Source organism: Triticum urartu, chromosome 5 (genome assembly GCF_003073215.2).
Source record: "Triticum urartu cultivar G1812 chromosome 5, Tu2.1, whole genome shotgun sequence".
NCBI lineage: Eukaryota > Viridiplantae > Streptophyta > Magnoliopsida > Poales > Poaceae > Triticum > Triticum urartu.
The window spans coordinates 403,213,665-403,285,571 of NC_053026.1; the positions used below are offsets into that span (position 1 = coordinate 403,213,665).

Below are 71,907 nucleotides of genomic sequence, written 5' to 3' on the forward strand. Positions count from 1 at the left end.
TTCAACCAAAGTAATTAACTCAGGATTGACAAAGAAATCATAGTCCTTATCAGTAATAAAGATAGGTGAAGTAGCAAAAGCAGGGTCATATTTCATTCTAGCATTCAAAGACTTTTATTTAAGCTTAGCTAATAATTTCTTAAGATCAGATCTATCATTGCAAGCTAAGAAGTCTCTAGCAGTTTCTTCATCCATAACATAAGCCTTAGGCACAACAGGCAATTCATATCTAGGGGGAGAATCTTCATCATCACTTTCATCAATATTATCAGTTTCAATAATTTCATTCTCTCTAACCCTAGCAAGTTGTTCAACAAGAAATTCACCTAGTGGCACAGTATTATCAAGCATAGAAGTAGTTTCATCATAAGTATCATGCAAAGAAGAAGTGGCATCATCAATAACATGCTACATATCAGAATGAATAGCATGTGTAGGTGTCGCAAGTTTACTCAAAACAGAAGGTGAATCAAGTGCAGAGCTAGATGGCAGTTCCTTACCTCCCCTCGTAGTTGAGGGAAAATCTTGGTTCTTTTATCCTTCAAGTTCTTCATAGTGATCAGCAGATATAAATCCCAAATGACTCAAAGAATAGAGCTATGATCCCCGGGAACGGCGCCAGAAAATAGTCTTGATAACCCACAAGTATAGAGGATCGCAACAGTTTTCGAGGGTAGAGTATTCAACCCAAATTTATTGATTCGACACAAGGGGAGCCAAAGAATATTCTTAAGTATTAGCAGCTGAGTTGTCAATTCAACCACACCTGGAAACTTAATATCTGCAGCAAAGTATTTAGTAGCAAAGTAATATGATAGTAGTGGTAACGGTGGCAAAAGTAATAGTTTTGGTTTTATAGTGATTGTAACAGTAGCAACGGAAAAGTAAATATGCGAAGAACAATATATGAAAAGCTCGTAGGCAATGGATCAGTGATGGATAATTATGTCGGATGCGATTCCTCATGCAATATTATAGAGTAGGGTGACATAGAACTAGCTCAAGTTCATTAATGTAATGTAGGCATGTATTCCAAATATAGTCATACATGTCTATGGAAAAGAACTTGCATGACATCTTTTGTCCTAACCTCCCGTCACAGCGGGGTCCTATTGGAAACTAAGGGATATTAAGGCCTCCTTTTAATAGAGTACCGGACCAAAGCGCTAACACATAGTGAATACATGAACTCCTCAAACTACGGTCATCACCGGTAAGTATCCCGATTATTGTCACTTCGGGGTTAACGGATCATAACACATAATAAGTGACTATAGACTTGCAAGATAGGATCAAGAACTCTCATATATTCATGAAAACATAATAGGTTCAGATCTGAAATCATGGCACTCGGGCCCTAGTGACAAGCATTAAGCATAGCAAAGTCATAGCAACATCAATCTCAGAACATAATGGATACTAGGGATCAAACAAAACTAACTCGATTACATGATAAATCTCATCCAACCCATCACCGTCCAGTAAGCCTACGATGGAATTACTCACGCACGGCGGTGAGCATCATGAAATTGGTGATGGAGAAAGGTTGATGATGACGATGGCGACGGATTCTCCTCTCTGGAGCCCCGAACGGACTCCAGATCAGCCCTCCCGAGAGAGATTAGGGCTTGGCTGCGGCTCCGTATCGTAAAACGTGATGAATCCTTCTCTCTGATTTTTTTTCTCCCCAAACATGAATATATGGAGTTGGAGTTGAGGTCGGTGGAGCGTCAGGGGGCCCATGAGGCAGGGGGCGCGTCCAGGGGGTAGGCGCGCCCCCCACCCTCGTGGATAGGGTGTGGCCCCCCTGACGTTGATTCTTTCACCAGTATTTTTTATGTATTTCAAAAATATTCTTCGTTGATTTTCAGGTTATTCTGAGAACTTTTATTTCTGCAAAAAATAACACCATGGCAATTCTGCTGAAAACAGCGTCAGTCCGGGTTAGTTCCATTCGAATCATGCAAGTTAGAGTCCAAAACAAGGGCAAAAGTGTTTGGAAAAGTAGATACGTTGGAGACGTATCACCCTCCTGTGGCAGCGGGGTCCTAATGAAAACTAAGGGATATTAAGGCCTCCTTTTAATAGAGAACCGGAACAAAGCATTAGCATTTGGTGAATACATGAATTCCTCAAACTACGGTAATCACCATAAAGAATCTCAATTATTGTCACCTTAGGGTATGCGGATCATAACTCGTAATAGGTGTCTACAATTTGCAGGATAGGATCAAGAACACAATTATATTCATGAAAACATAATAGGTTCAGATCTAAAATCATGGCACTCGGGCCCTAGTGACAAGCATTAAGCATAGCAAAGTCATAGCAACATCAATCTCAAAACATAGTGGATATTAGGGATCAAACCCTAACAAAACTAACTCGATTACATGATAAATATCATCCAACCCATCACCGTCCAGCAAGCCTACGATGGAATTACTCATGCACAGCGGCAAGCATCATGAAATTGGTGATGGAGGAATGTTGGTGATGATGATGACGACGAATCCCCCTCTCCGGAGGCGGCGGCTCCATATCGTAAAATGCGATGAATCCTTTTCTCTGATTTTTTTTCTCCATGGATGTGAATATATAGCGTTGGAGTTAGGGTGGGAGGAGGTCGAGGGGGCCCACAAGCCACTAGGGCGCGCCCCAGGCTTGTGGCGAATGGGTGGACCCCCTCTGGTTGATTATTTCACCAATATTTTTTATTTGTTCCAAAAATATTCTCTGTAAATTTTCAGGTCATTCCGAGAACTTTTATTTCTGCACAAAATAACACCAAGGCAATTCTGCTGAAAACAGCACTAGTCCGGGTTAGTTCCATTCAAATCATGCAAATTAGAGGCCAAAACAAGGGCAAAAGAGTTTGGAAAAGTAGATACGATGGAGACGTATCAACTCCCCCAAGCTTAACCCATTGCTTGTCCTCAAGCAATTCAGTTGACAAACTGAAAGTGCCAAAGAAAAACTTATATAAACTCTGTTTGATCTTGTTGTTGCAAATATGTATAGCCAGCATTTAGGTTTTCAGCAAAGATTATGAACTAACCATATTCACAATAACATTTAGGTCTCACATTTACCCATATCAATGGCATAATCAACTAGCGAGCAATAATAATGAATCTCAGATGACAACACTTTTTCAAATTTTAATCATGATATAATGGTATCTCGCTAGCCCTTTCTGAGACCGCAAAACATAAATGCAGAGCACCCTTGAAGATCAAGGACTGACTAGACATTATAATTCATGGTAAAAGAGATCCAGTCACAGTCATACTCAATATCAATTAATAAGAAAGCATAGAAATGACATTGGTGCTCTCTAACTGGTGCTTTTTATAAGAGGATGATGACTCAGCAATAAAAGTAAGGGTTAATTGGATTCATACCACTACAACTTTCACGTGTTGGAAAAATGCCATTACAAAAACTCAAGTTGGAAATATGCCACTACAACTTTCTCGTACATCTATCTATGCCATTTTCTCCAATACTCAGCCATATACTTCCCATATACGTGCGCATATACATCCATAGGGTCCCACATACATACGTATCCAATTGACACACACCCTTAGCTAGCACATACACATTTATCCATTCTCCACCCCGACTCACACACAGCAACCCTAGCGAGCGGCGGCTGGAGGCGCGGGAGACGGTGGCTGAAGGCGCGGGCGACGCGGCGGGGCTCAAGGCGGCGGGCGCCGCGGCTCACGGATGTTCGCTCTCTCGCGCCGTTGGGTGCGACGCGGCGGGGCCCAAGGCGGCGGGAGGCGGGCGCCGCGGCCCGCGGTGACTGGAGCTGCGTGCCACGGTAGTGGCCTGTGGTGGAGGAAAGCAAGCTCCCAGTTGTTGGCTCGCGCTGTTGCGACTGCTGAAACACCCATGGAGTCGCCAACCCCCAACTCGCCGTACGAGTGAGTTCCCGAGCCCCAACATCATGCCTGAACCTCATGCCCCAACCCCTTTTCTTATTGATTGTTGACTGAATTTTTTTTCCATAGATATTAATTGAAATAGGCTTTTACCTGTGCTATTTTTACATGAAACTTGTAGGATGGAGCCAACGAATATTTTTAGCTTAGACCTAGTTCTTCAAGGGTTTCTATTGAAGGAACTGAGCGGTAGGAAATCATATGTGAAGGGGAAAACAATTAGATGGAACGTAGACTCGGAGGATTTCACAATTGATGTGCTAATGGATGGCTTAGGTGCTGAGCTGAGAGTTGGCAGGAATCAGAGTGTTACTGTGTGGTATTTTGACATGATAATGGCACAAGATGTTAGACTAACTCATAAGGATCAACTTCATGTGATGTTTGACATGTACAGAGCAGAGAAGAAGCTTACATTGGTTGTTGTTGTGCTTGATAACTCTGATTCTGAAACTCTTGTACCCGTCGTTGACAATGTTGTTCATGTGCCTGAAGCAACTATTTCTCACAATGATGTGCTGCTGATGGATACGCAAGATTGTCCTTTAACTCCTAGTAAGAATGTACCATCTCATGCAAACACACCATTAAAGCAATCTGCACAAGTAGAGCCATCTGCCCAGAATCTAAAAAATGATCCATTTGACATGGTTGAGGAGTACATAGGGGTAGATGATGAGTACATGTATATTGTTGAGCCATTTTCCCCTGTCCTAGCAGCATCTGTTGAGCAGGGCAACAACATTCAGGAGAAAGAAGATGATGGCGTTGATGTATTTGTGCACCACAAGGAGGAAGAAGTGGTTATTATTGATCCTGCAGGCTATACTGTGGTGCATGACATTGATAACCCAGACATGAGGGTTGGGGCTCTCTTTCCTGACATTGTGACTTTCAGAAAAGCTATAAGGCAACGTGCTATTTTAGTTGGGTTTAAGTTGGCTAAAATCAAAAAGGACAAAACTAGATTCATTGCTGAGTGTGCACATGGGCCATGTCCATGGCGCATACATGCATCCACATTGCAAGACGGTAGAACAGTCATGGTATGGTTGTCTACAATGCTATTATTTATCTTATGTAGTTATTTTTTGTTGCATCTCATTTATGTAGTCCTTGTGCTTTTTGCAGATAAAAACGCTTCCATTTGAGCACAATTGTCCAACTACAAAATTATCAATTTGCAAAATGGCTTCACAAGGATGGATTGCAGATAAGATTGGGGATTGGGTGAACAAAAATCCTGATGTTGGTGCAAAGGATGCCAAAGGAAAGTTGGAAGATGAGTTCAACATCAAGCTGAAATACAACAAGGCTTGGTACGGTATGAAGGTAGCACTTGATCAAATCCATGGTAGTTATGAAGATTGTTTTCCATTGCTTTTAACTAGAAAGGTGAGATAGAACATAAATGCCCGGGGAGTATTGTAGAGATAGAGCTCCTAAAAATGGATATAAATACCAATTTAACAGAATGTTTGTTGCATTCAAGCCTTGCATCGATGGTTTCTTAGCTGGTTGTAGGCCTTATGTTGGTGTGGACTTAACATCACTTTATGGCAAGTTTAAGGGCCAGTTAGCATCAGCAACTACTGTAGATGGGCATAACTGGCTATATTATGTAGCATTTGCTGTGTTTGATTCTGAAACTAGTGAAAACTGGAAATGGTTCATGAAACAATTACATAGAGCTATAGGTTCCCCACCTGGTCTTGTTAATTCTAGTGATGCATGCAAAGGATTAGAGACTGCCATTGACCTTGTCTTTCCTAATTGTGAAAACCGAGAGTGCATGAGGCACTTGTATGCAAATTTTATGAAGAAATTCCATGGTAAAGTGTACACAGATGATCTTTATCCAGCTGCACGGTCTTTCTCACATCGAAAGTTTATGCATCATATGAAGAAAATCCAGGATGCAAATCCAGCATCTATTGAATATCTAGATATTCATCACAATAGGTTGTGGTATAGATGTGGTTTTGGAGAGGCCAGTAAGGTTGATTATTTGACAAACAACATATCCGAGAGTTTCAACAAGCAAATAAAAGACTTCAAAGGGCTCAATGTCCTGAACCTTTTTGACAAAATTAGGGAGATCATCACAGAGAAGTTCTATATTAGAGGACAAGTAAGTAAGCAGCTAAAGGGTAGGATTCTTCCTCATGTCATTAAGCAGCTAAATGCTCTCAGCAAAACCATTGGTCGAAACAAGATTCTTTGGACCAGTGAACATGAGGCAGAAGTCACATTGTTGGATCTCAAATTTGTCAAAAGACACATTGTCAACTTGAAAGATAGAACATGTACTTGTAGAGTTTGGCAAGTTTCAGGAAAGCCATGCATGCATGCAGTGGCCTTCATTTGTAGCATTAATGGTGCTGAGATTCAAACATATGTGGATGATTACTATTCTGTGGATAAGTTCAAGGCAACGTATGTTGGGAATATCCTTTCCATAACAGATAAGTCACAGTGGATCCAAGTGGATTTGGGTTTCAAGGTGCATCCTCATTTGCAGCAAACAGTGGCTGGTAGGCCACGAGTTCAGAGAATTAAAGGATGGCTAGAGCCTAGAAGGAAAATAGTCAAGTGTAAGAGGTGTGGTGAACCTGGGCACATGCAGAAGACATGCAAGGTTCCTAATCCTGAATATATGGCGGTAGATGATGATATACCTATAGAGGATCCATCTACACCTACAAACAAAAGGTAATGCAACAATTGCTATAGCATAAGTATTTTCTGAATTTGTTTTCATGACTAATCTATCACAAAACTGATTTCTCTTGTTTGTACCGCAGGAAGAAATGTGGTGAAACAACGGCTACAACAGATGGTGATGCAGTAGATGATGAAGTACTTATCAATCTTATAAGGTAAATTACTGCACTTGCCTTAATCTATTATTACTCAATCTAAAACATATGTTGTCAATGCGGGAAAAGGGCGAGAACAACTCCACAGAAGCCGAAGGCACCTGAAAAGGTCAATACACCAGCCAAGAAGAAGACACCTGTGAAGATAGTTGCGGTAGAAGAGAAGACCAAGAAAAAGACTCCTGTGAAGAAAGCTACAACACAACAGAAAATCAAAAAGAAGACCCCTGTGAAGAAAGTTGCATCACAAGAGAAAGCCAAGAAGAACACATCTAAAGGGAAGAAAGTCAAGAAGAATGTTCCATTTGTGCATGTTACACCTCCACCTCCACCTCCAGAAGGGCAGCCTACAAATGGCGCAAAAAGAAGCCTTCTTTATTGGCTTGGTGGCTAGCGGCTACCGAAATTAAATCGTGCTTGTGAACCTGTGTATGTGAACCTATTTACTCTACTAAATCATGCTTGTGAACCTATTTACTCAATTGAATCATGCTTGTGAACCTGTTTATGAATCCATATGAATTGTGCTTGTTAATTTGAGTTAAACTGAGCAGAAATGTTGTTGAAGTTTCTGGCCAGATTATTTGCATGTCAGTTTAAGGGCCCATACGTGCACAGAAATGGCTCATATTTGAACAGTAGGCTCATAATAGTGTTAATGATTTTCTGTAAAAAAAATTCAGATTTTTCTGAGAAGTACAATTTTTGGCCAAAATTTGATGAATTTCTGGATAGAAATTAGAATGTCAGTTTGAGAGTTCATATGTGCCCAGAAATGGTTCATATTTGAACAGTACACTCATAATAGTGTTTAGGATTTTCTGTAAATTTTTATAAATTTTTCTGAGAAGTTTGAATTATGGGCTAAAATTTGAATTATTTGAACTTTTTAACACCGGGAAGTCCCAAACGTGATGAAAGTTGGAAACAGGGGTAGTATGGTAAATACGTCAGTACAAACTGGAATACATGTATTATTTGAACCGTTATTGGTTTAAGTTGAGAAAATGGCATGGATAGAGGTATAGGAAAGTTGTAGTGGCATATTTCCAACTTGAGCATTTGTAATGGCATATTTCTAACTCACGAAAATTGTAGTGGCATAGATCCAATTAACCCGAAAAGTAAATAGATAGGCCATTCACAGAGGGAAGCACGGATTTGCACAGGTCCCAAAGCTCGAGCTTTTAAAACAGAGATGAATATAATTTTGAGCACTATGCTTTCATTGTCAACATAACAACCAAGGAATCTCACTATCTTCCATGCTAGATACATTATTGGCGGTTTCCAAACAGAATGGTAAAGTTTTTACTCCCCCTCCACCAACAATCACACTCCATGGTTGATCCGAAACAATAGGTACCATCCATACCAACAACATTCCTGGGGAGTTTTCTTTGAAATTATATTTTGATTTGATTTCAGCATGGAACTGGGCATCCCGATTACCAGTCACTTTCTCGTGAATGACGAGCGAATAAACACTCATCATGAGAATAACCCACCTAGCATGGAAGATACTAACAGCCCCCAGTCGCTACATGAGCGATTCGGGCATACAAAACAGATTATTATTTGAAGGTTTAGAGTTTGGCACATGCAAATTTACTTGGAACGACAGGTAGATACCATATATAGGTAGCTATAGTGGACTCATCGAACAACTTTGGGTTTAAGGAAGTGGATGCACAAGCAGTATTCCTGCTTAGTACAAATGAAGGCTAGCAAAAGATTGAGGAGCGACCAACTAGAGAGCGACAACAGTCATAAACATGCATTGGGATTAACCAACATTGAGTGCAAGCATGAGTAGTATATAAATCGCCATGAACATAAATATCGTGAAGGCTATGTTGTTTTTGTTTCAACTACATGCATGAACATGTGCCAAGTCAAGCCACTCAAATCATTCAAAGGAGGATACCATCCTATTATACTACATCACAACCATTTTAAAAGCATGTTGGCACGCAAGGTAAACCATTATAAACTCCTAGCTAATTAAGCATGGCATGAGTAACTATAATCTCTAATTGTCATTGCAAACATGTTTCATTCATAATGGGCTGAATCAAGAACGATGAACTAATCATATTTACAAAAACAAAATAGGTCGAGTTCGTACCGGCTTTTCTCCATCTCAATCATTTCATCATATATCGTCATTACTGCCTTTCACTTGCACGACCGAGCGGTGTGAATAATAATAATAATAATAATAATAATAATAATAATAATAATAATAATAATAATAGTGCACGTGCATTGGACTAAGCTGGAATCTGCAAACATTTATACAACGGAGAAGACATGGTAATATAGGCTCTCTGTTAGATCAACAATAATGCATATGAGAGCCACTCAACATTTTCATCGTGGTCTTCTTCTTACGACCCAAAGAAAGGAAAAAAGAATTTCAAAGAAACACACTGAAATATTTTTTGAGTTTTAGTTTTTCTGAAGAAAGTAAAATAAGAACGAGAAAAACTATTTAGACGGGAAAGCTCCCAACAAACAAAAGAAGGACGAGAATCTTTTTGGTTTTCTTTTAATACTACTACTAAATAAACATGGAAAATAAAACTAAAAAGAAGTGACAACTAATTTTTTTGGATTTTCTCAAAGTTTTTCAAACACGCAAGAAGAAAACGAGAAAAAGAAATAAACTAACAGGGATAATACAATGAAAAAGTGTGAACACTCGCAACTGAAATGAGTGTGTGGACATGAATGTAATGTCGGTGAGAAATACGTACTCCCCCAAGCTTAGGCTTTTGGCCTAAGTTGGTCTAGGGCCACGGCTGGAAATAACCCTCTCCTCGATACTCCGGAAGGTCCTCAGGGTTCCACTGGTTGGCGAGCTCCTGTGGTTCCCACTGACAAGCAGGCTCCTGATATGGATCAGGAACTGGTGCTAGCTCAGGTGTAGGGGGTTGTGAAAGACCCCAAAATCGGTAGTGTACCTGCCTGAATAAATATCGAACAAAGAAGAAGCAGGCAAAGCAATAGTCTCATAGGTACCCTGACTAAATACTAAGTTGTAGAGGAGTCTCTTTTCCTTATCCTTCTTAATAAAATCGTGCGCTGCCATATTGTTATAATCTAAGTATCTAGTGGGTAGCAGCATCTCCTCCTCCTCATCGTGCCTAATGGGTATCTCAAAGCGTCTAGCAAGGCGGGAGTCATAGATACCTCCAAAGATAGGACCCCTCGAACGGTTTAAACTCAACCGTCGAGCAACAATAGCGCCCAAACTAAAAGTTCTATCATGAAGTAAAGCATGGCGCAAAATAGCAAGGCCAGGGGCACTAAGGCCGCCACTCTCCCCACGACCAATCAAACACCTCCCCGCAAATAATGAATAATAGCGTAAAACAGGAAAATATAAGCTAGCAACTCTCGCTTCCGACACCCCTCTCTCTTCCCCTACGGTAACTTCGTCAATAAAATCTTCCACATCTCTAGGACATGGTTCACTGACGCTACCCCCATAAGGTAATTTGTAAACCTTGCAAAAATCATAAAGCGTAATCTCCTTATGTTCAACATATAAATAAAACTCTACCATGGGTGGTGACTTCCTAGCGTGAAAGTGAATTTTGCATGAAGGTATTAGTGAGTAGGAGGTATTGGTCACACTTATCATGGAGGAAGTCGGTGATGCCTGCATTCTTCGCCAGATAATAGAAATCCTCATAAATTCCGGACATGGTCAAGAATGTATCACTTGGCCATTCACACGGCCATTGTGCTTGGGCTTCTTCTTCTCCTCATTCTAATTTTCTTTAGAACCCCGGCTCGAAGAGCCCCTCAACCATCTCTTCATCATTTCTTTTCTCTGAGAATTTCTGAAAAAAAATTAGTGACACAAAATAAAACTCAACAAAACTCAACAAAATTGATAGCAACTACTCCCACAAGTGGCTAGAGCCTATATCATGCATCAAAACTACTTTGGACCATATAAATTTGACATGCAAGATCGAAAACAAAGTCGCCACAGAAGAAAAATTTTGCAATAAATAAAGCACTAGAACAAAAACTAATTGGACCATTGGAGGAGTCAAATACCGAAGAACAATCCCCCAAAACAGTTTTGTGAATGAAGCTTTGAGCTAGGAGATCGAAAATGGCAGCAAAGCTAGAACACGGGTTTGAGCAATGGTGGGACTTTTTCTGGAGGAAGACGAAGTGGATGGGTGCTGGAATAAGTGAGGGGGGCCCACGTGGGACCCACAAGCCACCAGGGCGCGCCCCCAGGGCTTATGGCCCACTGGTGCAGCCCCTAGTGTGTTCTCATTGCCAAAAATTCTTAAATATTCTATAAAAAATCATACTAAATTTTCAGGGCTTTTGGATAACTTTTATTTTCGGGATATTTTTTATTGCACGGATAATTCGGAAAACAAAGGAATAATAGTATTTTTGCTTTATTTATTCTAAAGAACAGGAAGTAAAAAGTGGGTACAGAAAGTTGTGCTTTCTAAATTCATCCATCTCAAGCCCGTCAAAAGGAATCCATTAATAAGGTTGATCAAGTCTTATTAACAAACTTCTTTCGAATGACATGAAACCTGAGAATTTTCGAATAGCACTAGGTTATCTCAACGAGGATATGCATGTCCCCAACAATAAGAATATCATATTTCTTTTTGACAGTAGGAAGAGGGAATTCAAAACCTCCAACAGCAATAGTTGAAATTTTTCCAATAGAATTTATACTATTCACTTGAGGTTGTTTCTTCGGAAAGTGTACCGTATGCTCACTACCATTAACATGAAAAGTGACATTGCCCTTGTTGCAATCAATAACAGCCCCTGCAGTATTCAAAAAGGGTCTACCAAGGATGATTGACATACTGTCGTCCTCGGGAATATCAAGAATAACAAAGTTAATTAAGATAATAACGTTTGCAACTACGACAGGTACATCCTCACAAATACCGATGGGTATAACAGTTGATTTATCGCCATTTGCAAAGAGATTTCAGTTGGTGTCAACTTATTCAAATCAAGTCTACGATATAAAGTGAAAGGCATAACACTAACACCGGCTCCCAAATCATATAAAGCAGTTTTAACATAGTTTCTTTTAATGGAGCATGGTATAGTTGGTATTCCTGGATCTCCAAGTTTCTTTGGTATTCCATCCTTAAAAGTATAATTAGCAAGCCTGTTCGAAATTTCAGCATCCGGTATCTTTCTTTTATTTGTCACAATATCTTTCATATACTTAGCATAAGGGGGCATTTTCAGAATATCAGTCAAATGCATACGCAAAAAGACAGGTCTAAGCATTTCAACAAAGCGCTCAAAATCCTCATCATCCTTTTTCTTGGATGGTTTAGGAGGAAAGGGCATGGGTTTCTGAACCCATGGTTCTTTTTCTTTACCATGCTTCCTAGCAACGAAGTCTCTCTTATCATAACGTTTATTCTTAGGTTGTGGGTTATCAAGATCAATAGCAGGTTCAATCTCCACATCATTATCATTACTAGGTTGAGCATAAGCAGGAACATCATCATTAACATTATCGCTAGGTTCATGTTCATTACTAGATTGTGTCTCAGTATCAGAAATAGAAATATCATTTGGATTCTCAGGTGTGTCTATAACAGGTTCACTAGAAGCATGCAGAGTCCTATCAGTTTTCCTTTTCTTTTTATTAGAAGGACTAGGTGCATCAGTATTAATTCTCTAAGAATCTTTCTCAATTCTCTTAGGATGACCTTCAGGATACAAAGGTTTCTGCGTCATCTTACCACCTCTAGTCATAACTCTAACAGCATGATCATTGTTCTTACTATTCATTTCATTGAGCAAATCATCTTGTGCCTTAAGTACTTGTTCTACTTGAGTTTTTACCACAGAAGCATGTTTACTCATAAGCTTAAGATCATTAACAGTTCTACACATATAATCACCCAAGCGTTCAAGCATATAAGCATTATGTTTCAATTGTCTACTAACATAAGCATTGAAGTTTTCTTGTTTAACAATAAAGTTATAAAATTCATCCAAGCATTGACAAGTGGACTTATTACAAGGAATATCACCTTCATCAAATCTATAGAGAGAATTTACCTCTACTACCTGTGTCGGAGTATTAAGACATGTATTTCCTCAATAGGTTATAGGTGGCAAAGTCTTAACATCATCAGCTTTAGTACATTTCTCTTTCATAGATTTCTTTGCCTCTTGCATATCTTCAGGACTGAGAAATAGAATACCTCTTTTCTTAGGAGTTGGCTTAGGAGGTGGTTCGGGAAGAGTCCAATCATTATCATTACTAAATATATTATTCAATAGTTTTTCAGCTTGCTCAACAGTTCGTTTCCTAAAAACACAACCAGCACAACTATCTAGGTGGTCCCTAGAAGCATCAGTTAGTCCATTATAAAAGATATCAAGTATTTGATTTTTCTTGAGAGGATGATCAGGCAAAGCATTAAGTAATTGGAGAAGCCTCCCCCAAGCTTGTGGGAGACTCTCTTCTTCAACTTGCACAAAGTTAAATATTTACTGTAGAGCAGCTTGTTTCTTATGAGCAGGAAAATATTTTTCAGAGAAGTAGTAAATCATATCCTGGGGACTACGCACACAACCAAGAGCACGAGAATTAAACCATATCTTAGCATCACCCTCTAGTGAGAAAGGGAACAACTTGAGAATATAGTAATAGCGAAAAAAATTCCTCATGAGCGAATAAGGTGGCCATATCATTCAATTTCGTAAGATGTGTCACAATAGTTTCAGATTCATAACCATGTAAAGGATCAGATTCAGCCAAAGTAATTAACTCAGGATCGACGGAGAATTCATAATCCTTGTCGGTAAGAAAGATATGTGAAGTAGCAAACTTAGGATCATATTGCATTCTAGCATTCAAAGATTTTTCTTTACACTTGCATAATAATTTCTTAAGATCATATCTATCCTTACAAGCAAGAAAGCCTTAGTTGCCTCTCCATCCATAACATAACCCTCAGGTATAACAGGAAGTTCATATCTAGGAGAGCTAGTCTTATCAGGTGTTTCAAAATTTTCAGTTTCAATAATTTCATCAGTTTCAGAAATATCATCATCTTCAACATTCTCAAAATCATTAACTCTAGCAATTTGTTCATCAAGAAATTCACCAAGTGGCACAGTCTTATCAAACAAAGTAGTAGCATCATAAGCATCATTCATAGCAGAAGTAGCATCATCAATAACATGCAACATATCAGAATCAATAGCAGGTGTAGGTGTCGCAAGCTTACTCGAAACAGAAGGTGAATCAAGTGCAGAGCTAGATGGCAGTTCCTTACCTCCCCTCATAGTAGAGGGAAAAAACTTGGTTTTGTTGTCTTTCAAATTCCTCATAGTGATCAACAGATATAAATCCCAAGTGACCCAGAGAATAGAGCTATGCTCCCCGGCAACAGTGTTAGAAAAAGGTCTTGATAACCCACAAGTATAGGGGGTCGCAATAGTTTTCGAGGGTAGAGTATTCAACCCAAATTTATTGATTCGACACAAGGGGAGCCAAAGAATATTCTCAAGTATTAGTACCTGAGTTGTCAATTCAACCATACCTGAAAGACTTAATATCTATAGCAAAATATTTAGTAGCAAAGTAGTATGGAAGTAGCGGTGGCAAAAGTAATGGTAGCAGTTTTGTAGTGATTGTAACAGTAGCAACGGAAGTAACTTAGCAAAGATCAATATGTGAAAGCTTGTAGGCAATGGATCAGTGATGGATAATTATGTCGGATGACATTCATCATGCAACAGTTATAACCTAGGGTGACACAGAACTAGCTCCAATTCATCAATATAATGTAGGCATGTCTTCCGTATATAGTCATACGTGCTTATGGTAAAAAAAATTGCATGACATCTTTTGTCCTACCCTCCCATGGCAGCGGGGTCCTAATAGAAACTAAGGAATATTAAGGCCTCCTCTTAATAGAGAATCAGAACAAAGCATTAGCACTTAGTGAATACATGAACTCCTCAAACTATGGTAATCACCGGAAAGAATCCCAATTATTGTCACCTTGGGGTATGCGGGTCATAACTCGTAATAGGTGTCTACAACTTGCAGGATAGGATCAAGAACAAAAATATATTCATGAAAACATAATAGGTTCAGATATAAAATCATGGCACTCTGGCCCTAATGACAAGCATTAAGCATAGCAAAGTCATAGCAACATCAATATCAAAACATAGTGGATACTAGGGATCAAACCCTAACAAAACTAAATCGATTACATGATAAATCTCATCCAACCCATCACCGTTCAGTAAGCCTACGATGGAATTACTCATGCACAGCGATGAGCATCATGAAATTGGTGATGGAGGAAGGTCGGTGATGATGATGACGACAAATCCCCCTCTCCGGAGCCCCGAACAGACTCCAGATCAGCCCTCCCGATGAAGAACGGGAGGCGGCGGCGGCTCCATATCGTAAAACGCGATGAATCCTTCTCTCTAATTTTTTTTTCTCCGCGGATGTGAATATATAGCGTTGGAGTTAGGGTCGGAGGAGGTCCACGGGGCCCACAAGCCACCAGGGCGCGCCCCCAGGCTTGTGGCCAATGGGTGGACCCCCTTTGGTTGAATCTTTCGCCAATATTTTTATATATTTCAAAAATATTCTCCGTAAATTTTTAGGTCATTCCAAGAACTTGTATTTCTGCACAAAAATAACACCAAGGCAATTCTGCTGAAAACAGCGTCAGTCCGAGTTAGTTACATTCAAATCATGCAAATTAGAGTCCAAAATAAAGGCAAAAGAGTTTGGAAAAGTAGATACGATGGAGACGTATCATAAATTTAAATAGGAAAATAGCTAGAAAATAGTGGGCACGGGCTTGGCGTTTTCATGTCGTCTTTGCAAGGCCCGACCTAATCAATGCCTAGATTTAGCTGAGTGGATGTACAACCCAGCAACCCGAGTTTATTTCTTCATGGGTGCAAATTTGGGATCTTATTCTTTCAAATATAAAATCTTGTAGGGGGCTCCCCTACTGTATTCCTTTCTGGAAAGAATCTGAACCAGAATCTGTGACATTGGAGACTTGATCCCTAGCTTCTCTTGGATTTAAAGTGACATTGAGAGAATCGGGATAAAATAATGAGGGCATAATAATATGAGTGTCATATCATGACATACCGATTAACATGTAATAATGCAAATTAGTTAGGACCGGTCATAGAATTTTCCCACCAATAGTATTCAGGGGGTACCACATGAGCATGTAATCTAGATGGGAAGCACACGAGGAGAGTTTACCTAGGTCGGATTCTCGGGAATGCGGTAAGAGCCAACTCATGTTTGTCTAGATGTTCTTGTTTTAACATCATATGATAACTAGATTTTGTGTGTACAATGAGGTATTGCCCGGGGTGTCCCTACCTCACCTTATATTGGGGTCAAGGCTGTGGTTATACTCTGAGTTGGTTGCGATCTAATCTAACCGACAGAGATTTTCCTAGATCTTCCGAAGATTCTTTGTCTTGTACTCCGAGTTGATGATGCGCTCTAGCATGCTAGGTGAGCTTCAAGTCGTGGGCATGGGCCACCTCATGGTAGCTGGGCCGACTCTTCCCTCCGTGGCTATACCTCTATGGCATGGCATCGTCAATCGACATAGCAGTTAACGCATTGAGCTAAAACGAAGGGGCTAGACTCCAAATGGTCAAGGGCGCATATAAATCTTCACATGATAATGTAAAATCAGCAACATGATGGGGGCATTCTACCACAATTACACTCATAACCACTACATCAGTTCAAGTTGAGATATAAGGGTCAATGATTAGAGCTCGCACACGTCAACTCAAATGTCAGGTACTTACGTTTTAGGAACACTTCCACGTACTTAAGACTATGATATTTCCTAAGTTGGATATATTTGTGTTACCTATGGATGAAGGACCTAGCACAGACAAGCATGATTTTTGCTAGAGTATGATCAAGCATGGAGAAGGCAGCAGCAGGCGCACAAGGAGCCAAGATGGGGCTTCAAGTGATGATTTTAGGACTTTGAAATCACCGTGATAACATATGAAGGACATGGATAAAATATACAAGATGACACTTTATAATTTTATCCATAGTCTACGTGCACTTTATAGTTTTGGGTTAGACTTATGTATTTTCAGAGTAAAAGACGACATGCATTTTTTTTTAGAAAACCAACTTAAGGTTAGATTCGACCTCCCCCCTCCCTCTTGGCTGGCCGAGTATTGACTTTATCCCTCCTTATATACCCCTTGAAGCGTCGAATTAGGCTCTTCCCTGACAAGGCGAACATAAGAGCTAAAAAAAAGCAGTGTACTAGATAGTAGCTAAAAGAGAAATTACCCGCACAAATATTTGGACAAAATCAATAACATGTGATTTAAATGAGCAATACTTAAAGCACATCTAGATATGCTTTAGCAAAACTGAAATTTAAATAGATGGGTCATTTCCGGGTTGGCAATCCTGCCTACGTATATGCGAACGTAGCTGCTACTAGATACAATAGACATCTGCGAGTGGAAAGTTCCAAGATAACAGAAAAAGGACATAGTCGGCAGGAGCATGGCTTTACAGTTCACACGTGTACATAACGATATACCTATAATATCTAGAGCGCCATTTGGGATACTTGACTACGCGCTTGCTAGAAGGCTTGGCACTTTGCATACAGTAGTCTCTCTGAGTTTCCAAGTTGCAAACGTATACACGTCCTCTGTTTCACACATGAACGCAAGATGAAACTGAAGCCAATATAGTCACCCGAGACCGGAGACCCAATCCAGGTCCAAAGTATTTCTGCCACCTTGCTCGTTGACATCGATGTACATGTGCGTGCATCTGTGCATGCGCATTTGTTCTGACAATTCATGGGAGAAAATACTGTCCTCTTCAGTGGAGCCGGTGCACGCCTGCCCCAAAAGGCCAACGCCAGGGCTAAGAAAAAGGAGCAGTGAACTCGGCTAATCCATGACACCTCTGAATATTTCGCCCGACAAATCGATCTCCGGTACGATCATCACACCTAGATTCGCGGCCGGCACCACCGCACCAGCGAGAGAAAGAAGAAGAAGGCCCACGTGAGTGGGAGAATAAACAGCACCATCTCACCAGATCAGGGATATGGGTGTGCGCTCCCCCATGGCCTTTGCGATCCACGGCCTGAAAGATGGGGGACTGCCCTACCAGACCACTTTCAGAGCAACAGATTGATGGTGAATTTGTTGCGGAGGAAAGGCGAAAGGATTGTTAGAGGCTGGGCCGCCCTTTGCTGCTTTGCATGCAGAACTGCGATCGTGGACTGGCCACCACTGTCCACTGGCTGTGGTTAGTGCAGGTCCTGAGTGTGCTGATGATTGCGATTTAGTTTTGGGCACCATTCCGGCAGATGTATTACGTTGTGGTGACATGACGTTCTGCCGGCGGCGTGGCCGTGTCGATAGGGTACGGGCTGACCATGCGTTCGTTGGAGCTGGACGGGCCTCTGATGGGTTTTGAAATTTGGGGAGGGATGTCAGGCTTACGATGATGTTAGGGCATCCTCAAAGGCTCAAAACTCACGTGTAAATGTCCATATATGTTCGTTTTTATGTTTGGGCGTGATCCACTGACATGATGCAGGAGAAAGTCGTTGAATGCTATTCACAAGAATGTGGCTAGATCTCAGTCGACGGAGACTTAACCAAGTTTCAGTCAAGTGATATAATATGTAAGAAGAAAAAAAAATAGAAAAACAATTGTACGAATCTCCATGCAAAATCAATAGAAGATAGCATCGATTAAGACACAACGAAATCTCAATCGACTGAGACTTAGCAAAACTGATTCACAAAGTAAACCGGTTGGGAGTGTTGAGTATATGTGTTATGTGCATATTGTGTATTGGGCTCGTCTCCTAGTTCTTTATATAGTTAAGGTCTATGGCCCACCTTTATACATCATATATACGTGCCTATGCATGAGAAGCAATACATCGTGCAATTATATATGATATCAGTTTTTAGGTTCTAATCTAGCTGTCCGCTGCCGCTCCGCCGCCGCCGCCCATCTACTCCTCAGCCGCCGCAGCTATTCCGCCTTGTCCAACCCCGCGCGATCCGGCTCGCCACGCTCGCCCGCTCGTTGCATCATCCCACGCGTTCGGCCCGATCGTTGCACACTTCGCCCACCGAGCTGCTTGCCCCGCCCGATCCCGCGCCACGCGGGATCCGCCAGCCGCCAGCCGGGCCGTGCCACGCCCGATCCACCAGCCGCCAGCCGGGCCATGCCACGCCCGATCCGTCAGCCGCCAGCCGACTCGCACCACGCCCGATCCACCAGCCGCCAGCCGCTCCATGCCATGCCCGATCCGCCAGCCGCCCGCCTCGTCTGCTCGCCTTGCCAGCACCCGCGCCTCGCAAGCCGCTGTTGCCACTGACCCGAGCCGCCTCGCTATGTCGTCCGCCACCTCCTCCGCGTCCACCAACTCCAACCCGTTCGCCGACGCCAACCCGCCCGACGTCAACGACATCCGCAACCTCAACATCTTCGAGCGGGTGCCGGTTCGTCTCTCGTAGGCGGACTCCTCTTACTACACGTGGAAGACGTATTTTTCCCTCGTGTTCCGGAAGTATCACCTCATCGACCACGTGGACGGCACCGTCGACTCCAGCCCCGTTCCCGAGTTTCATGACTGGTCCACCATCGACACCACGATCATCCGCTGGTTCTTCCTCACCATCTCACCGGACCTCTTCCAGACGGTCGTGGCGGACGGTGACGATGCCTGCGCCGTGTGGACCAAGCTGAATGGGCTCTTCACCGACAACCAGCTCCAACGTCGCATTTTTTTCAGCAAGAGTTTTTTGGGTGTCACCAGGACAGCACCTCCGTCGATGACTATTGTCGCCGCCTGAAGACTCTCGCTGAGGAGCTCCGCGATATTGGCGCGAAGACCGATGATGACCTCCTCCTCAGCACGCTCATCGCCGGGCTCAACGAGGACTTCGGCAACGCCGCGGCGAACCTCAGCCTCATCCCCAACACGTCCTTCGCCAAGTTCGTTGCGTACCTTCGCTTGGAGGAGCGGCGGATGAAGCAGGTGAAGGCGCGGGCCATCCACACCGCCCTCGCTGCCGACACCACCCGCGGCGGGCCCTCAGCGCCTCCAGCCGCCCCAGCCGTGCCCCCGCCGCCGCGCCACCCGGCGTTCTTCCCGGCGCCCCAGCAGCTGGGGCTGCTTCTGCTGCCCTATGGTCCGCCCGCCCCTCCCGCCGAATGGCACCGCGGCGGCCGGCGCGGTGGGGCCGCCGCAGCAGTCAGCAACAGCAGCCGCAGGGTGCCGGCTAGCCCCGTCAGCAACACCAACAGCCGCAGCAGTTCCAGGTGCCCCCTCCATGGGCCTCCGGCTACAACCCGTGGACCGGTGTTGTTCATGCTTACACCATGCCGGTTCCACGGGCTCCTGCACCAACACTTCTTCCCGTGTCGCGCCCGTCGGCGCATCAGACGTACTACGCTGCTCTGCAGCCATACGGAGGATACCCACTACCGCAGCTGAGCGACGCCTACGGTCTCCCTGCGGCCCCACCGCCGCCCTCGCCGGCCCTGCCACCGGCGCCTTGGGATCCGACGCTCCCCACCGCGCTGCACACCGCGCCTACGCCGAACAACTACACTAGCGGCGGTGATTGGTACATGGACACTGGGGCTACAGCTCACATGTTTGCTCATCCTGATAATCTTGCCTCCTTCACTCCCGTTATCATCGGTCGCCGCACCATTGTCGGTGACGGTTCCACACTCCCTATTACACATGTCGGGCACACTTCCTTTCCTTCTAATTCCATGCATATTACTTTGTCTAACATACTTGTGTCACCTAATCTTATTAAGAACCTTATTTCCGTTCGTCGTTTAACTCGTGAAAATCATGTTACTGTTGAATTTGACGAGCTTGGTTTCTGTGTCAAGGACGCTCGAACCAGGATGGTACTTCACCGATGTGACAGCCTCAATGAGCTATATCCGGTGCATCCGTCGTCCACCTCCACCATTGCATCGGTTGCTCTCTCCATCGGCGTCGATCTCTGGCACGCTCGTCTGAGTCATCCCAATCCCGTCACACTTCATTATATTCTTAGGAGTTTCAGTTTCAGTTGTAATAAGATAGAGGATCACACCTGTCATGCCTGTCGTGTCGGCAAACATGTTCGCCTCCCGTTTAATAACTCCACCACCATAGCTTCTTTTCCTTTTCAGTTGATTCATAGTGATGTGTGGACCTCTTCGGTTCCTAGTAACTCGGGCTATTTATATTATCTGGTTATCCTTGATGATTATTCTCACTATGTGTGGACGTTTCCTTTACGACGAAAGTCGGATGCACTCTCCACTTTGACGACTTTTTACTCCTATGCCAGCATGCAGTTTGGGTATCCCATCCTTGCTCTTCAGACTGAAAATGGAAAAGAGTTCGACAACCTTGCTTTTCGCCTTTTCCGTCACACCACGGCACAGTTTTTCGTCTCGCATGCCTGTATACTTCCCAGCAGAACGGTCGAGCCGAACACATCCTTCGCACTCTGAATGACTGCGTTCGCACGCTCATGTTCCATGCCAATGTGCCGCCTTGTTTCTGGCCGGACGCACTCGCTACTGCTTCACTTCTTCTTAACCTTCGCCCCTGCCGCCCACGGTGGAATTATGCACCTCACCATCTTCTCTTCGATACGCCCCCATCTTATGATGGCTTGCATACTTTCGGGTGCCTTTGCTATCCTAGCACTGCTGACTCCGCTCCTCACAAACTCGAACCTCGTTCTGTCGCTTGCATCTTCATCGGCTACCCCTCCAACTCCAAGGGATATCGGTGCTACAATCCCGTCTCCCACCGTGTGTTCACTTCCAACACGTTTACTTTGATGAGCATGTGTTTCCGTTTCAGCAGGTACCCCCGGCTGTTCCTCCCGCCACCGATGACGTGGGCTCGTCGACGCCTCTCTTAGGGCGCTCGCGCGCCTCTCTTGTCCCGCCCTGGCTTTGAGGCACGCGCCCCTGGCTTTGAGGCGCGGCCCCCTCGGCGCCCCTCCCCCCACCGACGCCCCCTCCCCCCTCCCCCGCGCCCGTACGGGCATTTTTTGCCCGAGCTCGCGCTACGCCACGGATGACTATGTCCATGCGGTGTTCACCTCTGAGCCGTCACCGTTGCCGTCGTCAGTTCGGACCGCTCTTCGTGACCCGCTCTGGATGGTTGCGATGCAAGAGGAGTTTGACGCCCTGTTGCGCAACCGGACGTGGCAGCTTGTTCCCCGTCCCTGGCATGCCAACGTGATTACCGGGAAGTGGGTCTTTAAACATAAGCTCCGTCCTGATGGTACCCTTGATCGCTATAAAGCGTGTTGGGCCGTTCGTGGCTTCCGACAGCGTGCTGGCATCGACTTCACCGACACCTTCGCTCCAGTCGTCAAGCCCAGCACGATACGCACGGTTCTCCACCTTGCGGTCTCTCGTGCTTGGCCAGTGCACCAGATGACGTCTCCAACGCCTTCCTCCATGGTCACCTTGAGGAGCAGGTCTTCTGCCAGCAGCCCACCGGGTTTGCTGACCCGGCGCTTCCCGACCACGTGTGCCTGCTTTCACGGTCCTTGTACGGACTCAAGAAGGCTCCGCGTGCTTGGTACCAGCGCATCGCGGCGTTTCTCCACCAGCTTGGGTTCCGCTCTACCCGCTCGGACGCCTCGCTCTTCGTCTATCATCAGGGCTCTGACACGGCCTACTTGCTGCTCTATGTCGACGACATCATCCTAACGGCATGTACGGCTGGTCCCCTGAGTCAGCCACGGCTCGTCTTCGCACTAAGTTCGCCATCAAGGACTTGGGTCCTTTGCACTACTCCCTCGGTGTCGAGGTGGTGCGCCGTTCAGATGGCTTCTTCCTTCATTAGTGGAAGTACGCTCGCGAGCTCCTGGAGCGCGCTGGCATGCTTAACTGCAAGCCCGCCGCTACGCCTATTGATACGAAGGCCAAGCTTTCTGCGGCGGATGGTTCTCCTACTTCGGATGCTGCTTTCTATCGGTCTATCGTTGGTGCTCTCCAGTACCTCACTCTGACTCAACCGGAGATCCAGTATGTTGTGCAGTAGGTGTGTCTTCATATGCATGCTCCTCGAGACGTTCACTGGGCTGCCGGCAAGCGGATTCTCTGCTATATCTGTGGCACTATGGATCTTGGCGTCACGCTTCATGCCTCCGCTGACACCGCCCTCACCCTCCGATGCAGACTAGGCGGGCTGCCCTGACACTCGTCGCTCCACTTCGGGCTATTGTGTCTACCTTGGACCCTCGCTTATCTCGTGGTCGTCCAAGCGGAAGCCTACGGTCTCTTATTCCAGTGCTGAGGCTGAGTATCGTGCGGTGGCCAACGCCGTCGCCAAGTGTTCGTGGCTGCGCCAGCTGCTTCAGGAGCTCTTTTTCCTTGTTGACCGTGCCACGGTGGTCTACTGCGACAACGTCTCGGCGGTCTACCTCTCCGCTAACCCGGTGCATCATCGACGGACCAAGCATATTGAATTGGATATTCATTTTGTTCGGGAACAGGTGGCCCTTGGCCATATTAGTGTTTTACACGTCCCTACTTCCCAACAATTTGCAGATATCATGACCAAGGGCTTGCCTACGGCATCATTTGAGGAGTTCCGGTCCAGTCTTTGCGTCAGCCGCAGTGCCGCTTCAACTGCCGGGGGGGTGTTGAGTATATGTGTTATGTGCATATTGTGTATTGGGCCTGCCTCCTAGTTTCTTGTATAGTTGAGGTCCGTGGCCCACCTTTGTACATCATATATACGTGCCTATGCACGAGGAGCAATACATCATGCAATCATACAGGGAGAAGAGAACGTGGGTGGGGATCATACATGTGATGGAATATTGTGATGTGGTGTCCGGTTGGAAGGAAAGAGAGAGGAGAGGGGGAGCATGCATATGAAGAGAGATAAAAGAGAGGAGGACCATGCGGAGTCTTTGTGTTGGTCAAGCGCATGTCCGTACTTCAGCAAAAAAAACCACATTTGTCTCTAGGATAAAGGAATTCGTATGTCCGGACTGCTAAGCGGACATATACAGGTCCTTGTTGAATGACAAAAGTGATCCAGACACTATGGTCCGATGAAGGTTTGAGAGACCGCTTTGAAGATGCCCTTATGTTGTTACGAGCCAACATTGCGCATGGCTCAAAGCATCTACGTCCGGGGTCCTCAAAACTCGTGTACATTCGGATGGATGGCCCACTCAGTGACCGATCACAAAATCACGACTCAACCAGGCTTCTTAAACCGGCAACCCCATATACATCCAGGCTAAGGAGGCTCAAACGCGTCTGCCACGACGGGTTGGCGGGTCGAACCCACACGGGCACACATGGAAACCCATTGGTCCGCTGAGGATGTCAGTCCGACCTGCCGCTCAAGGGGTCAAATTCGGCTATTTAAGCCGGACAGAGAGCCCCAACTCTACCCACTCTCATTTCCACTCTCTCCCTCCCGTCAACGCCGCCACTTTGAATCCGCTCCAAGCTCGCCGTCCGCCGATAATCATGGTCCGCCGGAGGATCACCACGTACAAGATGCTCACTCTGCAGCGCCGGTCGAAACTCCTAGCGGAGATACGGGCACGGCGCGCCGCTTGGATTGCAGCTGGCTTGCCTCCGGACTCTCCAGAGCAACAAGCGCCGAAGCAGGGAGCGACGGATACAGAGGCAGAGGACAAGGAGGAGGAGCGAGGCGGATTCGGCGGCTCCTGCTGCCGGATTCGGCTGGATGACACGCTGGCCGAGTTTGAGGTGGCCCAAGGGGAGGAGGCGGCAGAACAGCAAGCCATCTTCGAGTTCATCTAGTCGAAGCTCGAGGGCGAGGCAAACCGCCGCTACCTCTGCGAGGCGCTACCTCTGCGAGGCGGACGCGGAGCTGGAGGAAGTCCTCACAGACCTGGACTCCGACAAGGAGGCGGAGCTGTGGACGGATGCCGGAGGAGCCCCTATCAAGGTGTTTTTCTTAGGTACTGCTTGTGCTATCCCCATTTTCCATTTTTATGAGTTTCAACATGTGTTTGCGCTAGGGTACGTGCATGTTTGTAAATGTGTGTTTTTAGAACATGTACAATGATGTTATTTTAAAAATGTCATATGGAAAAATGTTGAGGTGAAGTAGACAAAAATTCAAAGTAAAGTTGGTCTTCTCTTAATTAAAGATTAAAAGATGATCTCTTAGGAACCATGTCTCACCACATATTTAGCTATATCCAGATATTAAAACTAGAACCCAAATATCCAACGAACATTGGATATTTAGGCATGATAAATCAAACATTTTTTATGAAAGATTATGTTTGACGAGGGTGGCAAGTTTAGTTAGCGAGCATGATAAATCTGTCTTACTTCTTCTCTTTTTTTTGCTAGAAAATTGTCATACTCGTCAACTGAACTGAATTTGTCATTCTCGCGCCAACATAAATTCCCACAAAAAAATGTTTAATTTGCCATCCCTAAAATCTAACGTAGGATTTTTAGCATTTTCATAGAAATAAGACTAACAAATAATTCATTGTACACCATTTTTTATTGACATCTCTAAACTACATGATGGGCTTAAAGGTACGTGTACTTGCACTAAATCAGTTGGCGCTATGGATTTGCGGCCGCACAGGTGCTCATGTTCGGCGCTCTAAGAGGCTGTTTGGATTAAAGCCGTCGTCTGCCCAGCCTATTTTGGCGTTGACCAAGGCAGCGCGAGTCGTTTAGATGGGTTCCAATGTTTTGGCTCACCCGCACGCCCCACCTTTTCCTCTTCTGCTTTTGCGTCAACGAACGGGCGAAACTGGGGCAACGAATGGCCGCCAACTTTTTGGCGCACCTAGGATTTGGTGTGGGGCTCTGGGACAGAAACCAAACAACCCCTAAGTGCCGGTTAACTGTGCTGGCGCTCGCACGCGGTGCCTAGCGGGCCGGCAGCAACATGCTAAAAAGGAAACGCCAAGAAAACATTAAGTGAGAAGGAGGAATCAAACTTAGCACCACATTGTCGATTGACGCCCTGCCGTGGTAACCACTAGATCGTCCATGACTTATTGTCTAATACCATGAGATTGTACCATCTAACCCTTTTAATACTGCACATAACATATATTATATACCTAGTGTAAATTATTTTCAAAAAGAAAACATAAATTTGCAAAAGAATTCATAAAATTATAGAAAAACCATGAATTTAAAAGAAGTTCATCGATTTGAAAAATGTTCATTGATTTTGAAAAATAAGGATTAATAACATTCATAGAATTGGAAAAAAATCACAAAATGTGAAAAAAGTTAATCTATTATTGAAAAAATAGCTAATGGAATTTGAAAAGGAGTTCGTCGAATTTGAAGAAAAAATCCATTGATTTGAAAAAAGTACATCAAATTTTATTAAAATAAGTTCATCAAATTTCAAAAAAGTTCATCAATTTTAAAAAAAAGTTCATTGATTTGAAAAAGGAAACAAGGAGGAAGCACCCGGCTGCAGCCCGAGTAGTAAAAATAGAGCCACAATAGTAACACTAGCAACCAGGCATCAAGGGAATTTCCTATTCGCCGCTCTCTGTGGCAAGAAGTCGCAGGTTCGCACACGCGGTCGATTCGATAGGTCGTATTGGACCGGCCTGTTTAAGCGCTTTCAGCGTTCCCGGTTTTGGGAACACGTTCCCAGACGTTTTTTTACGGTTTTGGGAACCTTCTAGAAGGTTCCTGAACCGGATTTCTTCCTTTTCTGTTTATCTTTTTGTTTTTTTTTCTGTTTCTTTTTTCCATTTCTCTCCTTGTTTCCTTTTTCTGTTTATTTTCTTTACCTATTTCCTTTTTGTTTCTTTTTTCTCTGATTTTCTTTTCATTTCATTTTCATGTTTCTTTCTAAGATTTCTTTTTCTTTTTCAAAAAATGTTCGCATTTTACAAATTTTGTTTATTTTTACGAAAAATGTTCCTGTTTTCAAATGTTGTTCATAGCTTGCAAAATTTGTTCGCTTTGTTTCAAAAAATGTTCATAATTTCATGAAATGTTTCATTTTCAAATATTTCTTCAAAAATTCAAAAAATGTTCTTGCTTTAAAAATTTTGTTCAGAATTTCATAATTTGTTCGCAACTTGAAAAAAGTTTCATGTTTTTCAAAAACATTTTCTGTAGTTCCAAATTTTTTGTTCGCATAGGTAAAAACTGTTCTTGTCTATAAAAATGTTCAGAAATTCAAAATATGTACGCACTTTTTCAACATATAGACCATTTTTTTACATTTTTGAACAAATTTCAGGTTTGAGAACATTGTTTTGGAATGTTTCAAAAATCACTCATGTTTCAAAATTTGTTTTCAATTTTCAAAAATTGATCCTTTTTCAAATTTTATTTGGTAATTTTTTCTTTGAAAAAAAGCACATCTTTAAAAAATTGTTCATCATTCTAAAAAAATGTTCCCGTTTTCAAAAAACATCACAAATCAAAAAATGTGCCTGTTCTCAGAATTTGTTCACAAATTAAAAAATGCTCCTCTTTTTTAAAAGTGTTCACAAAATCAAAAAATGTTCGCATTTTGTCAAAACTTGTTCATGATTGTGAATTTTTGTTCGGCATTTAACAAAATGTTCAAATATTTTCAGGATTTGTTCACAAATTCAAAATATGTTCCTGTTTTTAGTTTTTTTCAACAATTCAAAATATTGTTCACATTTTCAAAAAACATGTCTGTTTTAATCAAAACTGATCGTAATTTTAAAATATGTTCCTGTTTTTCAATATTTGTCCACAACTTCAAATTTGTTCCTTTTTTAAAATTTGATTACATATTCAAAAATTGCTAAAAAATAAAACTCATGTGTTTTCGTAAAAAATGTTCTTACATTTAAAAATATATTCAGAAATTACTATTAAAGATCGAAAATTGGAAAAATAACCGGATCTGGTGATGTGACTAGTTCTATAGTATTCGCATTGCCATATCACCTCAAGCAGCAATCAGGATAGTGGTTAGGTACCTCGCTATACAAGTGCGCGGTCGTGAGATTGATTCCTTCTTAGCCCCGACTGATTTCCGCAGTAAGCGGCACATAGGTGCTCCCGTCATCAAGCCTGGTAAGGTATCTCAAAAAACAGTAACAATAGCACGTCTCACCTCAAGGATGCCCTAAATGGGCGCCCATGATCACGCAGGTACACATGCACCAGTAACTTTTGGCCTCTTTATTTTTTACTTTTGAAAATATTATAAATAAATGTATTACAAAAAATAATTTACTTACTTCTTTAAAAAACGTCACGAATTTTTAACAGTGTAAAAAAAGGTGTAATTTATAAATGATGTTGGTAGCATTCCAAAAAAATCATGACATTAAGAAATGTGCATGTGTTCCAAAATAATGTACGCGACATTTTAGAAAAATGGTATAGAACGTAAAACAAATATTGATGTAATTAAAAATGTTTTGTACTATTAAAATAGTATGTTACACTTTAAAAATATGTTTCTGAAGTTTTTAAAAGTATTTATACAATGCAAAAAATGTTCATGTATTTAAAACTACGTTTGTGAAAATTAGAAGTGTTTGTACAATGTAAAAAATCTCCTCATAGCTTATAAAGTGTTTTGTATCATTCAATAAAAGGTTTCAACGTGTATTTGTGAAAACAATTAACATGTATTAAAAAAGAATTCAAAAACATGTATTTAAAACAATCAGGCATTTAAAAATTGTTAAACGTTTGTAAAAATACTTTAGATGTATAACAAAATTTTACAATCTGTACGATGAAACAGACATCAAAATGTTAGTCATTTATTTAGAAAATGTTAAACGTGTATAAAAACATTTTTCTAATTTATAAAAAAAATGTATAATGTGTATGAAAATTTTAGACATGTGTTAAGGAAATGAAAAAACAAAGAAAACCGAAGAGACTGACAAAAAAATCAAGAAACACGAAGAAAAATAGTAAAAAAAGGGAAATAAAGTAAAACCATTAGAAATAGAAATACAAAGAAAACTGATGCAAACAATGATTGATAAAAAAAAGCCATTGAAAAAAACTCGCGTCTGCAGCTACAGTGCTAGACCGGCCCGGTAGCACCGCGCCAGAGGCGAGCCGGAGCTCTGCCTCGCATTAGGCGATAAACAGCTCTTGGCATGCATAGCGGGCCGCACACAGCCCGCTCCAACACCCAACGGGACGGACGCTGCGACCTGCGAGAGGAGAAATGCCAGACAAGACTGCGGCTAGAGACCGGGCGCCGATCGCCGGCTGGATTCCCGCAGATGAAGGTTGTCTCTCCTGCGACCGCGAGGAAATAAGCTGGGAATGTGTTTCCCGATTGCCGCCGACGACGACGACGATGCCCCTCCGTAGTTGGTACGCTCCTCAAGACTCAGCTTCGAACGAATGCCAGCGGGAAACACTCGGCGGCAGATCAGAGTCACACTGCTCGCGACCAGTTCTCTTCCCGTCGTTAACCCTGTGTAACTACGACCTGGTAAGCTCAGCTCAGTTCTCTTCCGGTCGTTAACCCTGTGTAACTACGACCTGGTAATACTAGATGCTCTGCCGCTCCGTATTCTCCGTTGCCCAAATATTCAGCTTCAGCAGCATGCAGCAGAGGCTCTGAATCAGTCATCGTAATTCTGCGCCAGTCCAAGCTGCAGCAAGCCAGCAAAGGTAACCATTAGTGGAACTTGCAAGCCCCAAGAGAAGCACAGGCCAAGGCAGGCGCGGCGTGGCCGCCACCACTGCCTCAATATCAACGTCGCGGCAACGCGCCAAGGGCGCCACGCCCACCTGCGAAACCAAGGCGCGGCCAGCGGGAACATCGCCTCCAAAGCTTCTGGACGCAGGACAAAACACCTCGCGTTTGGCGGCCTGGGATGCGTCCACCGGCGCATCGCGTACTCAGAAATTTTCTTGTTTGCGGGCATCATATAAGGAATCAAGCGGGGCGAAGGGGAAGCCGCAAGCCCACCGCAGCAAAGATGCAGCAGCCGCAGCAGCAGCACAGGACGGCCATGCGGAGGGACGGCGAGAGGGACCACCGGAGGGCGGCGGCGGACGAGACGGCGCATCGGAGGGCGGCCGAGGCGCCTCCACGCCGCACGGAGAGGGCGGCCGAGGTGCTGCCCGCCGCCCACAGGACCGAGAGGGCGGGCGAGACGGCGGCCACCGCCCGGAGAGCGGCGGAGATGCCCGCCCGCCGGACGGAGAGGAAGAAGAGCCTGGAGAGCCTCCTGGACGCCGCGGACGTGCGGGGGAAGCGCGGCGGCCCCGTGCCGGCCGTCGGCGAGAAGATCACCACCTTCCCCGGCCAGGGGCTCGAGTTCAAGAACCTCTCCTACAGCGTCATCAAGAAGCAGAAGAAGGACGGGGTCAAGATCAAGAAGGAGGTGTACCTGCTCAACGACATTTCCGGGCAAGCGCTCCGCGGCCAGGTCACCGCCATCCTCGGCCCCAGCGGCGCCGGCAAGTCCACTTTCCTCGACGCCATTGCCGGGAGGATCGCCAAGGGGAGCCTCGAAGGGTCTGTCAGCATCGACGGACGACCCGTAAGATTTTTTAACACTCGACTCGATGGTTATGTTGCATTTTCATTACAAGAAGAGACAAAAAGAACAAACGGTGGAGTTTCTTATGCTCTGAACTGAAACTTGATCAGGTCACCACGAGCTACATGAAGCAGATTTCCTCTTACGTGATGCAAGACGATCAGCTGTTTCCCATGCTTACGGTGCTGGAGACGCTCACGTTTGCAGCTGAGGTCAGGCTCCCGCCATCCCTCTCAAGGGCTGAGAAGCTCAAGAGGGTGTGGGAACTCATTGAGCAGCTTGGTCTGCAGGTAACCCCTAATTCTCCCTACTCAAGCATCCCTAAATGAGTCAACCAATAATAATGGTTCAATTTATGCACTGCTTTGCCACATTCTGAACCTTAAATTGATCACATAAGCATCTCTAGCGACAATACTAGTTCAGAACTCTCATGTTTCCTAATTTATTGTTTGACTAGCAAGGAGTGCGTGCGTTGCTACGAACCACAATAAAATTTGTTCAATTATGGCTCAAAGTTTGTTAAGTAATTCCAAAATCATGTTAGATTGTAATCCTGCGCAAATATGCGATGCAACTGTCCAATAGTAGCTACGAATCGCAACCGAACTTCAGAAGCTTAGTGGGCACAGTAATAATCCAATAATATCTGGTCCACCGGAACTACATGAAAAATAGTTCCTGAGAAAATTATTCAGATTTTTGACAAGCATACCCTTGCCGAATGACAGACAACCGCTCACACATACATTGGGGATGAAGGGGTGCGAGGGGTCTCTGGCGGGGAACGCCGCAGAGTGTCGATCGGCACAGACATCATCCATAAGCCATCTCTCTTGTTTCTCGACGAACCAACCTCCGGCCTCGACTCCACTAGTGCACACAGTGTGGTGGAGAAAGTGAAGGATATCGCAAGAGGAGGAAGCATTGTGCTCATGACTATCCATCAACCATCTTTCAGGATCCAGATGCTTCTCGACAGAATTGTCATCCTTGCAAGGTAGTATTCCATTTTTATTCAATCTGGTGCTCTCAGGCCTGTTAATAACTTCCCATTGTGGCTGTTAATGGTTACATTGCATTCCAGTCGTATTGCACTATGCTATATACTCTTCTAACTGGTTCAATTATTTCATCCAGAGGACGACTGATCTATCTAGGCAACCCAACCACACTTCCCACATACCTTGCTGGATTCGGCCGGCCAGTACCTGAGGGAGAGAACAGCATGGAGTATCTACTGGATGTCATCAAGGAGTACGATGAATCGACACTGGGACTTGAGCCTTTGGTTGCATACCAGAGGGATGGCAGCAAACCCACTGAAGCTGCAAAGACTCCGGTGCCGAGAACACCGAGGACACCATACCAGAAGTCAGTCCAGTTCAGGCAAATGCAACTCAAAAGCAACCAGTTTTCACTTGCAAGCGCAACGCCTCATGCTAACCCCTTCTCAAACTTTGAGTCCTACAATATTGATGACGAGGAGGGTGATTTCGACAATTCTCTTGAGAGAAAAATACAGACACCGATGCATCCTGCAAACTCGGGCTACCACCCAAGATTAGCTTCACAGTTCTACAAAGATTTCTCAGTCTGGGTTTACAATGGTGTCGCAGGGACGCCGCAGCGCAGGCCAACTTGGACTCCAGCTCGAACACCGGCAAGGACCCCAATGTCAAGCTACCAGCGAAGCCGTGTGAATACGCCGCACAGGTCAATTCCTCCGTCTCCCCAAGAACCAGTGTTCAAGCCAGAAGAGCCAGACTATGAGGAGCAGGGGCTTGACATTGAGCCACTAGATGCACCAGAGGACGGGCCCAAGTTCGCCAATCCTTGGCTCAGGGAGGTGGCTGTACTTTCATGGCGTACCGCACTGAATGTCGTGCGCACACCGGAGTTGTTCCTCTCTCGTGAGATTGTGCTCACCGTCATGGCGCTCATCCTCTCGACGCTGTTCCATCGCCTCAGCGGTTCCGATTTCCTGACCATCAACCGCATCCTCAACTTCTACATCTTTGCAGTCTGCCTCGTCTTCTTCTCCTCGAATGATGCAGTGCCAACATTCATCCAGGAACGCTTCATCTTCATCCGCGAGAGGTCACACAATGCATACCGTGCTTCGACCTACGTGATCTCCTCCCTCATTGTCTACCTTCCCTTCTTCGCCATCCAGGGCTTCACCTTTGCGGTGATCACAAAGTTCATGCTCCACCTGAATAGCAGCTTGCTCTACTTCTGGATCGTCCTCTTTGCGTCGCTCATCACAACAAATGCCTATGTGATGCTGGTGAGCGCGCTTGTTCCGAGCTACATCACTGGCTACGCCGTCGTGATTGCAACGACGGCGCTCTTCTTCCTCACCTGCGGGTTCTTCCTGAAGCGGAACAAGATCCCGATTTACTGGAGATGGCTTCACTACATCTCCGCAATCAAGTACCCGTTTGAGGCGTTGCTCGTCAACGAGTTCAAAGGCGGCCATTGCTACACCGGCACAAAAAATCAGCTGTCACCAGGACCTCTGGGAGAAATCAAGTTGAGTGGCCTCCATGATCAACTGAACCCAAACATCACAACATGTCCCCTGATAGGCCAGGATGTGCTCACCTCCATGGACATCACAATGGACAGCATCTGGGTTGATGTTGCAATCCTCCTTGCCTGGGGTGTGCTCTATCGGCTCTTCTTCTATGTGGTCCTCAGATTCTACTCCAAGAATGAGAGGAAGTAAATAGCTCTCCAGCAAAGGCATACCAAATATGTATCCCATATCTCTTTGTGTGCATTTGTGATCTTTCTCATTCTCTTTTGGCAGAATGCATTTGTTATCTCCTTTCAGCACATTGCTACCAGCTTTAATCGATGTAATGGAAAGTTTGCCTTCAAAAGCATCAAGCGAAAGCCAACATCATTCTTTCTTATTTTGACTAGTTCAGGTAGATGTGCCCCAGAGGCTGCACCGTGCAGCATTTTGTTGTAGGTCGCCATGCAATCATGCAGGAAGTCATACTGTGATGTGCTCTTACATATAAGAACCATAGAATATGTAACTGGCACACATTTTACAATGAATAACTTACAAAACAAAGGTGTGGAATATTGTTATCAAATGTTGTATTTATTTCTCCGTTAGGTTTACAAAAGCTACTGCATCAATTATCAATGGACACGGACAAGCAAACTATGATGGCATCAACAGCAAATCAGATTCACACAAGTAGTCTACAATATGAGAAATACTTTTCAGAGATCGAATGAGGAATGTTGAAGCTATTAGATTTTGTGAATTAAAAACACATAACAACATAGGTAGAACAAGGTACAGACTCACAGTACTACTAACAAGAAATATAGTTCATTTTAGACAGAAAGCTAAAAGAATCCTGCAAAAGCAACTTTAGTTTTGTAGGTAAACTTTCAACATGTAGATTGCTAGAGTAACTTTCCATGGAACATCAAAATACATACTCTCTCGGGTGTATGTGCATGCACCACGACCACTACTAAAGCACATAAATTAATACTATATGAAAATACAGAGACAGCCAGAATTTCCACACATGTAGGTCAATTTTTATTCATAACCACTCATTTATTGAGTTGAGTCCATATGAGTACAACATAGGAGTAACATGATACAGCTCACTGTTTACGAGAGCCATGCTCCGCAATTTTTCTCTCAAGGCCGGTCTTGTCAGCCCCGACAACCTTATCAATCTCTTTGCCATTTATCACACAGGAGAATGTTGGAACACTTGAGACATTCCAGCGATGGGCAATATTGCCTTGTTGATCAATGTCCAGCTTAAGGAATACGACATTTCGGTGCTGTTCAGATAAGCTTTTGTAAACAGGGCCCATAAAACGACATGGTCCACACCATGTTGCAGTAAAATACAGAATCACAAGCTTCGACAGTTTTGACGCGGCTGTAAATATTTCTTCCAGTTGATTAGATGAGTGGATAGTGATCACATCACCTGATAGAACATCACAAAATAATATGTGCGTCAGACATATTAAATCCAGCATCAGCAACAATATATCACTTCACTTTGAAGAGGAAATGTTATCAGAACACAGAAAGCAAGCAAAAAATATTGTGTGTACTTCCTTCGAATGTTTGTATATACTCCCTCCGTTCTTAAATATAAGTCTTTTTAGAGATTTCAATAAGAACTACGTACGGATGTATATAGACATATTTTAGAGTGTAGATTCACTCATTTTGCTTCGTATGTAGTCCATATTTGAATCTATAAAAAGACTTATATTTAGGAACGGAGGGAGTATAAGTCTGTATGGAGATAATCTAACAAATTATATACGAAACTTACCAGGCTTTAGAATAGCAGAAGCAGCAGACACCTGTGTAACACAATGTATATGAAAACATTAGTATACAGAAGTTGCTTGAGGTATCAAGACAGTCACAACAATACCAAACATGGTTTGAGTATTTGTAAAGACCTTCCTACTAATTACTCCCTCCGTTTCTAAATATAAGCCTATTTAGAGATTTCAATATGGACTATATACGGATGTATATAGACATATTTTAGAGTGTAGATTCACTCATTATGCTCCGTATGTGGTCCATATTGGAATGTCTAAAAAGACTTATATTTAGGAACAGAGGGAGTAAACGAGTTTCAGTCTTAATGATAACACTCGGAAACACAAAGGATTTGTAGAGACCTTCCTACTTCTATCAACCATTCGGAAAGATGATTACCTCCTCAGCATGCCTACGCTGTCTTTCCAAGTCAGCTTTTTTCATGTCCCTCTCTTTACGCAGGCGTTCATACTTTTTCTTGTGCTCCTCAATTTTGTGTACATTGGGTTCAACCTGTACATGGGAATGCATGTCTGAGACACAGCTTTACTTCAAGCGGAAATGATCAGTGTCCTCCCTACTCTCCTTTTTTTCCATGGTAGGCTATGTTAACAGGAGTGCGGCGATTTGGAGCTCAGGGAATGCATTGAAACGTGAGGCTTTTGCGTTTTCTCGAGAGAAAAAAAAGGCTCCATGATCCCAGAAATTAAAAAAAATCAAAAATCATATCAAAAGTTTTGAAAAAATCCTAAAATAATTCCACATGTATGTATATATATATATATATAGAGAGAGAGAGAGAGAGAGAGATGTAATATGCAGTGTAAAATTCCATTAATAACTACTTTTGTGAGCTACATAAAAAAATGTGGATTTGTAAAAGAAACAGAGTATGTGATGTTTGCTATCTTCAACAAATTTTAACACCTCAATATTTATTTTCGAATTTCTCGAAAGTCCAGGATCACTAAGCCCGGGGTCCAAAGGGCATTTTGGATGTTAATGGTTAATATCTTACCTTCTTAAGCTCTGAGCTGATCTCTTCATCAAAATCCAATTTTGCTGCCAAGTGTAGGTCATGAGCAGCATCTTCCCACTTCCCAAGCATAGCTTTTGCCATCCCTCGTGATTTATATCCTTTAGCAGAATCTGGATTTATCTGAGCAAGTACACATTACACAGGAACTTGATTGTGAGCATATCTATGGACAGCAATGGGATTTATTATCCATGAGGCATCCAAACCTGTAATGCTGCCTCCGCATCAAGAATCGCTGCATTTGGTTTCTTCATCTTCACAAAAACACCAGCTGCATAAAGTGCATCAAAGATAAGAGCGCCATACAAAGTCAAGATCAAATTGAAGGATTACATATAGTAACTCTTGATACCCCTGGCTGCATAGAGGATAGCTGAAGTGGGGTTCAGCAAGATGGCCTCCGTCAGGTGCTCGACTGCTTCGTCCAGTTTACCTAATACACAAATCCACATTTATTCAAATATTCAAATAGGAGGAGAACTTTCAGTATCTAGTTTCACCAAACTACAAAAGCTCACATCCATTCTCTTATATTGCATATGCAAAGATTAATTGCCTCACATCCCTGTGACAATAATTAAACCTTACCTTCTGAAAGCGCATCAACACCCTTCTTTTTGTAGAGCTGTGCCTTGTCGCGCATTTCTTCAGAGACTTCAACCGATGGATCTCCCATCTGTAACAGATAAGGGAAAAGCACAACATCAATTTTCCACACCACCAGCACAGAACATATGGTTGATGGTTCTATCAAAAACAAACGACTTTTCACCCAAATCCTGACCTTCTGCAGAGGATCATCGTCTGGCTCAACAACTTCCCCTTCCAATTCAATGTCCGACTCCATGATTTCATCCTCGAAGCTGTTCTCTCCCACCTTCGCCATGCCTTCTGATGCCTTCTGCAAAAAACAAAATTCACTAAAGTTCAACTAATCTGTAAAGTTTTTGTTTGAATAACTTGCACAAAACCAACTACTAGGACTAACTGCATCCAACATAAAGAACCAATAAAGATAATCTTGCACATCAATGACGCCCAAATCATCAACAATATGGTGTCAGCGGTACACAATGAAGATACCAAGAAAGATTACCGGAAACCTAGCTCCAAGGCTGAGAACAGGACCAAGAAGCATGTCAAGCACAACAGAACCAATAAACTTCATCGGAAAAAAAGGGAGAGGGGGACCGGGGGTACTAAAGGCTTTGTCGAAGTCCATAACAAAATGGTTTCTTCGATACTTCCTCTCACTTTGGTGGCAACAGGATAAGCAAAGAATCCGAGCGAGCGAGATCACTTGATGAGGTTTCCACAAAGAAGAAGAGGGAGGGATGGTGGAGGAGACTAGGTTTGGAGAGGCAACGAGCGATGAGAAACTGCAGCTGGGCCACCACCGCATCGTCCAGACCATCGTCCCATGGAGATGTAGATTAGATGTATCTTTTGTGCTCATTATTTTTATCTGCCAGATCGGCCATGGGTATTTATGTAGGGATTGTCTTGTGCATAAGTCTTATTCAGAGAAACTGTATACTTCCATATACTCCCTCCGTTCCTAAATATAAGTCTGTTTAGAGATTCCACTACAAACTACATACGGATGTATATGGACATATTTTAGAGTGTAGATTCACTCATTTTGCTCCGCATGTAGTACATAGTGGAATCTCTAAAAAGACTAATATTTAGAAACGGAGGGAGTAATATTTTGTGAAATACTTCCATCATAAAACCATGTCGAAATCGATTCTCGCAATACATGTGTAGATGATGTGCAAAATTTGCATGATCACCCAAATACCATAGGCTGCGATATTTTCCACGCATAAGAGGGGTGACGTTGACAACGTGGGAGATTGTTACAATTCAATTTGAGCTGAGAGGATTTCCGCGTATAATTAGGTTTGCATATTTGTACATGATTATGCTTTTAACATCGATGACAGAATTACCAACCACGGAGTTTGTAGCTTTGGTGCAAGTGATAGTTTATAGTTGCGTTTATATGAACAGTGGTTGCTTCTCATGCAAGAGGAGCTTGGAACTGAATTGGGCAACAGAACCATGACAGAATTTCAGGAAGGGCAGCGCGCAACTCACTCAACCATGGGAGAATCAATACTCTATAAACTAAAATCGCCGCACCGAATCCACAACCAGGAGAACCTAGTACCCAGATTTTTGCAATCTACCAGATGCTACAGCCACAGGCAGAATGAACTACTTCATCGGCCCGCAATAAACGCTAGAGAATTTTACCAGCGCACGTTCGCAACGAAATTCAGATACGACGCACATGTTATGAAGCTGAATCAGCAACGGGGGTGCCCAAATCTGAGCACGGCCAAATCAAACATCACGAAGGCTCGCAACTAGGTCGGAGCACATGTATATACTGCTCAAAATTGCACACCGTGGATGGGGAAATTCTAGGGTAAGTACCAGCGCAGATCGAGGAGGAGGCAAGGCGCTGACCTTGTCTTGACGAGGAGCCGATGCCGCCGCACGGAGCAGGTCCTCGCGGTCGAGAGGGCCGGTGTTCCTCGTTGGAGCCCTGACGGCCGCCGTGTCCTAGCTTGGACTTGGTAGAACGACCGAGGTAGACTCGCCCTAGCCGCCGGCCGTTCTTAGTCGGAGCTGTCGGGTCTGTCTCGCGGTCACGGCCGTTCGGTGCAACAACCGTGCAAGTTCTTTACTCGCCAACACTAGTTGTGGGCCTTTCCTTTTTTTTAGGTTAATTTGTGGGCCCTTTAGTAGCAAGTGCTAGTTGTGGCCCGTTTAGACAGAACCCATGCATCCACGGTTGGCCCGAAGCCCGTGCCTGAAAAGTTAAATAAGAAGGGTGAGTTTTTCTCAAAAAAGAAGGGTGAGTTTTTCTCAAAAGAAAAAATAAGGGTGAGTAAAAATTGTACGCCCTCCGTTCCTAAATATTTGTCTTTCTAAAAATTTCAACAAGTGACTACATATGAAGAAAAATGAGTGAATCTACACTCTAAAATAAGTCTATATACATCCGTATGTGGTAGTCCAACTATCTAGGAACAAAGGGAGTATTTATCTTTTTAGAGATTTCAACAAATGAATACATACAGAGCAAAATGAGTAAATCTAAACTCTAAAATATGTTTATATACATCCATATGTATTAGTCCATTTGAAATCTCTAAAAAGACAAATATTTAGGAACGGAGAGAGTACATTGCAACATGAAAACATTGACAATGTGCAGAGGAATTTGCCGAGATTTGTCTAAAAAGGCTCCAAACATGAAATTCAACATATACAATCAACGAAACTACAAACTAATCACTCGAATGAAATCAAATTGTCGACCTGCATCTTTTTCGTGTACAGCTTATCTCGAATCGAAGCACCGCTGTGTAGATTAAAAGGGACTAAGCGAAGAAGTAAGAGGTTGATGAGAACATAACCAAGTACAACCAGCTACACCCATGGACCATGTGTCATCTAGTTTGCATGGCAAGAGCCATCCACGTGCGCTTCATTGCATCGCTCGGGCCTGACTCGTTGAAAATGCTCGATTCGAGCATTTCTCCTCAATTAGGCCCGGAGATGCTTTAAACATCGCAGGAGGCGAGATTTTGATGCAAAGCACACAAGCAAATAAACTAAAACTACATTCCATGGGTCTAATTGAACCTCATGCGGGCTACCAAATGCGTCAATGGCGTTCAGAAAAGACTGAAGTCATGGAGCGCTGAGATTCATAAAATCATAACCGATGCCTAACTACCAAGGATATGTCATCTACTCTAGAAAGGATACTCTTTTCTTGCGAGGACACTAAAAGGATAAACTTTTTTTGTGTGAGAGGCTAAAAGGATAATCTATCTTAGTAAGATACATTGAATATCAAAAAATGAGATCTAATCCTCGCTGGACTAGAGGTATGATCACTCCAATCATCATCTAAGGCATGCCTTATTCTTAGGTATCTTAATATTTTGTCACCTAAACTCACCTAAACCCAATTTCTTTTGACGTTGCACTCTGTCCTTAGATGGGAGTATAGTTTTAAAAATGGTGCAAGCGCAGTAAGTACCACACTAAAAGCAGCGCAATACACATGTCTATAATAGAAATAATAGAATCTTTAAGACACATCCAAATTAACAGTCTATGAGAAGATGGACGGTAGATAACCAATTGCCCGGGTCCATTTAACTCATTTCCTTTCTGTACTCGACACATGGGGGCATGGATTTTTGTCTCCTGATGGACAGTAAAATCTGGGGGGGGGAAATAAGAGACAAGAATGAATTTTTTTAGCAACAAACATGTTTGGACGTTCCACTACGTGAATTTTCATGAAGAGAACACATTGACAACACTATGATAGAAAAAAAAAACTGTACTCCAAAAGGCTATCATTAAAAGCAATTTTTACCCAGCTCACCGGCCTGAATTCCATTGTTTCACAAAAATTTACACGTAGATAGAACACCAAGCAATCTTTATTGCCAAAATAGTTTATTGCTTTTTTAACCTTTCTACTTTTTTTACTGTTTATGGCGGGTGCATCTGAGCTGGGGAGTAAATTAGCACCGAGACTGAGAGTACCTATATTCTCACACTTACCCGCGACGAGTGAGAATCTTTAAAAGTGCTCGACCAAAAAAGGAACTGCACGTTAAAAGGGCCATTTTCTCAACCTGTGAGCTCAGCTGGGAAAATATCAAGAAACCCAAAGCAATAACCACTAGTACAAGCAATTTGGGGGCATCTTTCTTGGAATTCCCAACAAAATGTAGTACGTACTGTACGGCCAAAGTAAGCCCATGAAGCTTTCAGTGTTCATCTGGAGAGGTTGAAGAAATAAAACAACCAACGGAGAATAAAATAAAAGGAAAGGAAAGGAAAAGAAAGAACATACGTACAGTACATCCATTCATTGCGTTGCGGGGTACCATCTGGCATCCACAGTTTCAAGCAAAACCGCCTAAATTAAAGTATCCCCGTAGTGGCTGGCCCAGGGTGGTTATCTGAAGCCAGATCTGAACTAGACAGCTCTACAATTAGATACAGATATTCACACAGCGCTGTAGTGCACAAATGTTTCAATGGCTCTTGTATTGTATCCCGCGGCCTGTAGAAGTTGGTAAAAACAGAAGAAGAACAAGAACAGCACACAGCTCTGCGACCCATGGTGGAAATTTGTAAGCCTATAATTTTCATACTGCTAAATCAACATGTTTCTTTCTTCTGCAATACAATGGGCGCGGGGGCAAAGCAAAAAAATAACAATCAAGAGTCTGCAAGCGACAGCTCCCTTGTTAGTTAGGTGGGGTGTTGCACCAGCTAGGCCAGCATTACAGGTTGCGAGCTAACCAAAACAAAACACATCATAAACAAGAATAACAACATCATCAATAACATATATCATGCTGCCTGCCTTTTCCCAATATCCCTTCCCTCCTCCTGCCTGCCTGCCTGCCTGCCTGGCTGGATGCAAAATCTTCTTATTGCGGTTTTGCATCAGCCATCGTGGTTGAATCTATGGACAACCGGAAGATCATATCGGATCAGATGTGTAATTTTGTACTCGGGGACTCCCCGCTAAAGCTGATGTTCCTGGGCCGGCCTAGGCGCAGCGACTCTTCATGGTTGCTTGAGAAGGCGATCTCTGTGCACGATGAGGACTTGCTGTTGTTGTCGTTGGCGCTTCCGACCGTGTCGCTGCTCTCCATCGGGCTCTTGGCTGATGGATATGGCGCCGTAGTCGTCACCCTGCAAAACAAGCACGAAGACATGATGAATATCAGCCTATGATCACAAATACAGGCTATGGTATGTAGCTTAGTTCACTGGTAAATGTTCTGCAACACTCGGATAGTGAAGACTGAATTCTAAGGTTGTAGTACCTTTCTTTCCTTTTCTCCAAGAATCGGGCAAGGGATGCCTTCCGAGCTTGAGGAACAGCTGAAACAAAAAATAGCAACGTCAATACAGCATCCAGCGTATCAATTCAACAGACATACTAAACATCATCAAACAGCACAAGATGCACGCGTAAGCATCCATACCTCTTGGCATAATACTTGCTGCAGTGGTGGACGCTAGTGTCGACGACGAGGGCTGACTTGTGGGAGGCACAACCAACTGGCCTGAAGATTTTGGCACTGCGGAATCGGTGTTGGAGCTAGATGTGCTCTTGGGGAGACATGCAGCTTGAGACATGATGGACATCGGTTTGGAAATGGCTGGCAAAGGAGGTGAAACACGCTGTGGTATCTGAGCTAGCATCTGCTTTGCAGGTGAAGCCTCAGGGGCGGCGAGTTTAGCCGGAGTGAAAAAGGTTGCATCTGGGCTGCGAGTAACAGTAGTGGGTGCAGTTGGAAGAGATCCTCTGCTAGCCAAGAACATAAGCTCCTGAGCCTGTAATGAACGGGAACAATTATTCAGCTTAGCCAACAAACCTAAACGACATGAAAATGCATTACCAATAAGAAGAAATTGTGCTGTACCTTTTCTGCTGAGACGTTGTTGAATACATTGACAGAACCAGCATAGAAGATGGTTAATTGCGCTGTCTTTGGCTTCGGCGTGTCCCTTTATTACAAATAAGTTAAGTTATATTTCAGTCTAAAGTTGGGATTTACAGAGAATCAAACAGGGCAAATTATCTACCTTGATTTATAGACACCAACAGTCGAAGCAGCCACCGCATTGTTCATCACGAAAGGCGGTTGTTTGAATGGGCTACCAGCAGCAACACCGTTCGGGAGGTTAGGCGAACTCTGAACCCTGAACATGGGATTGTTGGGATTGAACGGCGACGACATTGGAATCACTCTAGCACCATTAGGAGCATGCTGGTGCTGCTGCGGAGGCTGCCCGCCGTAAGCCGCACGCGCGGCGGCGGCGTACTGCACGCTGCCGTGGCTCTCAGCACCAAACGATCTCTGCACAACCATAACGAGCACACAACAATTAGCAAAACTGGCAGGCAGACATGAACCGTGCGTGCATAAATCGAGAGCAGCAGCAGCTCCAGCTACCTGTGGCGTCAGGACGCGGGAGGCCTGCTGCTTGGGGTAGGCGAGCTCGCCCTGCTGCTCCTCCCTCGGCGCCGACCTGAAGGACATGACCGCCGGCGCGGCCCCGGCCCTGCCAGCGAAGGACCAATCCATGGGCGGCACTCCTCCTCCCCCAAAGTAAGCTGCGGATTGCACACACAGACAGAGAGACAATTCTGAGTTAGGCTCGGACGACGGCGTACATATAGGAGGGCGGACGCGCACGGATCCGTTAAACATCCCCATCCCAGCAGCGAGGCGGAGGCTAATCGGAATCAGCAAAGCCACATGCGCGGCCACCGGAAAGATTTGGCGTGTCCCTCCATCCCTGGAACCAGAACCGTCGCTTCCCCGAGGCGCCATCCGCGGCGAGGGAGCCGCCGAAAGGAATTCGGCAGCCCATACCTAACGCGCTCGCCTTTCCCGAAAACAAGAGAAGAAGATGGGGAGCGGAGGGAACTGACAGAAAGGCGAGAACGAATTGAGCCCGCCCGGCACCGCCAGCAGGTGAATCAGGCGGCCAGACACGGCGCCGTGGCGGTGGCGCGACGGTGAGAGGAGAAAACAAAATAGAAGAGAGAGAGAGAGAGAGAGAGAGAGAGAGAGAGAGAGAGAGACTACCGGCGGGCGAGGGGCACGGGCATGGCGGCCTACGCTGTCAATCCCGAGATTCGTTACGCCGAACTGGCCGAACACGCCCAAATCGAGAAAGGGGGAGGGCAGTAGCATCATACCTGACTCCTTTCTGGCGGCGTCGTCCTCGGCGGCGGCGCGCTGGCGCTGCTGCTGCTGCTGCTGCTGCTGCAGCTGCTCGTGGCCTATGGCGCCCAGGAAGTCCCTCTCCATCCAGCCGGCTAGGGAAAGGAGGCCGCGGGTTTGCCTCCGATAGACGGGGGAATAAATGGATTTCGTCTCTCACTCCCCTCCCCTGAACCTTCCTTCCTCCCTCCTCTCACCCTCTCTCACTGCCAACACCGCCACTCCTCTGTGAACGAACGAACGAACGAACGAACGATGACGGCGACGACGACGGTGCTCTCCACCTCTCTCCCAGCCTTGACCGCGCTATCTTTCCCCCCCCTGCCTCTCGTATGTATACTGCTCCAGTACCTCTAGCCAAGCCTAGCCTCTAGGCAGTGTGCGTGCGTGCGCGCGCTTGTGGTGCCGCTAATCGCTTATTTATTTTCGGCCCAGGAGGTTAGATCGGGTGCGAGATGATTGATTATTATTAAATAAATAAATAAACAAAAGTGATTAATCAAGCGAGAGGAAAGGTGTGGCGAGCACGGCGGTGGGCCACCGCGGTGAGCGGACCGGGGACGCCCTCCCATCTCGCGCGGGTCCCGCGGCCGCCTGCCCCGGCCCGGTCGCCCCCACGTGGTCGGGCACGAGCGCGTCCCGCACTGCCACTGACAGCCCGGTCAAACCCCCGCCCCCTGCCCCTGCCCCGCGCGTCGGTGAGAGCCGCCCGGCGCGGGTGGCCGCGCACAGGGCCCGTGGCGGCGGCTGCAGTGGCGACACGTGCATCCCCCGGCTGGGTCACACGAGCCGAATTACCAGGCCGTCGCTGACGCGGTGGGCCCGCGGGATTCGCTGCGCGTGGGTCGCGGGGGAAGACCACGTGCTGCGCGTCGCGGGGGGCCCGGCGCCCGAGCTCGCGGTAGACTTTTGGGTTTATGGCTGGAATAATAATAATAATAATATAATAATAATCCCGTGATGTTCCTTCTTTTGCGTGTCTGATGATTAAAAAAACTGCGTCACGGGGGGTGGAGTGGGGTGGGGCTGGCGTGCTGCGCCGGTTTTGTTTATGTCTTGTGGCCATGGCCATGTGCCATGTGCGCGCCATGTTTTTTTTTCTTCTCTATGTGGTCATCTGCTTTTTCTTTTGAGCTAATGTGGTCGTCTGCTGGACTTGTACGTACTACTCCTTGCTTAGGCTGCGGGATTTGTTTAGCGAAGTTTTATAGGTTCGGTGAGTAGATTAGAGAGATGGTGACGTTGCCTTTTCGGAAAGGAGACGGCCGTGCGTGGCCTTTCGAGGCGAGTTCGAGGGCCTTTCGTGGATTTTCAAATGAATTTGTTCTTCGTGGAGTAGCATTTTTTAGGAATCTATCGACGCAACATTCAGGTGATCTTTTTGATCAAATTTACAGCTTTTGTATGTCGGCTTAAAATGAGAGTTTTTTTGGAGTAAATATCAAATCAACATGAACCACGGACCGTGACCTATTGGATAGGAGTACTACTGGTAGTAGTACCAAATCATGGTGTGTTAACTCTTCTTGCCCCGAAATTATGGTTTCCTATTCAAACACGTCTTCTTGTCAATTCCTATGGTACCCGTAGCATCACTTGGTACACTGAGATAACTTTGTTTATCTCCCAAGTTTTTATGTGATGGACTATACTCTACTGTACTGGCACCCATGAAAAGTAAAACGATGACTAGATGGAGTACTTTCCTTAACATCATTTAGTGATACAAGCAGAGTCTTGTCAAACTTGTCCGAGACACTGTGCAAGATTCCCGTCTGCATCCCACGATTAAGTAGTAGTAGTAGTAGTACTTCGTTAAATGTTAATCTAGGGAGATAAGGTACAGGCCATGTGGAGCTACCGGCTAGCAGTATTAGCAATAGTATACTCCACGCCACTCTACTAGGAGGAGGAGCAGTTAGCATGCTGATCGACCCTGTTGATTACTTTAACAAGGTGCTCATCGGTTGCGTAGTGGAGCAGTACTTAATTACTGTACATGATGCAGGTTTGTCTCCCTACGTGGCGACGCCCGGTTGCATTAGGGCGTGATGATAGCGGCTTAGCATTTAGCGTAAGCTTTGTTAAAGAGGCTTGTCCATCCTCCCATGCAGGATGCATGTGCTTTCTTCTCTGTGCGCGCCTTTGTAGCCGCCTCCCAAGCAACATTTTAAGCCGGTCTTCTTCTTCGATCTTGACTGCCACTCTAGTTCCCAACTGTCAAGTATATGTAGCACTAATTAAACATGGAGTGATGAATCTGGTTGTTTTTGTACTGTCCTGTTTTAGGAAAAAGTGGTGCCAAAAGTAAGTTTCTTTCACAACATATGTGGCCCACGATATTATACTATTTTAAAGATATGAAATATGAATCAAGTTTTCAAAGTATTCACTTTGTTGTGAACTGGAGGGAGCGGGAGGGAGTAGTAACAATTAACCTATGGCTCACACTTTTTTGTTGTTGCGAGGAACGCGCACGGAATTTCACCGGTGTTGTTCCATCAAAACAAAGTACTAGAGTTAAATCTGGTAAACAAATTACAAAGATCTTCACCAATTTCTGTTTGGCCGCCAAATCAGCATGAGAGATGCTGCTTCTACGCTGTTTTGGAAAAAAGGTCGAACTCGTTTTGTAGGATCTCCATGGATCTCACAATTGAGGAAATTAGGCGTGGGGCTAGCTCATACTCGAGTGCATGCCATGTATTGGCTACAATTCGTCGAGCTTCTCAATAAATATAAACATGGCCACGAGCAGATAACCGAACCGAAATGAGGGCATCAAATCCGATTAGCTGGACGGAACATATATTCTATGCAAAACGCTGGGCCTAAGCTCCCATGCACACACACGCATCATGCGCCCCATGATTAAAAAGGAGGCATGCCATCCATGCACCGCCTCATCATTTGAATTTCAGCAACGATGCCATTGCCATGCGCCACATGCCACGAACCGGATTTGCGCCCACAGGTTTTGCTCCCACGGGTTCGCGATTAAACAAATTGTGCGACTTGTGGAAAGAGATGTGGCCGCCAAATTAAAATTAAATGCGGTGCAGGGGCCAGTGGGTGCAATTGACCCCGCTTAAACAACGTGCCTAGAGATCCCAAATTGCTTAGCGTGATCCAGTATTAAACTCCCACTGTGGACTTCATATAATCAACCAGTAGTTGATTTAAATCAATATGTGTGTGTGTGTTTGGTTAACCAATTAGCAAGTCCACAGTCTGTGCAATACTTTTGAGTTGTTTTTGGCTATGTGGATGCTGGAAATATCAAGGACGTGCACTTGCGAATTAGTATATCGTTGAAGATAATGCTATTGAAACTTCTGAAACGCCCCGTATTAATTTGGTTTCCAGCTGATGCGCTGTGAGATTCTTGTAGGAAATTAATCGGCTTGGAGATTGTTTTGTTTGTCTATTCGCAGGTGGGCCGTGGGCGCTGGGTACAGTGCACAAACTAGATCGGGTGGCGCATGGGTGGCCAAAACGTTGTGAACAACTCCTGGGCACACACACAAGAGTATTATACGTAGCCTCATCTGATCTTCTATAGTCCTCACATGCTCGTACTCCTGCTCCATGAGCCCAATAAGAAACTACAAATGATGGATACTTCTTGATATGTATAAAGCATATGTGTGGAACGGTCTAGCACGAACCGCCAAATTATTCCAGAAAATGACAATAACCGATTTCTATACGGAAAGGTATACAATGTACATGTCCACATCGTTTTCTTCTGGAATCAATAATGAGATCTTGAAAATTTCGAGGGGTCACACCCACATGTATGCGTGTGGGGTGCTCCACAGATGCCATGTTTATTCATGCCTCCTAGCATACGGTGTCGTTTTTTTAATGCTGGTTTTTTGGCCACATATGATGACACTTGTCGAGCTAGAGGGAGCCCATTTGAGGTCGCACACAATTCATATGTACTAGTATACCAGTTGCAGGGCAACCTAGTTGATTTCGAGCAAGCTGGCCTAGGCTCAACTCAGCTTATAATAACATTCGAGCGGGTTCAAATCGATTTTTGTGGATCTTGAATTAATTTCAAGGTAAATAAGACGATAAAAATTCTATAGCGTAAGACCATTTTACAAGCTAGATACGCCGCTACAACAACATAGGAAAACATAACATGTTGAACAAGATATTTAGCACACGACCACCTACCATACTAAGGCATAAATTTACTTCACATTTAATTAACTTTTCATGCTTGCTTGTAGATAAAATGGAAAAAAAATCATGTACTCTTAGATGATAACATAGATTATCGATTTTCATTTAATATTTAACCGAATCATGTAAAAAAATTCTGGTGCATCGAGCTATCGAGTTGAAATCGAGCGAGCTACTCTACTCTCATCTCAAGATCAACTCGTTTCCGATCAAACCATACAAACTGTTTATACTTCACTTAGTTTTTTCGAGTGAATATCAAGTCCGGCCAAAAAATGAGTTGATCTTGAACAACTCACAAGCCCCGAGCTTTACTTGCATCCCTATATATCATATCATTCCGAGAACATATCTACATTGAATGTGACTTCAGGAGATAGGCATTTGACCCTCGACTCTGCTCATGAACCCCACGATTCCATCCCTCCCACCGTCCCCGGTAGATGCCGTTGGGCGGCCCTAGTGAGTGATTGCAACGACGGGGCGCGGGGTGGGAGGTAGTCATTCTGTTTCTTGTTTCCTCTTCCCATCATGTTTTATCCCTCCCCCACATTGCTCACAATTTTTCTTAGTCGACATCCTCCCCCATCGACGCCATCGCTCGTTGGTTTCCTAGTCATCTGTGGCGGTTGGTGTTGGGGAACGTAGTAATTTCAAAAAAAATCCTACGTACACGCAAGATCATGATGATGCATAGCAACGAGAGGGGAGAGTGTTGTCTACGTACCCTCGTAGACCGGAAGCGGAAGCGTTAGCACAACGCGGTTGATGTAGTCGTATGTCTTCACGGCCCGACCGATCAAGCACCGAAACTACGACACCTCCGAGTTCTAGCACACGTTCAGCTCGATGACGATCCCCGGACTTCGATCCAGCAAAGTGTCGGGGAAGAGTTCCGTCAGCACGACGGCGTGGTGACGATCTTGATGTTCTACCGTCGCAGGGCTTCGCCTAAGCACCGCTACAATATTATCGAGGATTATGGTGGAGGGGGGCACCGCACACAGCTAAGAGAATGATCACGAAGATCAACTTGTGTGTCTAGAGGTGCCCCCCTGCCCCTGTATATAAAGGAGCAAGGGGGAAGGCCGGCCGGCCCTTGAGGCGCGCCAAGGAGGGGGGAGTCCTCATCCTAGTAGGAGTAGGACTCCCCTTTTCTAGTCCAACTAGGAAGAGGGAAGGGGGAAGGAAAGAGAGGGAGAGGGAGAGGGAAAGAGGGGCCGGCGCGCCGCCCCCTCCCCCTAAGTCAGTTCGGACTCCCCCATGGGAGGGGGCGCGCCACCTCCTGGGCTGCTCCGCCCTCTCTCTCCCCTCAGGCCCACTAGGCTAATACTTTCCCCGGGGGGTTCCGGTAACCCTTTCCGGCACACTCCCGGTTTTCTCCGAAATCACCCGAAACACTTCCGGTGTCCGAATATAGCCGTCCAATATATCGATATTTATGTCTCGACCATTTCGAGACTCCTTGTCATGTCCGTGATCATATCCGGAACTCCGAACAACCTTCGGTACATCAAAATATATAAACTCATAATGAAACTGTCATCGTGACTTTAAGCGTGCGGACCCTACGGGTTCGAGAACAATGTAGACATGACGGAGACACGTCTCCGGTCAATAACCAATAGCGGAACCTGGATGCTCGTATTGGCTCCCACATATTCTACGAAGATCTTTTATCGGTCAGACCGCATAACAACATACGTTGTTCCCTTTGTCATCGGTATGTTACTTGCCCGAGATTTGATCGTCCGTATCTCAATACCTAGTTCAATCTTGTTACCGGCAAGTCTCTTTACTCGTTCCGTAATACATCATCCCGCAACTAACTTATTAGTTGCAATGCTTGCAAGGCTTATGTGATGTGCATTACCGAGAGGGCCCAGAGATACCTCTCTGACAATCGGAGTGAAAAATCCTAATCTTGAAATACGCCAACCCAACAAGTACCTTTGGAGACACCTGTAGAGCACATTTATAATCACCCAGTTACGTTGTGACGTTTGGTAGCACACAAAGTGTTCCTCCGGTAAATGGGAGTTGCATAGTCTCATAGTCATAGGAACATGTATAAGTCATGAAGAAAGCAATAGCAACAAACTAAACGATCAAGTGCTAAGCTAACGAAATGGGTCAAGTCAATCACATCATTCTCCTAATGATGTGATCCCGTTAATCAAATGACAACTCATGTCTATGGTTAGGAGACATAACCATCTTTGATCAACGAGCTAGTCAAGTAGAGGCATACTAGTGACACTCTGTTTGTCTATGTATTCACACATGTATTATGTTTCCGGTTAATACAATTCTAGCATGAATAATAAACATTTACCATGATATAAATAAATAAATAATAACTTTATTATTGCCTCTTGGGCACATTTCCTTCAGTCTCCCACTTGCACTAAAGTCAATAATCTAGATTACACAGTAATGATTCTAACACCCATGGAGCCTTGGTGCTGATCATGTTTTGCTCGTGGAAGAGGCTTAGTCAGCGGGTCTGCAACATTCAGATCCATATGTATCTTGCAAATTTCTATGTCTCCCAGTTGGACTAAATCTCGAATGGAATTGAAGCGTCTCTTGATGTGCTTGGTTCTCTTGTGAAATCTGAATTCCTTTGCCAAGGCAATTGCACCAGTATTGTCATAAAAGATTTTCATTGGACCCGATGCACTAGGTATGACACCTAAATCGGATATGAACTCCTTCATCCAGACTCCTTCATTTGCTGCTTCCAAAGCAGCTATGTACTCTGCTTCACATGTAGATCCCGCCACGACGCTTTGTTTAGAACTGCACCAACCGACAGCTCCACTGTTCAGTAAAAACACGTATCCGGTTTGCGATTTAGAATCGTCCGGATCAGTTTCAAAGCTTGCATCAACGTAACCATTTACTATGAGCTCTTTGTCACCTCCATATATGAGAAACATATCCTTAGTCCTTTTCAGGTATTTCAGGATGTTCTTGACCGCTGTCCAGTGATCCACTCCTGGTTTACTTTGGTACCTCCCTGCTAGACTTATAGCAAGGCACACATCAGGTCTGGTACACAGCATTGCATACATGATAGAGCCTATGGCTGAAGCACAGGGAACATCTTTCATTTTCTCTCTATCTTCTGCGGTGGTCGGACATTGAGTCTTACTCAATTTCACACCTTGTAACACAGGCAAGAACCCTTTCTTTGCTTGATCCATTTTGAACTTCTTCAAAACCTTGTCAAGGTATGTGCTTTGTGAAAGTTCAATTAAGCGTCTTGATCTATCTCTATAGATCTTAATGCGCAATATGTAAGCAGCTTCACCGAGGTCTTTCATTGAAAAACTCTTATTCAAGTATCCCTTTATGCTATTCAGAAATTCTATATCATTTCCAATCAATAATATGTCATCCACATATAATATCAGAAATGCTACAGAGCTCCCACTCACTTTCTTGTAAATACAGGCTTCTCCAAAAGTCTGTACAAAACCAAATGCTTTGATCACACTATCAAAGCGTTTATTCCAACTCCAAGAGGTTTGCACCAGTCCATAAATGGATCGCTGGAGCTTGCACACTTTGTTAGCTCCCTTTGGATCGACAAAACCTTCTGGTTTGCATCATATACAACTCTTCTTCCAGAAATCTATTCAGGAATGCAGTTTTGACATCCATTTGCCAAATTTCATAATCATAAAATGCGGCAATTGCTAACATGATTCGGACAGACTTAAGCATCGCTACGGGTGAGAAGGTCTCATCGTAGTCAATCCCTTGAACTTGTCGAAAACCTTTTGCAACAAGTCGAGCTTTATAGACAGTAACATTACCGTCAGCGTCAGTCTTCTTCTTGAAGATCCATTTATTCTCAATTGCTTGCCGATCAACGGGCAACTCAACCAAAGTCCACACTTTGTTCTCATACATGGATCCCATCTCAGATTTCATGGCTTATAGCCATTTTGCGGAATCTGGGCTCACCATCGCTTCTTCATAGTTCGTAGGTTCATCATGATCTAGTAGCATGATTTCCAGAACAGGATTACCGTACCACTCTGGTGCGGATCTCACTCTGGTTGATCTACGAGGTTCGGTAGTAACTTGCTCTGAAGTTTCATGATCATTATCATTAGCTTCCTCACTAATTGGTGTAGGTGTCATAGAAACCGGTTTCTATGATGAACTACTTTCCAATAAGGGAGTAGATACAGTTACCTCATCAAGTTCTACTTTTCTCCCACTCACTTCTTTCGAGAGAAACTCCTTCTGTAGAAAAACTCCGAATTTAGCAACAAAAGTGAGTTGCGAAACTATTCCGCATTGTTTCAAATGTAGACCAAACTCGTAACTCAAATATTCTCCTCCACGATCAGATCGTAGAAACTTTATTTTCTTGTTACGATGATTTTCAGCTTCACTCTGAAATTCTTTGAACTTTTCAAATGTTTCAGACTTATGTTTCATTAAGTAGATATACCCATATCTGCTTAAATCATCTGTGAAGGTGAGAAAATAACGATATCCGCCACGAGCCTCAACATTCATTGGACCACATACATCTGTATGTATGATTTCCAACAAATCAGTTGCTCTCTCCATAGTACCGGAGAACGGTGTTTTAGTCATCTTACCCATGAGGCACGGTTCGCAAGCACCAAGTGATTCGTAATCAAGTGGTTTCAAAAGTCCATCAGTATGGAGTTTCTTCATGCGCTTTATACCGATATGACCTAAACGGCAGTGCCACAAATAAGTTGCACTATCATTATCAACTCTGCATCTTTTGATTTTAACATTATGAATATGTGTATCACTACTATTGAGATTCATCAAAAATAGACCACTCTTCAAGGGTGCATGACCATAAAAGATATTACTCATATAAATAGAACAACCATTATTCTCTGATTTAAATGAATAACCGTCTCGCATCAAACAAGATCCAGATATAATGTTCATGCTCAATGCTGGCACCAAATAACAATTATTTAGGTCTAATACTAATCCCGAAGGTAGATGTAGAGGTAGCGTGCCGACCGCGATCACATCGACTTTGGAACCATTTCCCACGCGCATCGTCACCTCGTCCTTAGCCAATCTTCGCTTGATCTGTAGCCCGTGTTTCGAGTTGCAAATGTTAGCAACAGAACCAGTATCAAATACCCAGATGCTACTGCGAGCATTAGTAAGGTACACATCAATAACATGTATATCACATATACCTTTGTTCACTTTGCCATCCTTCTTATCCGCCAAATGCTTGGGGCAGTTCCGCTTCCAGTGACCAGTCTGCTTGCAGTAGAAGCACTCAGTTTCAGGCTTAGATCCAGACTTGGGTTTCTTCTCCTGAGCAGCAACTTGTTTGCTGTTCTTTTTGAAGTTCCCTTTCTTCTTCCCTTTGCCATTTTTCTTGAAACTGGTAGTCTTATTGACCATCAACACTTGATGCTCCTTCTTGATTTCTACCTCCGCGGCTTTTAGCATTGCGAAGAGCTCAGGAATAGTCTTATTCATCCCTTGCATATTATAGTTCATCACGAAGCTTTTGTAGCTTGGTGGCAGTGATTGAAGAACTCTGTCAATGACACTATCAACAGGAAGATTAACCCCCAGTTGAGTCAAGTGATTATGATACCCAGACATTTTGAGTATATGTTCACTGACAGGACTATTCTCCTCCATCTTGCAGCTATAGAACTTATTGGAGACTTCATATCTCTCAATCCGGACATTTGCTTGAAATATTAACTTCAACTCCTGGAACATCTCATATGCTCCATGACGTTCAAAACGTCGTTGAAGACCCGGTTCTAAGACATAAAGCATGGCACACTGAACTATCGAGTAGTCATCAGCTTTGCTCTGCCAGACGTTCATAACATCTGGTGTTGCTCCTGCAGCAGGCTTGGCACTTAGCGGTGCTTCCAGGACGTAATTCTTCTGTGCAGCAATGAGGATAATCTTCAAGTTACGGACCCAGTCTGTGTAATTGCTACCATCATCTTTCAACTTTGCTTTCTCAAGGAACGCATTAAAATTCAACGGAACAACAGCACGAGCCATCTATCTACAATCAAACATAGACAAGCAAGATACTATCAGGTACTAAGTTCATGATAAATTTAAGTTCAATTAATTATATTACTTAAGAACTCCCACTTAGAAAGATATCCCTCTAATCCTCTAAGTGATCATGTGATCCAAATCAACTAAACCATGTCCGATCATCACGTGAGATGGAGTAGTATCAATGGTGAACATCAATATGTTGATCATATCTACTATATGATTCACGCTCGACCTTTCGGTCTCCGTGTTCCGAGGCCATATCTGTTATATGCTAGGCTCGTCAAGTTAAACCTGAGTATTCCGCATGTGCAACTGTTTTGCACCCATTGTATTTAAACGTAGAGCCTATCACACCCGATCATCACGTGGTGTCTCAGCACGAAGAACTTTCGCAACGGTGCATACTCAGGAAGAACACTTATACTTTGATAATTTAGTGAGGGATCATCTTATAATGCTACCATCAATCAAAGCAAGATAAGATGCATAAAAGATAAACATCACATGCAATCAATATAAGTGATGCGATATGGCCATCATCATCTTGTACTTGTGATCTCCATCTCCGAAGTACCGTCATGATCACCATCGTCACCGGCGTGACACCTTGATCTCCATCGTAGCATCGTTGTCGTCTCGCCAATCTTATGCTTCCACGACTATCGCTACCGCTTAGTGATAAAGTAAAGCATTACAGCGTGATTGCATTGCATACAATAAAGCGACAACCATATGGCTCCTGCCAGTTGCCGATAACTCGGTTACAAAACATGATCATCTCATACAATAAAATTTAGCATCATGTCTTGACCATATCACATCACAACATGCCCTGCAAAAACAAGTTAGACGTCCTCTACTTTGTTGTTGCAAGTTTTACGTGGCTGCTACGGGCTTAGCAAGAACCGTTCTTACCTACGCATCAAAACCACAACGAGAGTTTGTCAAGTTGGTGCTGTTTTAACCTTCGCAAGGACCGGGCGTAGCCACACTCGATTCAACTAAAGTTGGAGAAACTGACACCCTCCAGCCACCTGTGTGCAAAGCACGTAGGTAGAACCAGTCTCGCATAAGCGTACGCGTAATGTCGGTCCGGGCCGCTTCATCCAACAATACCGCCAAACCAAAGCATGACATGCTGGTAAGCAATATGACTTATATCGCCCACAACTCACTTGTGTTCTACTCGTGCACAACATCAACGCATAAAACCTAGGCTCGGATGCCACTGTTGGGGAACGTAGTAATTTCAAAAAAATTCCTACGTACACGCAAGATCATGGTGATGCATAGCAACGAGAGGGGAGAGTGTTGTCTACGTACCCTCGTAGACCGGAAGCGGAAGCGTTAGCACAACGCGGTTGATGTAGTCATACGTCTTCACGGCCCGACCGATCAAGCACTGAAACTACGACACCTCCGAGTTCTAGCACACGTTCAGCTCGATGACGATCCCCGGACTCCGATCCAGCAAAGTGTCGGGGAAGAGTTCCGTCAGCACGACGGCGTGGTGACGATCTTGATGTTCTACCATCGCAGGGCTTCGCCTAAGCACCGCTACAATATTATCGAGGATTATGGTGGAGGGGGGCACCGCACACGGCTAAGAGAATGATCACGAAGATCAACTTGTGTGTCTAGAGGTGCCCCCCTGCCCCTGTATATAAAGGATCAAGGGGGAAGGCCGGCCGGCCCTTGAGGCACGCCAAGGAGGGGGGAGTCCTCCTCCTAGTAGGAGTAGGACTCCCCTTTTCTAGTCCAACTAGGAAGAGGGAAGGGGGAAGGAAAGAGAGGGAGAGGGAGAGGGAAAGAGGGGCCGCGCCCCCTCCCGGACTCCCCATGGGAGGGGGCGCGCCACCTCCTGGGCTGCTGCCCTCTCTCTCCCCTCAGGCCCACTAAGGCCTAATACTTCCCCGGGGGGTTCCGGTAACCCTTCCGGCACTCCGGTTTTCTCCGAAATCAAAATCACCCAACACTTCCGGTGTTCCGAATATAGCCTCCAATATATCGATCTTTATGTCTCGACCATTTCGAGACTCCTTGTCATGTCCGTGATCATATCGGAACTCCGAACACCTTCGGTACATCAAAATATATAAACTCATAATGAAACTGTCATCGTGACATTAAGCGTGCGGACCCTACGGGTTCGAGAAATGTAGACATGACGAGACACGTCTCGCGTCAATAACCAATAGCGGAACCTGGATGCTCATATTGGCTCCCACATATTCTACGAAGATCTTTTATCGGTCAGAACCGCATAACAACATACGTTGTTCCCTTTGTCATCGGTATGTTACTTGCCCGAGATTCGATCGTCGGTATCTCAATACCTAGTTCAATCTCGTTACCGGCAAGTCTCTTTACTCGTTACAAGTCTCTTTACTCGTTCTGTAATACATCATCCCACAACTAAATTATTAGTTGCAATGCTTGCAAGGCTTATGTGATGTGCATTACCGAGAGGGCCCAGAGATACCTCTCCGACAATCGGAGTGACAAATCCTAATCTCGAAATACGCCAACCCAACAAGTACCTTTGGAGACACCTGTAGAGCACATTTATAATCACCCAGTTACGTTGTGAAGTTTGGTAGCACACAAAGTGTTCCTCCGGTAAACGGGAGTTGCATAATCTCATAGTCATAGGAACATGTATAAGTCATGAAGAAAGCAATAGCAACAAACTAAACGATCAAGTGCTAAGCTAACGAAATGGGTCAAGTCAATCACATCATTCTCCTAATGATGTGATCCCGTTAATCAAATGACAACTCATGTCTATGGTTAGGAAACATAACCATCTTTGATCAACGAGCTAGTTAAGTAGAGGCATACTAGTGACACTCTGTTTGTCTATGTATTCACACATGTATTATGTTTCCGGTTAATACAATTCTAGCATGAATAATAAACATTTACCATGATATAAGGAAATAAATAATAACTTTATTATTGCCTCTAGGGCATATTTCCTTTAGTTGGTTGCGTCGTCGCTAAGCCTAGTTTGGTCACTGTGACTGTGCTTTGGATGGGCTTCGGCTCATGGTTGTTCACTCGCACAATGGTTGTTTCTCTGGGTCGTCCAGGCGAGCCTCCCAATCCTTGCCCTCCCCGATGTGTCGCTCGCCCCCACTCACTCGTTATCTGCCATATTTGGTAGTAGTTCCACTGGATATAGCCCATCCACCTCATGTCGGCTCGTCTACAGCCAGTCGGAGCACTTGGTCATTGGTCGTGTTCTACCTTGTAGCCATGTGCTTGTTGGTTGTGGACCTTGTTGTAGGCTTCGTCCTTGGTCCTCCTGTGCACCCTCCTCCCCATCACCTCGACTGGTGCATGTTCCCACATATGGCATTCCCTCTGCGACCTATGTGTGGACAGGTTCGGCTGCTTCGGGTTGGTGGCCTCGTTGCTCGGGATGTTGCGTCTATGATCATGCAAGTGGTGCAGTCTCAAGGTTGGTGGTACGTTCGTCCCAACAGTGTCGTGCTTCTGCCATTGCAGTCGTAGTCACCATGTTGTTGACATTGGGGCTATGTTGTAGTTGACTATGTTATGGTTGTTGGAGCAGATGATTCTTGCTTTTATGGCTTGTGTTGTATATTTTCGTTCTAGCCTAGGCCGGGGTTGGTCATCTTCGAGTCGTGGATCGCCGACTATTAGATCAACTCTCCTTAGTCATTTAAGTTTTTCTCCAATTGTGTTTGTTCTGCTTGTATGAGTCATGCCTTTCTTTAGCGTTGTATCATCTTCTTTCTCGAAGAATTGACATGCAACTCTCGTGTATGGTTTAGAAAGAAAAAAAACTGCATCATACACGCTTCCATGCCAAAATCATAGTGTTTGACCCTTTTTGATATTTAGCACGAAATGACTTTTACTAAAAACTTTCACCCGATCTGACCATTAGAAACGCCCAAAATCCTGACGTTGAAATTGCACTATGCAACGTAAGGGGCAATGGTGTTGCCCCGAGCTCCCCCGTACTAGCACCAGTCACCATTGTAGTGGGGGCAGTGATTGAGACTATGGCATTGCCCAAGGGTGCAACGTCGGAAACTTTGGCGTTTTTCGGTACAGCAACAACGCCGGTGACTTGCACCTTGCAAAAAAGGGTCATATCATTGCTAAAGTTTTTAGCAGGGGATTTTTTGCGCCAAGCTTAGTCCAAAGGGTCAAAAATAGTGATTTTGGCCGTGCTTACATGCCAAGGCAGCATAACAAACTAGTCATCGATCAAAAATAATAATGAATTAATCAACCTTTACAAAAACCGATAAACAAAATTGGCAAATCCAGATGTAGCAGACAATTCTTAAATATATGCATAGCACACTATATCGAGAACATATCTACGTCACACGGTGCTTGAGTCTTAACTGAAACTCCTTAACCAGAGCCCGAAAGAGATTTAACTCCTTTCGCCAAAAAAAAGGAAGAGATTTAACTCCAATCATTTTGGCTACTAGACGTCGACATACCGGCCGCGCGTGGCATGTGAACCCTGCGTGCACAGTACACCCAGCCGCACCGAGACGGACGGGTCGTTGCGGTGTGGCGCATCCGGGGCGTACGATGGATCGGAACTGCGGTTGGGCCATCGCGCACGCGTGTGGTTGCGCCCCCGTCGTCCTGCGCGCACCCGATGGATGGATCAGCGCTGAGACATATCCACAGATTCCAGCGTGACAGCAGCCGCCGGTACGGGTCGATGGCCATGTGTTTGCGCTGCCTCGCCCAAGCCATGTGTCCATATCCGTCCACCCGTCGCTCGCCCTCCCCAATGATATCAGCATGGCGTGCCGGATTTATTAACGATCTCGTACAAGTGGGGCCTTTCTTCTTTTTTTATGTTTCCCGTTCAAACGAGTGGGGCTACGTGAAGTTGCGTCTTACGCGCGTGCTTGTGATATTCTTGAAAGTCACGTTTTTTAAATCATTTTCTCGACTTTTCAGTGTATTTGGCAAATTGGCATTGCATGCTTTTCAAAAGTATTGGCGCGTACTGTTTCTCTCACCAAGAACAAACTGCACGATACGATTTTTTTTCCGAATACTCGATGCTTAGCACTAATTGCTCTAGGATTGTTAGTACAACTCGGTCGTGATAAATTGATGCTCTAGGAGTAGCGGTTGAGCATTTATTAGGGAATCATGACTGACAAATCGAGATCTCCTCGAGGTTAACACCCGTGGTACAATGCGCCAGCGATGTTCACGTGGTAGATAGAAAAGGGAAAACAAAACCTGCCAGTCTGACAGCGGCCTCTCACCGGACGGGCCCACCACGCTCCCGGACGGTACGGCGCCACGTGACGGTCACTGAGCCATGTCTTCCCATATCAGGCAAGGTACTCTGTTTCTGATATAGGACTACATACTTTAATCATTTTCCTTTATTCCATTATTATAAGAACGCATCTGCATAAGTTTTTTTCCTCTCTCTCGCGAGCTAGGCAGCTTTGCTTGCTTACCACGTTTTTTTAAGAAGACAAGCTTTGCTTGCCCATACGTGCCACAGTGACAGTACCGAGGAATAACTTGTTACGTAGGGGCTGTTTGGTTCTAGATCTAACATTATGGCATTTTATCATACATTTTTGCCAAACTTGTCTAAGGTTAGTTTATGAAAACGAGAGCCGCAAGTTGGCAAGTCTAAATGAATCTTGCTACATTTTTTGTATGTATGCCATGTAGGGTTTAAGTATGGCTTGCCTAAGGTATGGCTTGAACCAAGCACTCATCTAAGTTGGTCAAACTTGCCTAACCTTAGGTGTGGCAATCTTTGACAAAGTTAGTCACAAACCAAACAACCTCGTAGTGTTTGCTCCTGCGTGTCCCTGTTCGTCCAGAGGTCCTAAGAGCATCTCCAGCCGCGCACCCAACAGGCCCCCAGATGACTTTTTACCCACATGCGCCCAAAAAAAGCCCAGTCGCGCCCCTAAGACACCAAAATCCGCCGACTTGGCCGTTTTTGGGCCCGGCGATCGCAGGCCGAACCCGGTGCACTGGGGGCACTCGGGCTCCGACACAAGGGAAAAGCACGCCTGGCCCACACCATCGAGCGAAAAGTCAAGCCAATCATCGAGATTCGCCTCCCACCCCCCGCGTGCTCGGCTGCCACCTTGCCAATCCCGGCCCCACCCACCACCGCTAGATAGGCCGCTCCCCACCGAAAAAAGAGAAGAGGTTTCGCTGCGACAGCCTCTCCACCGTCGCCCGGGCGATTTTTCCGGCGTTCTGGCCGCGTAGGGGCAGATTACCGGCGGGTGTGCGCCCACCATGCCCGCAAGGTGTTCAACGATTTGCCTGCTCGGCAATGGACTCGGACGACGAGGAGGCGCTCGCCGCGCTGCTGGAGGAGGAAGCCGATGCCGACGTCCAGGAAGAGAAACATCTCATGGTCCTCGCCTGTGATAGCCTGGCTTACTAGGGATGCTAGACTACTCATATAAATAAGGAATTCCTTCTTTTTCGGAGGCTCGTTCGGATAGAACTCCAAAGTTAAGCGTGCTCAGCTTGGAGTAATTTCAGAATGGGCAGCCGACCGAGAAGTTGCTCTCGGGTGCGCATGTGTGAGGACAAAGTGCACAAAAAAGACTAGTATTGATTTGTGGGGCCAGTCTAGATCCCACCAGGAGTAACGACCACCGGCGGGTGTGTCCGAGGCGTTACAAGTTGGTATCAGAGCCGACTCTCGCAGTTACACGGATGTTTGCGGACAGGTGTGCGGTCATGTTGTGCATGATGTTTGTGACCCGTCGTGGCACACGACATGGCACATGTGCCAGACTGGAAGCGCAGATGTTTGTGCCAAGAGGGAACGTTCCTGTGGCCCGACGAGGACGTCGGTTCCTCTGAGTGAGGGTGTATGTGATAGCCTGGCTTACTAGGGATGATAGACTACTCATATCAATAAGGAATTCCTTCTTTTCCGAAGGCCCATTCAGACAAAACTCCAAAGTTAAGCGTGCTCAACTTGGAGTAACTTCAGGATGGGTGACCAACCGGGAAGTTGCTTCCGGGTGCGCATGAGTGAGGACAAAGTGCGCAGAAAAGACTAGTATTGATCTGTAGGGCCAGTCTAGATCCCGCTAGGAGTAACGACCACCGGCGGGTGGTGTGTCCGGGGCGTTACATCGCCGCCCTCGCTGTCCTGCTCGCGAGCAATGAAAAGCCGCGACGAGGTGGCTCGGCACCGGGGCAGATGAAAGCAAAGAACCAACATCGTTTGGAAGGCTACTGCGTGCTCTACTCCGACTACTTTGCCGACGCTCCACTGCACGGCGGCAAAGTATTCGGCGCCATTATCGGATGAGCCGAAAGCTTTTCCTCAGGATTATGAATTCCATCTGGGAGTTCGACAACTACTTCAAGTGTAAGAAGGATTGCATTGACAAACTTGGATTCACCTCAATCCAGACATGCACAACAGCGATAAGGATGTTTGCATACGTAGCTCCCGGTGATTCACTCGACGACTATGGGTGCATGGCTGAGTCCACCACCATTGAGTGTTTCTACAAGTTCTGCGGGGCAGTGGTGGCAGTGTTTGGACCGCAACTTACGAACACCCAATGCAGAAGACACTGCTTGGACCTAGCACAGAATGCAGTAAGAGAATTTCCGGGGATGCTTGGAAGCATCGACTGCATGCATTGGAAATGAAAGAACTGCCCATTTTCTTGGTAGGGGATGTACAAAGGCACCAAAGGCGGTTGCAGTGTGATATTTGAGGCGGTGGCCACACAGGACCTCTGGATTTAGCACTCCTTCTTTGGTATGCCAGGAACTCACAATGATATCAACGTGCTGGAGTGCTCCCTTGTCTTTGCCAAGCTTGTTGAAGGTCATTCTCCTCCGGTGATTCAATGGGTGGCACTACAACAAGGGGGTACTACCTAGATGATGGCATCTATTCAAGATGGTCGACATTTGTGAAGACTATCTCAAACGTTGTATCAGGAGGCAAGAAGTCCCACTTTGCCAAGGTTCAGGAGGTTGGCAGGAAGGATGTCGAGCGGGCATTTGGTGTGCTCCAATCTTGATTTGCTGTTGTCCGGTACCCTGCTCAGACCTGGTCGAAAGATCAAATGTGGGAGATCATGACTTGTTGTGTCATCTTGCACAATATGATCATTGAGAGCGAGCAGGAAGAGCTAGTGTTTGACACTGAACCATACTACAGGCAGGGTCCTCTTGCCGAAGTTGATCACCAGCTACCGGCAACCTGGGCTGCCTACTGCTACCTCTTGAGCACTGCGTTGGATTTCCTTGAAGAGGAAAGGATGATGCAGCAAAGTAGCGTAAGTATTTCCCTCAATTTTTGAGAACAAGGTATCAATTCAGTAGGAGGCTGCGCGCGAAGTCCCTAGTACCTGCACAAAACAAATAACTTCTCACAACCAACGTGATAAGGGGTTGTCAATCCCTTCACGGCCACTTACGAGAGTGAGATCTGATAGATATGATAAGATAATTTTTTTGTTATTTTTGTGATAAAGATGCAAAGTAAAATAAAAGCAAAGTAGAAAGCAACGGAAATAACTAAGTGTTGGAAGATTAATATGATGAAGATAGACCCGGGGCCATAGGTTTCACTAGTGGCTTCTCTCAAGAGTATAAGTATTTTACGGTGGGTGAACGAATTACTGTTGAGCAATTGACAGAATTGAGCATAGTTATGAGAATATCTAGGTATGATCATGTATATAGGCATCACGTCCGAGACAAGTAGACTGACTCCTGCCTGCATCTACTACTATTACTCCACTCATCGACCGCTATCCAGCATGCATCTAGAGTATTAAGTTCATGAAAACGAAGCAACGCCTTAAGCAAGATGACATGATGTAGAGGGATAAATTCATGCAATATGATAAAAAACCCATCTTGTTATCCTCGATGGCAACAATACAATACGTGCCTTGCTGCCCCTACTGTCACTGGGAAAGGACACCGCAAGATTAAACCCAAATCTAAGCACTTCTCCCATTGCAAGAAAGATCAATCTAGTAGGCCAAACCAAACCGATAATTCGAAAAGACTTGCAAAGATAACCAATCATACATAAAAGAATTCAGAGAAGATTCAAATATTGTTCATAGATAATCTTGATCATAAACCCACAATTCATCGGTCTCAACAAACACACCGCAAAAAGAAGATTACATCGAATAGATCTCCACAAGAGAGGGTGAGAACATTGTATTGAGATTCAAAAAGAGAGAAGAAGCCATCTAGCTAATAACTATGGACCCGAAGGTCTGAGGTAAACTACTCACACTTCATTGGAGAGGCTATGGTGTTGATGTAGAAGCCCTCCGTGATCGATGCCCCCTCCGGCGGAGCTCCGGAACAGGCCCCAAGATGGGATCTCGTGGATACAGAAAGTTACAACGGTGGAATTAGGGTTTTGGCTCCGTATTTGATCATTTGGGGGTACGTTGGTATATATAGGAGGAAGAAGTACGTCGGTGGAGCAACAGGGGCCCACGAGGGTGGAGGGCGCGCCAGGGGGTAGGCGCGCCCCATACCTCGTGGCCTTCCTATTGGTTGCTTGACGTAGGGTCCAAGTCTCCTGGGTCTTGTTCAGTGAGAAAATCACGTTCCCGAAGGTTTCATTCCGTTTTGGACTCCGTTTGATATTCCTTTTCTTCGAAACCCTAAAATAGGCAAAAACAACAATTCTGGGCTGGGCCTCTGGTTAATAGGTTAGTCCCAAAAATAATATAAAAGTGGATAATAAAGCCCAATAATGTCCAAAACAGTAGATAATATAGCATGGAGCAATAAAAAATTATAGATACGTTGGAGACGTATCAAGCATCCCCAAGCTTAATTCTTGCTCGTCCTCGAGTAGGTAAATGACAAAAACAAATTTTTTGATATGGAATGCTACTTGGCATAATTTTAATGTAATTCTTCTTAATTGTGGTATGAATATTCAGATCCGAAAGATTCAAGACAAAAGTTTAATATTGACATAAAAATAATAATACTTCAAGCATACTAACAAAGCAATCATGTCTTCTCAAAATAACATGGCAAAAGAAAGTTATCCCTACAAAATCATATAGTCTGGCTATGCTCTATATTCACCACACAAAATATTTAAATCATGCACAACCCCGATGACAAGCCAAGAAATTGTTTCATACTTTTGACATTCTCAAACTTTTTCAATCTTCACGCAATACATGAGCGTGAGCCATGGATATAGCACTATATGTGGAATAGAATTGTGGTTGTGGAGAAGACAAAAAGGAGGGAGAAGATAGTTTCACATCAACTAGGTGTATCAACGGGCTATGGAGATGCCCATCAATAGATATCAATGTGAGTGAGTAGGGATTGCCATGCAACAGATGCACTAGAGCTATAAGTATATGAAATCTCAACAAAAGAAACTAAGTGGGTGTGCATCCAACTTGCTTGCTCATGAAGACCTAGGGCATTTTGAGGAAGCCCATCATTGGAATATACAAGCCAAGTTCTATAATGAAAAATTCCCACTAGTATATGAAGTGACGAAATGAGAGACTCTCTATTATGAAGATCATGGTGCTACTTTGAAGCACAAGTGTGGTAAAGGATAGTAACATTGTCCCTTCTCTCTTTTTCTCTCATTTTTTTATTTGGGCCTTTTCTCTTTTTATGGCCTCTTTTCTTTCTTTCTTTTTTATTTTTCGTCCGGAGTATCATCCCGACTTGTGGGGGAATCATAGTCTCCATCATTCTTTCCTCACTGGGACAATGCTCTAATAATAATGATCATCACACTTTTATTTTCTTACAACTCAACAATTACAACTCGATACTTAGAACAGAATATGACTCTATATGAATGCCTCCAGTGGTGTACCGGGATATGCAATGAATCAAGAGTGACATGTATGAAAAAATTATGAATGGTGGCTTTGTCACAAATACGATGGCAACTACATGATCATGCTAAGCAATATGACAATGATGGAGTGTGTCATAATAAACGGAACGGTGGAAAGTTGCATGGCAATATATCTCGGAATGGCTATGGAAATGCCATAATAGGTAGGTATGGTGGCTGTTTTGAGGAAGGTATATGGTGGGTGTATGATACTGGCGAAAGGTGCGCGGTATTAGAGAGGCTAGCAATGGTGGAAGGAAGAAAAGTGCGTATAATCCATGGACTCAACATTAGTCATAAAAAACTCATATACTTATTGCAAAAATATACAAGTTATCAAAGAAAAGTATTACGCGCATGCTCCTACGGGGATAGATTGGTAGAAAAAGACCATCGCTCGTCACCGACCGCCACTCATAAGGAAGACAATCAAAAAATAAACCATGCTCCGACTTCATCACATAAAGGTTCACCAAACGTGCATGCTACGGGAATCATAAACTTTAACACAAATATTTCTCAAATTCACAACTACTCAACTAGCACAACTTTAATATCACCATTTTCATATCTCAAAACAATTATCAAGCATCAAACTTCTCATAGCATTCAACACACTCATAAGAAAGTTTTTACTATTCTTGAATACCAAGCGTATTAGGATTATTTAAGCAAATTACCATGCTATTTAAGACTCTCAAAATAATCTAAGTGAAGCATGAGAGATCAATAGTTTATATAAAACAATTCCACCACCGTGCTCTAAAAAATATAAGTGAAGTACTATAGCAAAACTATATAACTCAAATGATATAAGCGAAGCACATAGAGTATTCTAACAAATTCCAAATCATGTATGGCTCTCTCAAAAGTTGTGTACATCAAGGATGATTGTGGTAAACTAAAAAGCAAAGACTCAAATCATACAAGATGCTCCAATCAAAACACATATCATGTGGTGAATAAAAATATAGCTTCAAGTAAAGTTACCGATAAAAGTAGACGAAAGAGGGGATGCCTTCCGGGGCATCCCCAAGCTTTGGCTTTTGGGTGTCCTTAGATTATCTTGGGGGTGCCATAGGAATTCCCAATCTTAGGCTCTTGTCACTCCTTGTTCCATAATCCATCAAATCTTTACCCAAAACTTGAAAACTTCACAACACAAAACTTAAAGTAGAAAATCTCGTGAGCTCCGTTAGCGAAAGAAAACAAAATACCACTTCAAGATACTGTAATGAACTCATTCTTTATTTATATTGATGTTAAACCTAATGTATTAAAACTTCTCTATGATTTATAAACTATTTTACTAGCCATAGATTCATCAAAATAAGCAAACAACACACGAAAAACAGAATCTGTCAAAAACAGAACAGTCTATAGTAATCTGTAGCTAGCACAAGATCTGGAACACCAAAAATTGTAAAATAAATTGCTGGACGTGAGGAATTAATCTATTAATCATATTAAAAAATAATTAACTAAATAGCACTTTCCAAATAAAAATGGCAGCAGTTCTCGTGAGCGCTAAAGTTTCTATTTTTACAGCAAGATAACAAGACTTTCCCCAAGTCTTCCCAACGGTTCTACTTGGCACAAACACTAATTAAACACAAAAAACACAATCAAAACAGAGGCTAAGTAAATTATTTATTACTAAACAGGAGCAAAAAGCAAGGAATAAAAATAAAATTGGGTTGCCTCCCAACAAGCGCTATCGTTTAACGCCCCTAGCTAGGCATAAAAAGCAAGGATAGATCTAGGTATTGCCATCTTTGGTAGGCAATCCATATGCTCCCGGATGGTACGGCGCCACGTGACGGTCACTGAGCCATGTCTTCCCATATCAGGCAAGGTACTCTATTTCTGATATAGGACTACATACTTTAATCATTTTCCTTTATTCCATTATTATAAGCACGCATCTGCATAAGTTTTTTTCCTCTCTCTCGCGAGCTAGGCAGCTTTGCTTGCTTACCCATACGTTTTTTAAGAAGACAAGCTTTGCTTGCCCATACGTGCCATAGGAACAGTATCATCTTCAGCCGCGCCCCTAACACGACCTCTCTCAGGTGATTTTTTAGCGTTGGCGGACAAAAATTGGCCCAGTCGCGTCCCAGGAGCCCGTTTTTCGCCGGGTTTTGGCCGAAATTGGGGCTGGCGGACTCAAGCTGAACCCGGCGTGCTGTGGGCGCTCGGAGCACCGGGGCGAGCGATTTTGGTGCGAACTAACCGCGGGCCTGCCGCGTTAGCGACACTTGCCTCGTCGTCCTTACAACGCCTCGGTTTCCCGCGGGGAATCAATGCCAAGGCTGCCGCCGGTCAGCCTTCCATTGATTCCTCACAGACGGCGTGATGACGCCCCCCTCCCGCCACACGTACACACGGGGTCCGGCTATAAAAGCGATGCCTCCCTCTCACCTCTGGCCACACCCCGCCGTGCTCTGCCTCTTTCCCCGTGCGCACCTGCCGCCGACGATCCTTCCCTCTCCCCAAGCCCAACATCGACGATGGGCGAGCGATTCCCTGACGACGGCCAACGGCTTCGGCCGCCGCTCGCTGCACGGGTGGGAGGCGTATCTTCTCTTCGAGGCGAACATCCCGGCGCCGCCCGACACGCGTGCAGGGCCGGGCGGGTGGAGGCTCAGCGCCGGTGGCGTCCCCATCCCCCGGTGCCCGACATCAACGTGCGAGTCGATTACTTCGCCGACGAGGTCGACCGCGTGCGGGCGTCGCTGACGAAGGAGCAACGCGCCCTCCCACAGTATGCTAGCGAAAGCCATGAGGCGTGGGCGGCGTACTTCCAGCACCGGCAAGAGCGGCGACTGGCCTCCACCAACAGGTGCCGGTGATGGGGGCTTCAAGAACAGCAAGGGGCGCCGCCTGTGGTGGGGAGCCCCCAGCGCACGCTGCACGAGGTTCTCCAGCACCTCGAGGGCGGCAACGACCCGCCGCTGACATACCCTGCCGCGGCCGCCGCCCCGGTCCCCCGTCGGAGCGCCAGGAAATGGATGTCTAGGAGGTTCGGCTCCTCCTCGTCCTCGTCCTCCCACTCCTCTTCCCATTCCTCCGGCTCACCGGCGGTGTTCGGCATCAAGGCCGAGCCCGCAGCGGAGACGCCGCTCGGCCGGTGCACCCGCAGCGCCGGCATCGTCATCGACGAGGGCGGCAGGCGTGCCTCCTCCTCGGCTCCTCCTCGCTACGTCAAACCGAAGACGGAGCCGGGGCTCGCAGTCATGAAGAAGGAGTCAGGGCTCGTCGGCGGCGTGAAGGAGGAGCTCGATGACGCGACAACCTTGAAGTGGGAGCGCGAAGATTGGGCGCAGACGAAGCTGGAGCGCCAGTGCCGCGCCTACGAGCAGTTTTCCGCTCGGTGTCGTGGCCGCGATGAGGGAGGCATCGTTGTCCTCGACGACGACAGTGACGACGACGCGCCGCCGTCGCCGGTCCACCAGGGCGACGCCGGGCAGGGGTCCAGCAGGGGCGGTCACGTCAAGGAGGAGAAGGACAACAAGGACGACGACGGGGATGGCGGCGACGTTGGCGACTTCGCCGCGCTCAGCGCATTCTTTGGCCCATAGTTGTAGTGCGACCGTTATTTTACTAAACTTTGTTATGTAACATCATGTTCGCCGATCTTTGGCCGAATCTTTGTCCAATTTGCCAAACTTTAGCCGAATTCCTTCGTTTTTAAATGCCTTCTGGGGGCGACCCTGGGGCCAACGGCTGGGAATCCGAAAGCCCCCACGCCGATTTTTAGTGCCTGCTCGCCCCCAGGCGGTCTTTTTTACGCGCCCCCTAGGGGGGCAATGGCTGGAGATGCTCTTAGTGTTTGCTCTTGCGTGTCCCTGTTCATCAAGAGGTCCTAGTTTCCGTTCGCTCCACTTCAAGGCATGTGTGTGTTCCTATTACCGCTTCAACTCAAGCGTATGTTTCTGATTTGCTCACGGTGCAACCTAACATTAGAATTATCTGCTGGAACGTGCGTGGTCTCGACACGCCTACCCATCGTGACGCCCTTTGTGAGTCTAGAGCCACTATTGTGTGCGTTCAGTAAGCGAAGCTTGAGATTGTGGACGACACTATGATCTCGAGCATGCTTGGCCCCTCATTTGCTGCAAATTACTTCGTCCTTCCGGCCGTGGGCACAAGGGGTGGCATGATCATGGCAGTGTCGGATAATTACTTGAAGCTATCCGACTGCCAAGCCACGCCGGGCACGACCGCTGTAGTCACCATGCTCAGCGAAGGCATGGAATGGACGCTTGCATCCGTCTATGGCCCCTAGTGGGTATCCGACAAGATGATCTTCACCGACGAGCTGAGAGGCCTCAAGCCTTTGGTATGACCTTGCTAGCTCATCCTCGGTGATTTCGACCTCATGACCAAGGCATCAGACAAAAACAACCAAAACGTCAACAGACGTCTGCTTGGCCACTTCCATGCAGCGCGGGACCATCTGCAACTCAAAGAATTGATACTCTCAGGCCGAAAGTTCACTTGGTCAAACGCCCACGCATCCCCGGTTCTCACAAAGATTGATCATTTTTCCATTCGGATGAGCGGGATCTCTTATTTCCGAGTGCGCATCTGCGAGCCATCTCCTCTCATTACTCGGACCATGCCCCTCTCTTCCTGCAAGGCGATGCTGATGAGCTATCGAGATCCTTCTTCAAGTTTGAGGAGTTCTGGTTACGCCTGTCGGGTTTCAAAGAGACCGTGATGGGGGTATGGAACAAGTCGGTTCAGGCCTCCGACCCTATTCAGCATATTCATATCAACTTGTGTCACGCGTCCAAGGCACTTAAAAAGTGGCAACATGCACGAGTGGGAGTCCTGAAGAGTCAGACTGGTATCACAAAGGAGGTGATCTAGCGGCTTGATCTTGCAGAGGAAAGTAGGCCTCTTTCCGATGCTGAGAGGGAGCTGCGACGCTCACTCAAATCCTCCTGCCTCAGCTTATTGTCTATCTAGAAAATCTAATTACACCAGCGCTCTCGCCTGATCTCCATTCGGCTTGAAGATGTTAACCCCAAGTTCTTCCGTGCAAGAGTTAATGGTCGTGGAGGAAAGAATTTCATTCAGATCGTTCAGGCAGACCAGGGAACCGTCATTACAAAGAAAGACAAAGATGACGTCCTTTTATCCCACTTCCAGGGGCGTCTGGGAATGCCGCGCATGCGGCGCTCCTGTCTGAATTGGAACAACCTTAGCATTGTCGTGCATGACCTGCCAAATTTGGGTGCCCCTTTTAACAAGACGAAGATCAAGGCAGCGGTTCTCTTGCTACCATTTGTCAAGGCCCGGGACTGGATGGGTTCATCGGTATGTTTTTTTAGACCTGCTAGGAGATCATAAAGCACAACATCGTCCTCGCCATCTTGCAGCTCTCGCACTTGAGGGAGGGACTGCGCCTCCCTCATCAACTCCGCCAACATCATCCTGCTTCCTAAGAAAGTTGACGCTGCAATAGTAGGGACTAGCGGCCAATTAGTTTGATCCACAGCCTCTCCAAGATCTTCTCCAAGCTGTTGGCCAACAGGCTTGACCCCATTCTGCCATCCTTGGTTTCCAACTGCTAGAGCTTTTGTTCACAAGCGATGCATTAATGGAAATTTCCTCCATGCCTAGAACCTCATCAAGGACTTTCATCGTAGAAACATTCTGAGTCCTCAAACTAGACATCTGGAAGGATTTTGATTCGGTCATCTAGAGCTATCTCTCGAGGTTTTGCAACACCTTGTTTTAGCCAACGTTGGAGAGATTGGATCTGCTTGTCCCTGGCCTCGTCCTCCTCTAGGATTCTTCTCAACGGAAGCCCGGGCCCTCCTTCAAGCATGGTTGTGGGCTGCTCTAGGGTGACCCCCTGTCGCCAATGGTGCTTATCCTGGCTCTGGACTCCCTGCAGCGGATTCTTCATTTGGCTTCACGACAAGGCATCCTAAAGCCCATTTGTTCGTGCATCGCTACCTGCAGAGTTTCCCTTTATGCGGGTGACGTTGGCATCTTTGCTAGCCCCGACAAGGAGGAGTTACGCGCTATTTCAACCATCTTCGCGGCCTTTGGCGATGCTAGTGGTATCATCACTAATTTGGCAAAGACAGAGGTTTTCCCTATCAGATGCGGCAGCCTGGACATGCACGATGTGCTCTCCACCTTCCCTGCCAAGAATGCTGATACATCCATTTTGCATCATGTTTTTATGTTGATATTTGTTGCATTATGGACTGTTATTTCACTTTATGATACAATTCTTATGTTTTTCTCTCTTATTTTGCAAGTTTCACATGAAGAGGGAGATTGCCCGCCGCTGGAATTTTAGACTGGAAAAGGCTACATTGGAGGCACTTTTTCTAAACATCTCCAAATGATCTGAAAATTGTCGGAGACTTATTTTGAAATATATTAAAATTATTGGTTAAGAAATACTAGAGAGGGACCCACCAAGCAGCCACAAGCCTGGGGGCGCGTCCCCCAAGCTTGTGGCGCCCCTGACAGGCCTCTAGGGTCCATCTTCTCCTATATGATGCCATTTCCCCTAGAAAAAAAATCAGAAGGAAGGTTTCGGGATGAAGCGCTGCCGTCTCAAGGCGGAACCTTCGCCGGAGCACTTTTGCTCTCCGGCGAAGAGATTCCGCCGGGGAAACTTCTCTCCGAGAGAGGGAAATCGAAGCCATCGTCATCACCAATGATCCTCTCATCGTGTGAGGGACAATCTTCAGCAACATCTTCACCAGCAGCATCTCATCTCAAATCCTAGTTCATCTCTTGTATTCAATCTTTGCCACAAAACATCTTCACCAACAACATTTGTTCTTGAGGACATGAGAGAAGTCTTGTCATAAGTAATCATATGAATTTGGTATTCGCTCAATATTTTGATGATATATATGTTGTTGTTTCCCTTAGTGGTGTTATGTGAACGTCGACTACATGACACTTCACCATCTTTGGGCCTAAGGGAAATCATAGTGGAGTAGTTATTAGATGATGGGTTGCTAGAGTGACAGAAGCTTAAACCCTATTTTATGCGCTATTCCGTAAGGGGCCGATTTGGGTCCATATGTTTTGTGTTATGGTTAGATTTATCTTAATTCTTCTTTCGTAGTTACAGATGTTTGCGAGAGGGGGTAATCATAAGTG

General features: G+C 45.1%; 3 protein-coding genes across 5 annotated transcripts; 1 reads left to right on the forward strand and 2 right to left on the reverse strand.

Annotated features, from left to right (window-relative positions):
* The first annotated feature begins 29,414 nt into the window (after window positions 1–29,414).
* On the forward strand, window positions 29,415–33,324 carry LOC125509297 (ABC transporter G family member STR-like). Its single transcript, XM_048674237.1, has 4 exons — window positions 29,415–30,436; window positions 30,547–30,726; window positions 31,168–31,436; window positions 31,577–33,324. The coding sequence occupies exons 1-4, from the start codon at window positions 29,765–29,767 to the stop codon at window positions 33,165–33,167; spliced, it is 2,712 nt and encodes a 903-aa protein (XP_048530194.1). The 5' UTR covers window positions 29,415–29,764; the 3' UTR covers window positions 33,168–33,324.
* Window positions 33,325–33,987: 663 nt separating this feature from the next.
* Window positions 33,988–38,506, reverse strand: LOC125509298 (TPR repeat-containing thioredoxin TDX). 3 transcript variants are annotated; one of them, XM_048674238.1, is made up of 9 exons: window positions 38,290–38,506; window positions 36,596–36,712; window positions 36,400–36,487; window positions 36,164–36,244; window positions 36,018–36,082; window positions 35,791–35,931; window positions 35,172–35,285; window positions 34,774–34,804; window positions 33,988–34,416 (listed from the first exon to the last, which is right to left on the reverse strand). In XM_048674238.1, exons 2-9 carry the CDS (start codon window positions 36,695–36,697, stop codon window positions 34,079–34,081), a joined length of 960 nt encoding a protein of 319 aa, XP_048530195.1. In that variant the 5' UTR covers window positions 36,698–36,712; window positions 38,290–38,506; the 3' UTR covers window positions 33,988–34,078. The 3 variants fall into 3 exon arrangements, with proteins under 3 accessions (XP_048530195.1, XP_048530196.1, XP_048530198.1); XM_048674239.1 differs by having other exon boundaries at window positions 36,596–36,709; window positions 38,290–38,492; XM_048674241.1 differs by having other exon boundaries at window positions 38,257–38,492.
* A 2,473-nt stretch (window positions 38,507–40,979) lies between these two features.
* LOC125509299 (protein TIFY 6b-like) lies at window positions 40,980–43,976 on the reverse strand. Its single transcript, XM_048674242.1, has 7 exons — window positions 43,586–43,976; window positions 42,834–42,994; window positions 42,463–42,737; window positions 42,300–42,384; window positions 41,859–42,210; window positions 41,697–41,754; window positions 40,980–41,562 (listed from the first exon to the last, which is right to left on the reverse strand). Exons 1-7 carry the CDS (start codon window positions 43,695–43,697, stop codon window positions 41,358–41,360), a joined length of 1,248 nt encoding a protein of 415 aa, XP_048530199.1. The 5' UTR covers window positions 43,698–43,976; the 3' UTR covers window positions 40,980–41,357.
* Between the last annotated feature and the right edge of the window lie 27,931 nt (window positions 43,977–71,907).

Bases quoted from the DNA above. Each gene is read 5' to 3' on its own strand.
- LOC125509297 (XM_048674237.1), top strand. From the start codon at position 29,765: ATGCGTCCACCGGCGCATCGCGTACTCAGAAATTTTCTTGTTTGCGGG. The intron at 30,437-30,546 runs GTAAGATTTTTT...AAACTTGATCAG, and splicing joins TCAGCATCGACGGACGACCC to GTCACCACGAGCTACATGAA. The intron at 30,727-31,167 runs GTAACCCCTAAT...GCCGAATGACAG, and splicing joins TTGAGCAGCTTGGTCTGCAG to ACAACCGCTCACACATACAT.
- LOC125509298 (XM_048674238.1), bottom strand. From the start codon at position 36,697: ATGGCGAAGGTGGGAGAGAACAGCTTCGAGGATGAAATCATGGAGTCG. The intron at 36,488-36,595 runs GTCAGGATTTGG...TATCTGTTACAG, and splicing joins ACGATGATCCTCTGCAGAAG to ATGGGAGATCCATCGGTTGA. The intron at 36,245-36,399 runs GTAAGGTTTAAT...TTTGTGTATTAG, and splicing joins TGTTGATGCGCTTTCAGAAG to GTAAACTGGACGAAGCAGTC.
- LOC125509299 (XM_048674242.1), bottom strand. From the start codon at position 43,697: ATGGAGAGGGACTTCCTGGGCGCCATAGGCCACGAGCAGCTGCAGCAG. The intron at 42,385-42,462 runs GTAGATAATTTG...TTTGTAATAAAG, and splicing joins GTTGGTGTCTATAAATCAAG to GGACACGCCGAAGCCAAAGA. The intron at 41,563-41,696 runs GTACTACAACCT...CTTGTTTTGCAG, and splicing joins TTGGAGAAAAGGAAAGAAAG to GGTGACGACTACGGCGCCAT.